Source organism: Sapajus apella, unplaced genomic scaffold (genome assembly GCF_009761245.1).
Source record: "Sapajus apella isolate SASKATOON/1434 unplaced genomic scaffold, GSC_monkey_1.0 scaffold3, whole genome shotgun sequence".
Taxonomy (NCBI): domain Eukaryota; kingdom Metazoa; phylum Chordata; class Mammalia; order Primates; family Cebidae; genus Sapajus; species Sapajus apella.
In genome coordinates this window covers 22091612-22163700 of record NW_022436943.1, presented here as the reverse complement: position 1 = coordinate 22163700, position 72089 = coordinate 22091612, and the positions used below count along the sequence as shown (strand labels likewise).

General features: G+C 35.1%; 1 pseudogene across 1 annotated transcript; it reads left to right on the top strand.

Annotated features, from left to right (window-relative positions):
* The first annotated feature begins 40083 nt into the window (after window positions 1–40083).
* LOC116529459 lies at window positions 40084–42378 on the top strand (annotated as a pseudogene). The gene is made up of 2 exons (XR_004259514.1): window positions 40084–40775; window positions 41518–42378. The product of XR_004259514.1 is annotated as an ATP-dependent RNA helicase DDX39A-like (transcript).
* Window positions 42379–72089: the final 29711 nt, after the last annotated feature.

Below are 72089 nucleotides of genomic sequence, written 5' to 3'. Positions count from 1 at the left end.
AATTCCATTGTAACTGTATCTGGAAAATTTTTAAAATGCAAACCATCTGCATAGAAACTCCATAAAGGTTGGAGTGCTATCTATTGGATTGACTTTATGTTTCGGGGCCTAAAACAGGGCATGTCAGGCAGAAGGACCTCACTGAATAGTTACTTAATATAGTTAATATATTCCTAAACATTTTGCTGCTTAGAATTTATGAATGAAATGAACAGAATTGTTCTCTTCATTTCATTTGCAGGTTGTTTTGTTCATATAAAAATGTAATTGACTTTTGTATATTAATCTTTTGTGCTGATTTTGACTTATTCTTCGCTGTATTAATAAATAATTTTTCTTTACTCTTTCTTTCCATAGATCCTCCATGCCTAAGATAAACTGTCATAATTGTTTTTATTTATGAAAATAATTCAATAACTAAAATAATATATGCCTTTTAACAAAGTTACATTATATGGATAAGTAAAAGAAAAAGTATAAAAATCAATGCCCATATTTAACTGAGTCTAGTGTCTGTGGATGTATGTGTATTGATGTGTATTTAATCACAGAAAGAGAGGTTTGTTTGGATGGATACACCTTCTTATATTTTTTGTGTAAATAAATAAAATAGTCCTATATCATCAATTTTAATGGCTGCCTGATATTCTATGCATGATAATTTATTTAGTATATTAAAATTTTTAAATAGTCATTATTGAGTTGCTTAAAATTTGAAACCATTATAAATAAGATGAGATTTCCTGTGTGTAACTTTGAGATAAACTTGTGTGGTATTTCTCTGGGAAATAATTCCTGAGAATGTTATAGTTGGGCCCAAGAAATGCTCACACACAATCTCTGGATCCTATAGAACATTTATAGTAACTTATTTTCACCAATACTACATGAAAATTTCAATTTCCATATACTCTAACTAATGTTAATTTTTTGAAACAATTTTTAAATTATTTTGAACATGTTTTAATCATTTACCATTTCTTCTGCGTTACAAAAGATACTTATTCAATTTTCCTTAATTCAAAGGAGAAAGAAAAAGAAAAATCAGATAAGAATTTTAATACAAGTATTACTTTTTAACCACAGAATTTAACATTTTAAGGGATATTACTCATCTTTTTTTCATCTAAGCTCTTTTAAATTTTTTTATTTTGAATTTTTATGGGTTCATAATAGGAATATATATTTAGGGGATACATGTGATATTTTGATACAGGCATACAAAGTATAATAATCACATCAGAGAACTTAGAATATTTATCACCTCAAGAATTTATCATTTTTTATTAGTACTAGGGACATTAATGAGAAAATACTTTCTAGAACAACACTGACAGATAGCTATAATATATTTTAGTGGCTATCTCTATCAACAAAACACTCATTACTATCAGACACATAAATAATTAGATATTTTAAACTATTAAAATATTTGTTATTGTCTTGAGTGAAAATCTACCCTTTTGAAATTTCTGCCAAATGGATCAGACTTTTTCTGAGACGGTGCAGCTTTCTTTCCACGGCTTCTTTGACATTAGAAGTCTTTATATATAGGAAGGCATTTGTTATTTCTCTCTTTAGTTACCTGTTTCTGGAAATTTTCTAGCATAATTTGAAGATTATGAGATTGAGTTTCTGTGTACTGCATTTTTGTGAATCATCACAAACTTGATTTTATTTATTTTGCTATGTGTTGCTGGTAAATTTTAGAAGTTGAGTGAGCTTTACAACACCTATTCTGGATACATTTAAATAAAATAAGGTAAATTGTTTAAGAAGCAAAACATTAAGATTAATAATTAAAACTAGGGCAATCTGACTACAAGTAATTTAGGAAAATGGCCATTTCCAATACCTGTTTAGGACTGTTGAGTAGTAAGAATACAATGCAAAAGTAATCTCAGTCTAGTGAATTATTTCAGATTTGTATGCTGCCTTACAAATCATATGTCAAAATATTAAATTTGTCATCTGTTTATATTTTAAAATGAGTATGTGGAAAATTAGATAAAATATTAATTCTCAAAATTTTTATTATTTTCTTGAAAACATTTCATATATAACTTTAGGGAGATGGATGAGCTCCCCTGAAGCATTTATTGGTTTTAGACATCATGATTTTATTGGCTTTGGCATGTAGTTGGTTGGTCAATTAATAACATATTTATATTCCAATGTGAAAAGATAAAGAAAGAATAAATATATGTCTCCAATTCTGTGAAAGCATCTTAAAGATTTTTATTTTTTGGTCTTCCAAAAAGCAAGCAAGCAAAACAAGTAATGGACTGAGCTCTCAATATAGAACACATAAATATTTATAAATGCTTAGATTTAAGTTGCAATACTGCATTTAACCAGGATTGGATGATAGCAATTTGAACTCTAAGAGCCTGTGGCTTTTGACCTATGCTGTATTGTAATTACTGTTTTTCGCTAAGACTTCTCTACCCTTCCACCCTCATTGAAACTGTTTCTCTGGACTTACTGAAGTTAAAAAATTGTCAATAAATATAGAACAAAGCAAATGTGAACATCATCATCCAAACACGAGGCACTACCATCCTTCCACCTATTGGTCATTTACCTTTAAGTACCTGCAATGGCCAGGTGCTTCTCTTTCTTCTCATATGTGAATTATGAATATATTTTGTACTATTTCATATTTTGGCAGTGCTTATTACAATTTTTCTTTTCATATTATGCAGTTGATGGGAAGTCAATTTTTCTGTCTATGATAGATTCCATTATTTTCTCAGTAATGTATCTCCTTCCAGTGAATGTATTACAATAGCACATCCCAGTGGTTTGAACAGAAAGAATTCAAGTTCTAATCTAGACCTGATTCTGTGTTATCTATTTCTCAAACAGGAACTCTACTCAGAAAGAAGAAAATCCTAAATATTTTTATTTCATTCCTTCCCTATACCAGACGTTAACAAAATAGTAAAAAGAATTGTCTTTATTGCAAGCATTTAAATGTGATTTGTGAGAAATTTTCAATTTAATAACAGGTATTTTAATGTTAATGTTTCATTATTCATTACACATGTCAGACCAGGGTTTGGATGGCAAACACCTGAATATTTTTTAAAAATCATGATGTGTTTTGGCACAATTTCTTATTATTGGCCGTTTCCTGTCATGGTATGACAAAGGCAAGGAATGAAATGGATCTGTGGTAAAAGTGAAGAGGATGAGAGTGAGAATTTGAGAATGTGGAGTTTATAGTACACACAATTACTTATGTAGAAAACAATCCATTTCTCAGATAGTCTGAGCATGGAGGATCAGATAAGACATGCTTTTTCAGAATTACATGAATTTCTCATTCATATGATGCTTCCTCTATTTTTATTAAGCTTCTTTTCAATCGTTTCCCAAGTACACATAGATTAAGAATTTTGACTGCTAAAAATTGTATGTCAGTTGTCTAAAAACAACCAATTCAGTTATTATTTGAGCATCTGTCATCTTCAGATAAACATTTTTGGTCATTTTCCTCAGAAAACTAATTTCTTGTTAGTTTAAATTATTTTCTTAGAAAAACATTATTTTAGCCTCCTTTTCCCCATGTTTCCTTTTCTTCTCACTTACCCAGCTACTAGACTTCATTAAAAATGGCCTTTTCCAACTGTCATTCTTCAAAGATACCAAAACAACAAAAAGACACATAGACATTTTTTAAAATAAAAGAGGAAAACATTGTAATTGACACTCATAACAGCTTCACATTTGATTCTACTCACTGTTCCCTGAGATAACACAATAGCCTCTGCCAAGGTCTCTGTCACTCCCACTTTGCCATCCTATCCCCCCTTTTGCAAAAATATTTTCCAAATGCACTTCCTATGCTACCTATATTATCTAGTTTTAAAAATCTTTTGTTAGATGAAATTGTTGGCAAGTCGAGTCAAAATGTTTTAAGTTGCAAATGGAAATTCCAACTGATGACTGAGAATTTGAAGTTGTATTATGTTACTATATTTTTGCTGTATTTCATGATCTTGTCTCTAATATTTTTATAAAATTATTGGGGATACAGCATACCATTATACTTTTTTGGCTTCAGAAAACAATGTTACACTTTCAGAGTGATGTCTTTCTTGTTCTTCTCTCTTATAATCTCTAGTTTCTCCAATATGCTTCCACCACCAAGATTGTGAATAAACACTCAAATAATACCATCCTCTAAAAATGTTATGCTGCTCAGTTTTCTTATTGAAGTGTTCGGTTAGATTTATCTTGTTTGATTATTTTTTTTTCTGAATATATGATTCCATTAGTGACTTTCAGTTTAAATTTTTTTGTTTAAGGGAAATCGATGAGAAATACCTATTACTTTTTTTTTTTTTTTTTTTTTTTTTTGACAGAGCCTGGCTCTGCTGTCCAGGCTGGAATGAAGTGATACAATCTTTGCTCACTGCAACCTCTGCCTCCCAGGTTCAGTCAATTATCCTGCCTCAATATCTCAAGTAGCTGGAATTACAGGTGTGCACCACCACACCTGGCTGCTTTTTGTATTTTTAGTAGAGATGGGGTTTCACCATGTTGGCCAGGCTGGTCTAAAATTCCTGACCTCAGATGATCCACCTGCCTTGGCCTCCCAAAGTGCTGGGATTACAGGCGTGAGCCACTGTGCCTGGCCACCTTTTTAAAAACAAAACAAAATGCCAGATAATTTAAATTTATAGTATATGTAGTTATCACCATAAATTATAAATACTGTTTCTGAATTCCTTAGTCTTTCCTTTGGTATGAATCATGAAATAATTTCTAAACTGTTCAATTTACTTTTTCCATTTTCATTAGTCTTCCATCTTAGCCTCTTTTCTCCTTAATTATTTGGAAGCTATTTTCATCGTGCCAGCTAATTTCTGAAGAAATTTGCTTTTTATAAATTACTTTTAATGGATACATAATAGTTATATATATGTATGGGTACATGTAACATTATGAAACATGCATACAGTGTGTAATGCAAGTCAAATTGGGATATCCATCACCTCAAACATTTATCATTTCTTTGTGTTGGTAACACTTCAAATCTTTTCTTCTAGCTATTTTGAAGTATATTATAAATGCTCATTAATTGTAGCTTCCCTATTATGCTACCAAATAGTAGAACTTACTCCTTCTGTCTAACTGTATTTTTTATTTTTTATTTTATTTATTTTATTTATTTATTTTTTTTTTTTGAGACGGAGTTTCACTCTTGTTACCCAGGCTGGAGTGCAATGGCGCGATCTCGGCTCACTGCAACCTCCGCCTCCTGGGTTCAGGCAATTCTCCTGTCTCAGTCTCCTGAGTAGCTGGGATTATAGGCACGCGCCACCATGCCCAGCTAATGTTTTGTATTTTTAGTAGAGACGGGGTTTCACCATGTTGACCAGGATGGTCTCGATCTCTTGACCTCGTGATCCACCCGCCTCGGCCTCCCAAAGTGCTGGGATTACAGGCTTGAGCCACCGCGCCCGGCCTGTCTAACTGTATTTTTAAACCCGTTAGCAAACCTCTCTTCATGCCCTCCTTCTTCAGACCCTTCTCAGCCTCTGGTAATCACCATTCTACTCACTACCTCCCTGAGATAACTATTTTTTTAGCTTAGACATTTGAGTGAGAATATACGATACTTCATTTTATTTTTGTGTTTGTCTGGCTTATTTCACTAAACATAATGTCCTCCAGGCTCATTTGTGTCACTGCAAATGACAATATTTCATTCTTTTTGTGGTTAAATACTATTCCATATTTTGTATATATACCATATTTTCTTTATCCATTCATCTATTATTGGTCACTTAGTGTGAAGTGTCCAAACATTTTAATCTTGGCTATTGTTTCTGGTTCTGCAATAAACGTGGGAGTGTAGATATCTATTTGATACACTGATTTTCTTTCTTCTAGATAAATATCCAGGACTGAGATTACTGGATGATACTGTAGCTGTATATTTCTTGAGGAAGCTCCTTACCATTTTCCATAGTTGTTGGACTAATTTAAATTCCCACTGAGAGTGTGCAAGTGTCTCCCTTTATATCCCCCCAGCATTTGTTATTTTCTGTCTTTTTGGTAAGAGTCATTTTATCTAGGGTGAGATGATATCTCAGTGTCATTTTGATTTCTGTTTTCCTGATGATGTGTAATTCTTGAGCATTTTTTCATATATTTGTTAGTCATTTATATGTTTGCATTTGAGAAATGTCTACTCACATATATATATATATATATATATATATATATATTTTTTTTTTTTTTTTGCCAAATTTTTAATCAGATTATTTGGGTTTTATTTACTCTTGAGTTGTTCGAACTCCATATATCCTGGTTACTAATTTCTTGTCAGACAGATAGTTTGCAAATATTTTCTCCAATTCTGTAGGTTGTCTCTGCACTTTGTTGATTGTTTAAATTGCTGCATGGAAGTTTTTTTTACCTCGTGTAATCTTATTGGTCAATACTTGCTTCTAATAACTAGGATTTTGAACTCTTATTTAAAAAATATTTGCCCAGTCCTGTAGCATTTTTCCAATGTTATGAAGAAAGGTGCTTTTAAGATGACTCCAACTTGAACAAGACCCCATTGTTTTTGTGTCACAGTTCTTAAACATACTTGACAATTGTAATCCCATGGATCTAGAATCTTGACAAAATTATTTGACTTTTTCATTTCATTTCAAATAGATTTTGAAGCTCTTAAATATCTCCCTGTTCAACTTCATGTGTCACTGTTTACAGTCACTAATTAGATATTTGATTCAGACTATCACCAAATCTTTTTTGACTTCTTCTTCCTAAATTCAGTATAACCTAAAAGCTTTGTTTCATATTTCCTAAAAGCTTCTTTTCGCCTCTTCTAACAATCTTAATAAAATATATACCAATATCCCTGGATAAAACTCAGTCATGTTTAGTATATTCACAATGTTGATCAACTATCACCACTCATTAATATTAGAAGAAATTCCATTCACATTACCACTTTTTCCCTATCTGTCCCTCCTCTTATTTTCTGGCCAACCACTAATATAGCTCTGTTTTTATTGATTGGCTTATTCTGGACATTTCATATAAACACATCATGCAAAATGTGGCCTATTATGTATGGCTTCTTTCCTTTAGGATTTGTTTTCAAAGTTCATCCATGTTGTAGCATGTGACAGTACTTACTTCCTTTTTACGGCAGAATGACATTCCATTGTGTGACTAGACCACACTTTGTCTACTTATTTATTAGTGACTGGACATTAGGTTGCTTTCATTTTTTTGTCTATTATGAAAAATATTGTTCTGAAGGTTTTTCTACATCTTGTTATGTGAACATATGCTCTTATTTCTCTTGAATATATATATCCAGAAGGGGAATTGCTGGGTCACATAGTAACTCTACTTTACATTTAGAGAAACTGCTGAACTGTTTTATAAAGTGGCTGCATCATTTTATAATTGAAACAGCAGTGAAAAAAGTTCTTGACTGGGTGTGGTGGCTTACACCTGTAAAACCAACACTTTGGAGTTTGAGACCCGGCCAGGAGTCCTAGACCAGCCTGGCCCACATGGTGAAACCCCTGTCTCTGCTAGGAATACAAAAATTATCGGGCATCGTGGCACACTCCTGTAGTCCTAGCTACTTGGCAGACTGAAGAGGGAGGATTGATTGAACCTGAGAGGTGGAGGCTGCAGTGAGCTGAGATAGTGCCACTGTACTCCAGTGTTTTTACAAGTTATGTCTCATTGTGATTTCGTTTGGAATAACCCTAATGATTAATGATGTTGAGAATCTTTTCATGCACATATTGAATATTTGTATGCTTTCATTGGGGAACTGTCTATTCAAATCTTGTGCCCAATTTTTAATTTGTTATTTTTTTTAATTGTTAAATTGTGAAGTTCTATACATATTCCAGATACAGGCCATTTACACCATATATGGTTTGCAAATCTTCTCTTCCATTTTGTGGTTTGCCTTTACACTTTTTTTTTTTTTTTAAATTGGCGTTCTTTAAAACATGAAGGTTTTAATTTTGATGGAATATAAGTTATCTATATATTTTTTGTCCATTGTGCTTTAGGTATTTTTTTCTAAGAACCCATCACAAATATTTACACGTATGATTTTTTCTAAGAACTGAATAAGTTTATATAATCTATTTTGTGAGTTTTTTATATGTGGTGTGAGATAGAGTCCAAGTCATTCTTTGGCTTGTGAATATCCAGTGACCCTACACTACTTGTTGAAAAGACTATTTTAGATCCATTGCTATGTCTGGATACCACCCTTTTTGCAAATCAAATGACCATAGATGTATGAATTTCTTTCTCACCTCTTACTCATATACCATTGATCTATATGTCTGTTCTTATGTTAGTACCACACTGTTTTGATTATTATAACATTGTAACAAGCTTTGAAATAGAGAAGTGCAAATCCTTCAACTTGTTCTTCTTCAAGATTATTTCAGCTACTGTATATCCAATAATTGTTTTTAAATGTGCCAAATATGTTTAAGGACCATTAGTTCTTAAGTAGCATATAGTAACCATTTTTTTTTAATTTGCATTTTATGAAGTTACTAGCATCTTAGCTCCAAGAGTACTAGAAAGAAACTTTTTCACATATGTGGGCAGAATGATTGTTGACTTGGCATTTCATTAACAATAATAATACTGGCTTTATATCATGAAAGACTTCCATGCTTTATTTGAGTATTGGGAATTGACTGAGGGAGTTGCCAAATATATGTTGCAATTTTAGATCACCCACAGTAGTGTCTTAGGTGTTTCCATTGTAGTACAAATACAAGGTAAAAACTGAATCCAACTGGTTGTTCTCTAATTATGGCTCAAATTTTTAGTGATAGTCTAACAGACTTGATAAAACACTATAAAACCTCTCTAGTATAGATAATTACTATTATTAATTTCAATAGTTAATTCAACTTTTTAAGTTGAATTATTTTTAAAATTTTACTAAAAATTGCTTTTTATATTTATGCTAGACATATTAGTCTGGACGTATTGCATTAAGGAGATGATCTGCAGGTGTGCAAAGTTGAGAAACACTGTCCTGAAATTAAAGAGAACATTTAACAAATACTATAGACTTTTTACACTTTCCAGGAGATATACTGTGTCTCAGAAACCATGTGATGTTTCACCATTGCTTGAGAATGACTTTCTGCAATTCTTGGTGATAAAATTTTCAGGGCAAAGATAAATATCCCATAATAGGTCATATGTGGAATTATTTTTCCTTTGTATCTGGTATTATGATTGGTGTTAGAGAACTTTTACTATCTTTAACAACACAGAATTGATTTTCTAAATGAAATGCATCACAGAAAAAGTGTCTAGTGAATAATTTTAATAACACTTTATGGAGCTATCTTGGGACAAGCAATTCTCTAACACTTATTTGCCCTTGAGATTTAGAAGAAATCATATCTCTAGTGCTCATAATAAGGAACTAATTTAACTGAGTTCGAATTAGCTGTGAACAAATGGATTAACAAGCACCTTATTAAAATTTTCATTTACATTTCATTTATCACATTTAATAGAATCAACTTTGTTGTTTCAGGGTGGGAAAAAGCATTAATTTCCAGGGATAACTTTGAGTACCAATAATTTCTAATGATTTCTTTGTTGGTTTTCATAGTTACCATAATTGTGTACCATATGTAGCAGGGAAATGTAAAATGCACAACATAAAATTTTGCTCTTAAAGACCATTTAATTATTCAACAAATAAAAAATATTTATGTTTGTATAGCTTGTGGATTTTGTTGTCACTGTAAGAATAATGTTTAATGAAGGTAAGGTAATACTTTTGGTCCTTTTAGGATATAACTTAATTACATATTTTCATGTCTAGAGTAATAGTCTGGATATTCTTTGATAAAATTTTATCTTATGTCTTTATTACTCATATTGCTTATTTTTGTTAAATTTACATGTTTTGATATTTGTATATGAGAATATTCTAATTATATTTGTTAAAGATTTATGCTTTTATTGGTAAAGTGTATTGGTAGAATAAGAAAATTGTTATGTGATTGGGAAAAAAATTTATGTTTGTATTATAGCATTTATTATAATACCAATGAACAAAAGACTGATTAAAAAAACGATACAGTACACAAGTGATAACTTTAACAGAGAGAAGGAAGCATTTGGAATTATTGTGTAAATTAAAACCTTTTTATCCAAAATCTTTCCTCTAAAGCATATCAATTAATGACTTGAGTAGAACTGAAAGGATAGTCTTAAAATTCACTTTTAAATCTGTTCTTTAAATGAAGTTTTAACTATAATGCATGAACTCTGATAGTTCTTAGAAAATAATTGATGACTTTCATCTATTTTTATAATGTCAATTATAACTATTTGATATACTTGAAGGCACACTTTAATCACTTTATACACCTCTGAATAAGAATAAAGATATGTATATGTTTAAGGGCCTATATTTTATTTATAGAATTAGTATCCTGTCAAGATATTTTTCAGATTATATCATTAAAATAGGAAAAGGTAACATTTCCTTAAAATGAGACAAGTGATCTAATCTTAATGACAGCTACTGTTAATGTCATGCACCTAGATATAGTTTATAATGCTTAGTAATTACAGGAATCTTTCTTCTTTTTTACTAATTATTTCAAGAGAAAGAAGTGAAAGCTATAAGAACGGGCACAAAAGGCAGCTACATTGGATCTTTTTTGTAAAGCAAATAGCTTTCAAATCATTCTATTAGCTGTCATCAGAGTACAAAAAGAATTAATCAAAAATGACATCAATCTTAAAGGCCTGCCAAAACCTCATGAGAAAAACAATACCATCATAATATGAGATAAATTAAAGGCATTGCCCTGATTCTGTAAAGGTATTTCACGTTTTTCCCCATGCACCCACATTTGTATTATAGAGGCTTATATATTAGATATATATTTTAATTCTTCTGGTACATTTATTTCAAGCAACTAATGTATCTAATAGTTAATCAGTATGTTGCAGTATATTTTGTATTTACCTAAGTTTTTGTTTTTCAAAACATATCTTTATTTGTCTTTTTAGGTTTGATTTTGACTTTTTTGGCATAATTTTGAAATTATTAGAATCTTGTGTAGAATCACAACAGATCACTAAAGCACGTGCTGTTTGGAAACTAAAAAAAAGATTAAAGTTGGCAAGGACATACAAATATTTTTGTTGAGTCTAAATGTTAATATCTAAGAAACTGTAATTTGATATTATTTATCATACAGTTGTTTTTAAGTACCTATGAATATAACACAACTTTATGTTTACTTAAGGAAAGTGTTTCAAGCCTGTATCATATTGTCTGTTAAAAATTGGTTATTGGTAGCTGTTGATAGCCACAGGGATAAATATTACCTCTATTCATTATAAGAGTTAACTAAAGCTCAGAGTAATGCGAATGCCAAACATAGCAATGTGTTAAAATGGGGAAGTAAGACCTGGAAACTGGGTCTTTACTTTTCTGGTGCTCTTCCCGCTGCTTTACATCTCCTGTCTTACTATGTTCTTTGCAAATCACCATGGACTTCAAACTTTAATAAGAGGTGAGTATAGGAAACATGATAAAGTCAATTTCCTTATTTCCCAGTGTTTACTTGGGATGCATCAGTGAACAAAACAAAGGTATCTGTCCTTATGAAATTTATTTCATAGTAGAGGAAGACTGGAAGTGAATAAATAAAGAAAGAATGGAGTTGGTTAGAGAGTAGTAAGTTCTATAGAAACAAAGAAAACCAAGACATGGGGATTTGGAATGCTAAGGTGAAGGTGTGAGAACAGATTCCTCTTGGTGAGCTTTCTGTCTTCTTTTGTTTAGGAAATTGTCATTCTCTATATGCCTCATTATAATATAAAAAATAAATATGAATTTTTATAACAAGATAAATTATATAAATATAAATTATAAATGTGTACATATGCATATATATGCATATATATGAATACAAGCACTTACATACCAAATACCAGCATATGTAACACCATTTGTATTTATATAATTTATATTTTATAAATACCTACATTTTGTATTTATGAATTCACTCACTCATATTTGTTTGTAACTCAAAAATGAATGCCTGTGACACTTGATTTGTCATTCAAAGACACATACATATGCAGAACAGCAAAAAATAGGAGTCTCCCAGCACCCATATTCCCAGGGAGGTTGCATGCTCCTCAGGAATTGTTCAACCTTTCTGAGGTTAATCAGGGAGAATACATGACTTCTTGTTTCAGTTCTACTGTAAACAAGTGCCCTTTCTGCAGTGTGTTTAGCGCTATGTTTTTCACAATTTGTGCATTTTGCCTGTCATTTCACTATTTAGAATGGCTTCAAGCATAGTCTTGAAGTGCTGTCTAGTGTTCCTAAGCACAAGAAGGCTGTGATGTGCCTTATGGAAAAAATACACGCATTAGATTTGCTTCATTCAGGCATGAATTATAGTGCTGTTGGCCATGAATCCAGTATTAATTGATCAACAAATGTATTAAATAAGATGTCTTTAATAAACATACGTGTAGATGTGTCTTTATAGCAGAATGATTTATAATCCTTTGGGTATATACCTAGTAATGGGATTTGCTGGATCAAATGGTATTTCTGGTTCCAGATCCTTGAGGAATCTCCACACTGTCTTCCACAATGGTTGAACTAATTCACACTCCCATTTCAGAACTCTTCACAATAGCAATGACTTGGAACCCACCCAAATGCCCATCAATGATAGACTGGACAAAGAAAATGTGGCACATATATACCATGGAATACTATGAAGCCATAAAAAAGGATGAGTTTATGTCCTTTGCAGGGACATGGATGAAACTGGAAGCCATCATTCTCAGCAAACTTACACAGAAACAGAAAACTAAACACTGTATGTTCTCACTCATAAGTGGGAGTTGAACAAAGAGAACACATGGACACAGGAGGGGAACATCACACACTGGGGCCTGTCAGAAGGTCCAGGGTAAGGGGAGGGAGAGCATTAGAACAAATATCCAATGCATGTGGGGCTTAAAACCTAGATGACAGGTTGATAGGTGGAGCAAACCACCATGGCACATGTATACCTATACAACAAGCCCAAGATGGGAAAGCATTCATAGCCACAGAGAACGTCCTGAACTAAAATGTCACCAAAAATAAAAAATAGGAAAAAAGGGATAAGAGAAAGGCTGAAAAGACAGAACTCAAGTAGAAGAAAGAAAAAATGAAAAAGAATAAAACCTCTTGAGGTGGCCTGTTTCAAATAATAATCATGTTGTATGTTCTCTCAAAAGACTGTATTTAGGCAGTCATCTTCTGGGCATCTACCACACATTACACTCAGTGCTGACGACTCAGCAGTGAGCAAGTTGACAAAGCCCTACTCTGCTGGAGCTTTACTTTGGGGAGTGAGAGAAGGATGCAGGGTGACAAATATATCAGCAATATCATTTCAATGTGTGATACATAATGTGGAAAAAATCAGCAAGCAGATGTGACCAGGGGAGAAAAGAAGTCATCTAAATGTCTTTAAACAGAAACACACACAAAACAAGGTTATATATTAGTAAGTTAATAAAAATGTTGTGCCTGGAGACTCACAGAATCCTAACCCTATATTTCTCTAAGAGGCAATTATTCAGTATTCACTAATTCAAGTTTCACAGTGACTTTTTATTTCTTCAACTTGTATTTAAAGTTCAGGGGTACATGTGCAGGATGTACAGGTTTGTTACATAGATAAAGATGTACTATGGTGGTTTGCTGCAAATATCATCCCATCACCTAGGTATTAAGCCCAGCATCCATTAGCTATCCTTCCTGATGCTCCTTCTCTCCCTAACCCCCACCCAACAGGTCCCAGTGTGAGTTTTCCCCTCTATGTGCGCATGTGTTCTCATCACTCAGCTCCCACTTTTAAGACAGAACATGTCATATTTGGTTTTCTGTTCCTGCATTAGTTTGCTGAGGATAATAGCTTCCAGCTCCATTGATGTCCCTGCAAAGGACAGGAGTTCATTCCTTTTTATGGCTGCATAGTGTTCCATGGTATATATATACCACATTTTTTTAACCAGCTTATTATTGTAGGGCATTTGGGTTGACTCTGTGTCTTTGCTATTGTGAATAGTGCTGCAATGAACATACACATGTGCATATGTCTTTATAATAGAATGGTTTATATCCCTTTGGGTATATGGTCAGTAATGGGATTGCTGGGTCAAATGATATTTCTGCCTCTAGGTCTTTGAGGAAGTCCCACACTGTCTTCCACAATGGTTGAACTAATTTACACTCCCAGCAACAGTGTAAACATGTTCCTTTTTGTTTGCAATCTCACCAGCATCTCTTGCTTTTTGACTTTTTAGTAATAGCCATTCTGATTGGCACAAGATGGCATCTCATGGAAGTTTTGATTTGCATTTCTCTAATGATTAGTGAAGTTGAGTTTTTTTCATGTTTGTTGGCTGCATGTATGTCTTCTTTCAAAACGACTTTATAGAACATGACTACAATGAATGGGAGAAACTATTGTATTAGGTGTTTAATATATATTAAAGTTACATATAAGCCTCTGATTATTTCCAGTAGTTTGTGTATTCACTGGCTAAATTTTTTAGCACTATTCTATATAAGAGTTTTAAAAAAATCACCTTGAAAAATTACTGAATGATTCTGGTAGAGATTTCTCAATGTAATTCTGTTTGACAAATTATTTTGGAGCTTTCTGAATAATATTTTATTATGTGGAATCTTGGCAGTTGATATATAGCTATTTCAATATGCTTATTATGCAATTATGCTCAATTCTGTATTTTTTTCATATTTTCTCTTCATACTTCAATCTGGATATTTTCTATTCATCTATCTTCTAGTTTACTCATCTTCTCTTATGTTGTGTCTAACCTGCTCTTAAACTTCTTTATTGAGTTCCTAATTTCAATTTGTGTATGTGTGTGTGTGTGTGTTTATGTGTATATATATATATATAGGTATATATTTTATTTATTTATTTATTTATTTATTTATTTATTTATTTGAGACAGAGTCTCTGTCTTCCAGGCTGGAGTGCAGTGGCACAATCTTGGCTCGGTGCAACCTCCGCCTTCTGGGTTCAAGTGATTCTCCTGCCTCAGCCTCCCAAGTAGCTGGGATTGCAGGCGCCCACCACCATGGCCAGCTAATTTTTGTGTTTTTAGTAGAGATGGGGTTTCACTATGTTGGCCAGGCTGATCTCAAACTCCTGATCTCAGGCAATCCATCCGCCTCAGCCTCCCAAAGTGCTGGGATTACAGGCATGAGCCACTGCACCCAACTATTTTTATTTTGTCAATAGAATCTAGTTTTCTGTTTTAAAGGATTTTTAATAAGTCTTTGAATATGTAACATTCAGCTCAGAACTGATTATATGGTGGAAAGTTAAATTGTTCTGCCTAATAAAGTGAGAAAGGGAAGGAGATAATCTTGGGGGTAGAAGTGTGTTCTGAGGGATACAATGAAAAACTGAAGACTGCACAGAAAGCTGAGCAGTGGGAAATTTCTATGAAGGGGCTCAGAGAGAACCCTGTGCATGTAGTATGTAGTTCAGGGGCTCTAAGTTTAGAAACCGTGAATCATTATAACGAGCCATGTAAAGGGTCCTTGACTCTAGAGGGAGACGTCCTCTCAAAGAAACGTGTCTTGCTCGTCAGGGAAACTTTACTATTTTCCAAGGCTGTTTTCTGTGCAAACATATTTGGAAAGATAGTCCGAAAAAGAGGTCAGTTACTGCCTTGAAACAAAGGACAGACAATGCCTTACTTCACAAGAAATGCAGCAATGTGAGAACTACTTGGAGAATTGTCTCCCAACAGGCTCTAAAAATTCATCCTTCTTTGCAAACATTGGACATTTTTTTCTGGGAGCTTTTTCCATTTTAATTGCTTGGTATACTGTGCCACTTAGCATCCTCACTTAGAAACACACATTTGATCTTATGCTGTGGGTATGATTATCATATGACTCATAAATGACAGTATGATATGATCACCACCTTAAAGTGGGAAAAACTCTTATTTCTCTTCAATTACATATAATTATCCTTGGAAAACTGTATTGAAAGACTAATTTTACATTGATGTGTCATTTAATTATATATCACTAGTGACATAAAAAATTCAAAATATTCCATAAATTTTCCTTTAAAAAACCAAGACACTTCTTATCCCAGTAAAATCAAGAGTGTTGGATCATCTAATTTTTTATAAATAAGCTCAGATTGCTGTTACTCAAACTGAATGACTAAGCTGTGCTAAAACTTCCAATTTGTCTGTTAGGAAAGTTGTAGGAGCCCTGAGGTCCGTCTGTCACTCTGCTCCAAGCCCTCTTCTTGGGCTCAGGTGTTGTTCCTGAGAGCTTTTAGCTTCCTTAAAGGAAGCTCTAAGGAATTAGCATACTTTCTAACCCACTCTCAGTTTCTGTGATCTTATCCACTTTACTTCTTAGGATCTTTCTTTCCTTCCTTCTTTCCCTCCCTCCTTTTCTTTTTTCTTTTCTTTCTTTTCTTTTCTTTCTGCAAGCCCGATTGTATGATGTAAAGCAATCTCACTCTCCTCATTCTAGCTACTTTGGAAAACAAACAGATTCTTTTCTATTGAAAGATGTTAATGATAATCATATTAGCGGAAGCTACTGAGTTTAATTAAATAATTAAAATGAGGAAATTAAAAAGTCACACACATCTAACCAAGTTCTTAGTCTGTAAGAATTATTCAGTTTCTTATTTTCTACAGAATAAAGCCCAAACTTTATTCATAAGAGTTAGCCTGTCATCTTAAGACTCCTTACTTCTCTTTCTAACTTCATATTACTTATCAATTGTGGTCCTGCTACATTCAGTGTGCTGTTTCTGGTCAAAGTCTCTCTTGTGTTTATGCTTCCCAGTCTTGATAGGATGCCTTTTTCTCTCAACGTCTGCTTTACTTGTTCTTTCTTTAAGAGTACTTTCAAATATTTTTAGTATTGATCTCCAGGAACTTTACACTGACTATAAGTGATGTTCCCACAAGATACCATGTATATCTTCATATTTTGCTTAGATCATTTAAGAATATTATAATGTAATTATATATTATAGGCCACTGTTACACTGCAAGTCAGTGAGGATGAGGATGTCTATAGCATATTTCGCACAGAGACTGTCACATAGTTGGCATTCAAGGTTTGGTGAATGAATGAGTGAATACCTCTTTCCAGGATGACTTTTACTACTGCCAGTCTCACACTTTATATCGTAGAATCCAAGCATTCACTTGCTATCCCTGCACTCCTTTCTGTGCTTTCATTCATGATCTTCCCTTGTCAGAATAGCAATCCCTAACTCAAGCCCGCTTCCTCCATTATGCTCTTCCTTGCTAACCTTTATCACTGATAGAATGAAAAGATGCTCTCCTTTGAAACTTTTATACTTTTTACTCTCTCATATAGATACTTTTATTGTCATACTTAAAACATTATTCTTAACATGTTGGTTTTTTACATGTCTTTCTTTCACTGACAATTATAAGCCTTCAAGTATGAGGTAGTTTTGTAAATATTTTTGCTACCTCAGAATTTAGCATAATGCCTGCCACTTGCTGGTTTGTCAAATAAATAAATTGATTATTTAATACATGATAACTCTTTACATGTAGCATCTGATTCTCAGCTGCTTCTGTAATAGGAAGCTCATGGCTTCTGCTATCCATTTTTGTAATGCTGAGGGAAGTATTCAGGAAAACCAACCATTTTTTGACTTTTGTTCCTGGCCAGAGCTATAATAAAAGCAAGCTAGTCATCTTTTTATCTTAAATGGGAAAATTGAATTTCTGAGGACCTCCTGACTAGGTAACTCCTAATTATCCTGGCTTTTATCCAGCCAACAAATTATAATCTCTAACTAGACATTTCTTAACATGAGCATATTTTTATCTAGATATAAATATGCAGTGGTCTTTTTTCCACTGCATAGGTTTCCGTACAATGATGAAGAAGACTGGACTTGATAAGACCCTTATTTAAATAAATATTTAAATAAAATATTTATTTAAAGACCCTTATTTAAATAAATATTTAAATAAAAATAAATCTTATTTAAATAATTATTCAATATTAATTCATAGGAAATACTAAAAGCCCTGAAAGAAATGCATCTTGTGGGGAGAAATGCGGAGTGATCATTTATAGCATGTTCATTTATATGCTATACCCCAGCAAATCAGCTCTGGTTGAACTGTGTCCCAGCAAATCAGCTCTGGTTGAACTGTGTCCCCTCACCCAACCAACAAATCAGGCCTATAAGGAGATGCGTGGCTACCACATGTTACTTAGGCATGTTCCTTAGCTGGTGGTGGTGGTTGGGGTGGGGGAGTGTTTCTGTGTCCCATTTCCACCCAGAGGAACTTAGCAAAGTACTATCTTTGAACCACATCTGATATTTTTGCTGACATTTTTTATTAAATCACTTGTTTCCTTTGAGGTGAATTTGCAGAATATAATTGATCTCCCTTTATAAATCTTGATCAGGACCATTGTAACAGGGTCCTTGCGGTGTTACTTTGCCAGCTGGAAAACTCTGTGGCTGGTAGTGCCTTTGCCCAAGTTTCGCTTGGGCTCACTGGGCTTTTTCCGCCCACTCAGCCTGGCAGGCTGTGCTTGGCCTGCACTATCAGCCTGGATCCCATGCCTGCCAAGGGCGAGCCACATGCAGAGTGGTGAGGGGTGTGTGAGTAAGCGTGGGGGTCCAGCCACTGTGCACTGCCAATTGTGCCAGCTGCAATGGGGCAGGCAGCTGCAGGCACCAGCACAGGCCCCATTTCTGTGTGAGGTTGCGGCTGGATCAGACATATCCGCAAGTGGCACCTAGAAGCTTGGGGACACCAGGAACCACAGAGCCCCAAACAGGGCAAACAGGGTTTTAAAGCCCTGGTTTAAGGATCTCCTAAGTCTGGGCTTCCCAAAGGGCTGCAACTCTTCTCCCCTTCTCATTGCCCACAATGTGGCAAGCAGGAGGCATGTTTCAGCCCTGTTTGTGTTAACAGCTCTTTCAATCCTGCCATTCCATGGGTGGATCCAGAGTTCTTGGCCCATATCCAGGAAGAATGAGGTACATGGACAACTAGATAGTGAGCACTGGGGAGAGGAGCTTCATTGAGCAACAGAACAGCTCTCAGAAGACCCAAAGTAGGTAGTTCCTTTCTGCAGGCAGGTCGCCCAGATGAGTGTCCAGCTCTCTGTGAAGAGGAGACCCATAGTGGGTAGCCTTTTCAAGGCAGGTTGTCCCAACGAGTTGAAGAGATCCCCAAGGAGGGAAAGAGGGAGCTACTTTAGGCAGCTGGTAGTCCCCAGTCGTGCAGCTGGATGAGTCCAGAGCTTTTATGGACCCAGAAGGGAGGAAGTATATGCTGATTGGTCCAAAGGGAGCCATGTGTGGGCCCAGAAACAGCACAAGTTCTCATTCTGGGACATGGACTCCACCTGGAATTGGCAGCCCATTCCCCCAGGCTTTAGGCCATCCCTGACTTGAAATTGGGGTTTCACCAGGAACCCACCCCTTTTCACCCAGGAACCTGTCTGCCCCCCTTTTCCCATCCTTGGTGCTCAAAGTCCAGAGGAAGCTGAGGCAGCAGCAGGGAGCTGGTGTGGTAGCACCACCTTGAGTGTGCACATAGCTGGCTGTTTGCAACAGTTCCCCAGGCTCAGCCATAACTTTGCTACTAGGGCACTGGGATCAGGGAGAGGCCAGGTAGCAGGAGCAGACATTTCTAAGCTTGCAGGAGCGGGGGCTACATGGAACCCTGAGAGCACAGGGATGCCTGGATCTGGAGCCATAGCTGGGCAGCTACAGCTGCACCCAGAAGCACAGGATCCCACCCTACCCACTCGATAAGCATCAGGGCTTCCCCTATTCCCACTTCCTGCTGGCCCTGCTGAGGGTGTAATTGCAGCCGTGTCTTCCTCACTGCAGCTGGCATTTTTGCAGTGGCCACTCCAGATGGGCTGCTGCTGCCATCACAACTGTCTTACAGGAATTTACTTACTGGTAAACCAGCTATGTGGAAACCTGTAGAGTGCAGTGGCAATCAGTGTTTTATGTTTCCTGTGACTGGAATGGACTGAGAAGGGTGGGGAGCAGGACCCCAGAACACAGCATGCTCTTGAGAAGGGTCAACATTCCACGACAGGGGTTGTGGGCCGGCCACGTTCAGCCTTGCCAAGATAATCAAATTAGTGAGTAAATGGCAGTTTTGCTCAACTTCTTGGTTGCTACAAGGCTTATTTAGTTGTATTTATGCTGTTATATGCTTGTGTTAGGGGGTGTAATTTTCCATAAAAGTATGTTTTAATACAGAGTTTTACGTTGAATATTAAAGGTGGCTGAAGTATTAATCTAATAAATAAGCGCAACAGTGGTGTGGAATAGCCAGACATGATTCAGTTACTCAGAAAAAAGCTCTTCACTTTTTGCCAGCAACCAAGAATTCAAGACTAAACAAGGTCTTCATTAAGCTTCACATCTTTTAATTCAATAGAGATAGATTATGGCTAAATCTCTATCACTATAGCTAATACGTTGAGTTAAGTTAGTTTAGAAATATGGCCTGGGCCAAACATGTAAACATCATATTTTATCTGTCTATCTATCTATCTATCTATCTATCTATCTATCTATCTATCATCTATCAGTAACTCCATTTGGCATCTATATGTAATATCTCCATTTTACAGTTAAAAATTGAAATTTAGAAACAGTAAGTAATATTTACTGAGTAAAAGAGTCAAACATAAAGCTGAGTTCTCTTTCAGTTGAAAACCTTATTTTCGTCCTTCCATGTGAAGGCAAATGCACATAAATCTGACTGTTAAAATAATAATGTGCATTTTGAAATTGATACGTTTGAGGGCATGTCTCAAAGATTTATTATAAAATCTGAGGGGATATAAAACTCTTCTTAAGACAATCTTGATATTACCCACCGCTCTTCTCAGGTTTGAAATTTCCATCATTTGAGCTACTGTGATGGTTAATATTGAGTGTCAATTGGATTGGATTGAAGAATGCAAAGTTTTGTTTCTTGTGTGCCTGTGAGGGTGTTGCCAAAGGGGATTAACATTTGAGTCAGTGGACTGGGAGAGAAAGACCCACCCTCAATCTGAGTGGGCACCACCTAATTGGCTGCCAGCATGGCTAGAATAAAGCAGGCAGAATAAGTTGGAAGTACCAGTCTTGCTGAGTCTTCCAGTCTTCATCTTTCTCCCGTGCTGGATGTTTCCTGCTCTTGAACATTGGACTTCAAATTCTTCAGCTTTTGAACTCTTGAACTTACACCAGTGGTTTTCCAGGGGCTCTCTAGCCTTCATCCACAGACTGAATACTACACTGTCGTATTTCCTGCTTTTGAGGTTTTGGGACTCAGACTGGCTTCCTTGCTCAGCTTGCAGACGGTCTATTGTGGGACTTCACCTTATGATTGTGTGAGTCAATACTCCTTAATAAACTTCCCTTTAAACAAACATCTATCCTATTAGTTCTTAACCTCTAGAGAATCCTGACTAATAAAGGTACTTAGTGGCAACTTATGACAGGGAGAGAAGAAAGAAAGCCTATTGTCTTTAGAAAGCACATATATTAAAGTGGAAGGAAGGAGTGAGGCATTGGGGAGATTCATTCTTTACTTCTCAAGTGAGCATGGTTGGTTATATAAATTTTAGAAGTGAGATAATGTGTCACTTTAGAAGATTCTGAGACCCTTCCCCAAATAAGAGGCAATTAAAAAGGAAAGAATCATAAAAAGTGTTTGTTGGAATAAAGATCATGTGAGCAGATCAGACCTGAAAGGTAAGTCTCTGGGCTTAGGAAATCTGAAGTGGTCCATACAAGGGAAAAAAATCTTAGAAAACACAAAGCCAAGGAATAACTTCTTCTACTTTACAGTTGTACCTATGACTAACTCTCTTGTTAATGAAGGAATATCGTTCACTTAGAGATTATGTTAGCATTTTTAAAAGTAAATATAACTCATTTGAAGCAAGTTATGAAATGAGATTAAGACATCCACTACTTATAATGAAATAACAATCTCTGTGTTTCTAGGAAAGTTGTCCCCATAAACAAGGATGCAGATGCAGCCATCACTGTATTATTAATTCATTCTACAAATCTTTAATGGGTTCTTGTTTGATGCCAAGTGCTGTAATAGGCCTAGGAAATTTCGCACTAACAAGACATCTTGATCACTGCCCTCATGGAGCTTCTCTCTTGATGCTAGAGTTAATTTCTTGTTTTCTCAGTACCATTTGAAATCTCCACCCACTAGCACTCTTTCCAATGGGACTCTCCCGAGTCTTTGTCTTTAATCCGTGAAACTGCTTTAGTTTGAACTTAAAGGAAAATAAATACTTTTCTTCCTAAATACTGTAGATTTTAGGTATGAAGATCATCATAACATTTACTGGTCCAGGTGCTACAAGGACAGCATTCCTGATGAAAGAAATAAAAACTGATACTTTGATGTTCACAGGAGCAAGTAGGCAGAATCTAGTTTTGTAGATGAGGATATGTTGGCAAAAAGTCAGAGCAGGAAACCACGGGTTCTTTCTGTGTGTCTACAGGTCTTGAGGACTAGCCTTTAAAAGAAATTGTCTTAAAGCCTAAAAACTGTAGTGTGGGACTTTATATAGTTTTTAAAATGAACTAAGAAGGAAACAAATATCCATGCCACAGTTACATCTCTTTTGAATATTAAGCTGGCAACAAGCAGATAGGCACTCAAACCAAAGTGGGACACCAAGTTGAAATAACAACTTAACAGGATATGCAGAAACTAAAGAAGCTTTTTTTAAAAAGATGGTAAAATGTTAGGCTGAGGTCAGTAACAACAGCTGGAATCTCCAAAAGGCAATTGACACAAATCAGGCAAACCATTGGGTCTGACTTTCCAAAGTTTTTATTTTACTTAAAATTGTAACCCAGATGTCAGCTGCAGTTGTACTCAAGCTTTTTAATTAGTCTGCTTCAGCTGCTATGCCCAAATACCATAGATCTTCTTCTAACACACAAAAATGTTATTTTCTGATAGTTCTGGAGGCTAGGATGTTTGAGATCAAGGTGCCACCTGATTTGACTCTTTGAAGAAGGCTCTCTTCCTAGCTTTCAAATGGCTGTCTTCTTCCTGTATCCTTACATGGCAGGGAGAGAGACTGAAAGACTGCAAGCTCTCTGTTATCTTTTTTTATAAGAGCACGAATCTCATCATGGAGATCCCATTTTCATAACCTCATCTTAATTGAATTACCTTCCAAAGGTCATACCTGCAAATAATATCACATTGTGAGGTAGGGCTTCAACATACGAATTTTGAGGAGACAAAATGCTGTCCATAGCATTTGGCTCCCGGCCCCCAAAATTTATGTCTTTCTTGCATGCAAAGTACATTAATTCCATCCCAATAGCCCCTGAAGCATTAACTTGTTCCAGCATCAACTCTGAGAAATAACAGTGAAATCCTAAGCCTACTCAACTGACTGAACAAACCTCCTCTTGGCCAAGGGGACCCAGAGAAACATTGAAAACTGATTCGTGGCCACAGGAAGGAAAATCTGCCATGCCTTGTTACACTCACTCCCTTGCCAACAGCCATTATCAGGCCTTCTTCTCAATGGGTTAAACAGAAACCAGCCCTTTCAAAAGACCTGTTGCATGGCGGATATCAATCAACCACCTGATGCTGCCCCTCTCTTCTGCAGTTTTGACACAACAGCCAGCCAGCATGCCTTCCTGATAAGAGACCACAAATCACGGAGTGGTTCTGGCCAATTGATAGAGAATGCACAGTGAGGGTTTGGGGTCTTCTGCTTCACCTTTTGACATAAGAGGGCTGAAAACTCCTACCTCAGATCATATTAATGTTGCGATTTTTAAATTGTAGTTTCATGGAGAGGCATAAACTCAATTGTGCATGTACATATTTCTTCTTCATAAATATTTATAAATCCTCATAGCTTATTTACTATGTATATTTGGCCATCTTGTTTGTCATAAATCCCTGTCTTATTTATTTATTTTTTTGACCTCGAAATGTCAGTTTTTGGCTTCTGGCTTTAGGCTATACTTCTCAGCTTGTCAGAATGGCCACCCTACAGGCTGCAATCCTTTATGAGAAATAAAGTTTTCCTTTCCAAATTTATGAACGTCATCGTTCTTCAGTTGACAACTTTAAGGTCTGAAGTTCAAAGTCTCATCGAAATATCATCTGAATCAGATGCAGGTGAAGCTTGAGTTATGATTCATCCTAAGGTAAATCCCACTCTGGCTGTGTACTTGTGCAACAAGACAAGTTACGTGTTTCCAAAGTACATTAGTGGAACAGTCATAGGTTAGACATTCCCATTGCAAAAGGGATAAATTGGAAAGAAGGAAAGGGTGATGGGTCCCAGTTGAGTCCAGTCCCTAGGAAGGTGAATTTTGTCAGCTTTTAAGCCTCTAAATAATCATCTTTGGTTCCATGCTTCACCTCCCAGATCCAATGGGGCAAAAGTTTATAGCAATGTTGGAATGCAAGGAATGATCTCCCAGAGCATAGTGCTTTGGCATGTTGAGTACTTTGAATTAAACTAAATTGGAAGGTCTTAGAAGCTCACTCAAAACCAAAAATTTTTTAACCTTCTCTTATTTCTTCTTCCCTTCCTCCACATGCAGGAATGGACTTACTCTGAAATTTCTTTATCTAAGAAAACTTTTTCCAGTTGTCTTAAAATCCACTCTCTAGGAATCTCATTAAATAACCAACAAAGCTTTAACCATCAGATAAGAGACTAAAAGTCTAATATATTAGAATAAAAACAAATATATTGCTTCTTCCACCCCATTTTCAAAATGTATCCCATACCCAGAAGAACTTTTTTGTCTGTTCTTCTGAAGGCAGCTCCAAGAGATTATCTAGGAGGCTTTATCCACATAACACACAAGATTTGTATACATGCAGTTCTACCTTCCTGTAACTTGCCAATCCCATGCAATTTCTTCAGATAATCACTTGCAAGATAATCTCTGCTTCTCAGGATCATTCATCACTTAAAAAAATATTTACTACCTCTCTAAAATTGTCTACAGCTTAATAACTTTCTTCTTCATTATGAAGAGGGTTATATTAGTTAGTTCTTCCATGTCCATAATGAAATACCTGAGACTGGGTAATTTATAAATAAAAAAGGTTTATTGGTTCACAGTTCTGCAGACTGTACAGGAATCATGATGCTGGCATGTGCTTAGTTTGTGGGGAGATCTCAGGGAACTTACAAACATAACGGAAGGTGAAGGGGAAGCAGGAATGTCTTTCACTGATGGAGCATGAGGAAACAGAGACAATGGGAAGGTGGTACACACTTTTCAACAACCAGATTTTGTGAGAACTCTATCATGAGAACAGCACTGAGGGATGATGTTAAACCATGAGAAACTGTCCCCATGATACCATCACTTCCTATCTGGCCCCACCTCCTACACTGGGGATTACAACTGAAAAATGATTTTGGATGGGGACACAGATCCAAACCATATCAACTGTATTGAGGCCCTTCTTTGAGTCTCATATTTTTGCCCTCCCACGTCCATGTGCTTGTGAAAAAGTTGTATGCCTTTTCTCCTATTAATCTAGTGTCAGCTCATTTCAGTGGAACCTTCAGAGGACAGAGAGGAAGTTTTTCTTTTACCTCCACAGCAAACAGTAAGGTTGATTCACTTCCTCACTCAACTTGACCTTCAAGTCCTGTGGAAATGTAGAGCCCTCTACAAGATCTTTGTGAATTTCACCAGGCTTAGGTTCTCAGTCTTCTCTACTTCTAAACTTCTTTCTCTGGATGTACCTCTGTTTTGTGCCAAGAGAAGAAACTCAGCTCTTTCTGAAGTTGACTTAACAAACCCACTCTCACACATAACATTCATGAGCATGTCAAACTTTATTGAAGAATTTTGAAAGAGTTTTAAAGATCACATATAACGAATATAAAAACATTGATTTAAATATTAGTCATTTTATTATTTAATGGTCCTTTAGCCATTACACTTCATAGATGTTTCTACTGGTTGATTTCCTGCATGGTCCCCACTTTTATACCTCATCCTTCATGCTTTTGTTTGTTCTTTTTCTTCTTCTTGGTTCTCCTTCGTCCTCTCAAGGACAAACTAAAACTCTCTCCCTCTCCAGGTAACCTACATTTGCATTTTTTGTTTGAACTTCTGCTGACATTGCTCCTCATGCTTCCAGCTTTACTCTCAGCATCAATTGGCTCACTAAAGTATTTTCTAAAAAAAACAGTTCCCTATCTACAAATAATTATGTCAAATGTGAATACACATAACATTTTGAAAGATAGTATATTCCTTTTATAAAATATGAAAAATAGAGCACAAATAAAAATAAAAATTATCTCTGATCTTACCATTCCTAAAGAGGCTAACATTTAGCCTGCCTGCATGTTTTATTATTTTCCCTCTATAATTTATTTTGCAAATTTATATCTGTAGATCTCAAAATGGAACACTAGTTAACAATTAACTGATAGCTTATTTTAGTAACTTAACACATTTTTTTAATGCCATAAAAATAGTTTTCTACTTCATTCATAATGACCACTTAGTATTTAACTATCAGAATATAGCCGACTTTACTGGTTCTCTACCATTGAACATGCATATTTGTTTCTACATTTTTGCTAATAGAAAGAACATTTCGAAACACACTCTCAAGTGTATACCTTTGCTCCACATATATCCACAGTCATTTTTAAAGATAAACTCCCAGAAGTGAGATAGCTACATCAAAGGATATGTGTTGCTGCCTTTAAATAGTGCTGCGAAAGCCTTTTCAGGCATTCTAGCTGGAGATAACCCACCTTATGTTTAATGGGGCCATGTCCTCTAAGCAGAAAGGGACTCCAGTGGGTCCCTGGCATAGTGAATCTGAGCCAAGAGCTATTTATTGCGGTCAAAAGGAGGTTAGAATTTCAAAGTGAATCCTGTTTTTTGATGACCTAGGGACAGGGACAAAGCTTTTTTTTTCATGCATGTCTGCCACTCACAATGTATATAAATTCTCACAGGCAAATATAGTGCTTCTTCCACTCCATTTTCAAAATGCACACACTCATACACCCACACAGTGTTTCACGTTGGACACTATAGTGCATATAGAAGATGGAGCTGTTGATTTCAAGCCATTTGAAGAGCTCTTTTAGTTTAAAGTTTAATTTTTGTTTAAAATTTCTTTTGCTTTCTTTAAAATTTTGAAGTATGCAAAAATCACCCTTTCTTCCAGTGACAAATTTAAAAGTGAATTTATACATAGATATGTAGAGAGGTGTTTGTGTGAAGTGGTACTAGACAATTGTTATCATTGCAGTATCTGTAAGTATCCTCTCAGATGAGTAAAATATTCCCTGTTGTGTCAAGTGCCTCATAGTTGCATTACATCCTCCCTCCCATTAAAGGACCACTTAGTACAATGGGGCGCAATTAAGCCAATAGAGCCTTGGTGGTCTGAAAGGTAGTTCTCTTCCAAAGTGCTTAATTTACTCCTCTGTGTTAATAATGGATGGTTTTTCCATATTATGCTATCATGGGTTACCAAGTAGTAAGAAAATATTTTAGGCCTCGACTAAATGGGTCAGAAATTTTTATATTTCATCAGCATATTCTCAATTCAACTTTTCTACAAACATAGCCTTCATTTTTCTCACTCTTTTCTAAGGACAAGTATAACACTCTTATCCTTACATAGTATATTCTAATATTTTCTGGGAAAATGATTTCTGGATCTTCCCCTGACTGAATTTTATTCCTTTCTCCTGTGTTTTTGTCTTTTAGCTTGAATCATAAATTCATACAGAAGTGGCTATTTCTACTTCAAGTACAGCTCTAATGTATTGTTGATGCTCAGATGTATTAAATAACGATTATAACAATAAAAGTTTAGTCCCATAGAAACATTATTAAATTTTCCTCTCCCTTCGATTACATGTCATCCTCCTGGTAATACTTGGTAGCTGGATGATTTACGTGCTCTCAAAATTTTAAAATATTTCTCTATCTGACTGTATAGCTTTGTTTTTTCTTTTGCTGGAGACGGGTTTTTCAGTTCTTTCTTACTCTACAGATTTAATTTCTTTATTTTTTAAATCTAAAGACTAATATGAAATACTTTTCAATATTTTAGCCATTTTTAGGTTATAGTAAGTTTTATACACCTATTGGTTTTTTAGATTTATTTTTTCTGCAATTATCTTTTCCTTAAGATAGAATTTTTATAAAATTCCATCTTCTTGCTTAATTCTGATGGCTAGCATTTATCTTGCTTTATCTTTTCCCTTTAAATTTCCATTAATGCTATGTATTCTTATTTTCCCTTTTTAAAATGTATTTCCAGGACTGGTAAGTTACAGTCTTTGGTTTACTTTTCTTGGCTTCCTATTAATGGTTTCTTTTTGCTTTGTAATATTAATAGAAATTGTGTGTAGTCCTTTTAAATTTTTACTCATCAGGATATAATTCACGGTGATGTATTCATTTCCCAGACTTTTGTCTTTAATATAACCTGTTTGTGAATTGCTTAATTTGTTCATACTTCTTTAATTTACATAGTAGAATACCCTTAAACTATAAAAGAGTTAATTTGATTCTCTTTATTTCTCTCTTACAAGGCTCTGAACCCAGGACAAACTTTTGGGAAGTGAATAGAATTAGTTCCCAGAAATTCTGGCTCAGAATGTCCATGTGTTCACTCACACATAGGAATGTTAGGTGTTCTCTAGGAGCTTGCTCATCCAAGTGTGGGCCCTGGACAAGCAGCTCTGGCATCACCTAGAAACTGATTTGAAATGCAGAATCTCTGCTTCCACCTCAGACCCTAAATCAGGATCTGCATCTGAAGAGTTCCCCAGGTGACTCTAATCACATTCATTCCAGTTTGAGAAGCCCTTCTCTAAGGTTTTCCTAAGGTTCACTTTTAGGAGAGCTCCCTGGGGAGTTAAAATAATTCTATACTTATTTGGGGACTGAATATGAGCCAAATGTTCAATGGCTGGATATTGAAGTAAAACATTTGGCTGAAGCCAACATTAAAGCCAAATATTATCTATGTAGAATATCTATGATACAAAAATAAATCTGAGAATTTGTAAGTGCTCAATGAGTTCACCTTGCCTGCTGCCTAGACAGAACCGATTTGTCAAGATAGGGGATTGCAATGGAGAAAGAGTAATTGACTCAGAGCTGGCTGCACAGGAAACTGGAGTTTTATTATTACTCAAATCAGTATTCCAAGCATTCAGGGATCACAGTTTTTAAAGATAATTTGGTGGATAGGGGCTTGGGAAGTGAGGAGTGCTGATTGGTCAGGTTGGGGATAGAATCATGGTGAGTAGAAGTTAGTTTTAGTATCTTCTGTTCCTGGGTATGATAGCAGATCTGGTTGGGTCAGATTACTGGTCTGGGTGGTGTCAGCTGATCCATCGAGTGCAGGGTCTGTGAAATATCTCAAGCATTGATTTTAGGTTTTACAACCGTGATTTTATCGCCAGGAGCAATTTAGGAGGTTCAGACTCTTGGAGCCAGAGGTTACATGACCCCTAAATTGTAATTTCTAATCTTGTATCTAATTTGTTAGTCCTGCATAGGCAGACTGGACTCAGACAGGAAGGGGATCTTTTCGTGAAAGTGCTGTTATCAATTTTATTTCAGAGTCAAACCACGAACTGAATTCCTTCCCAAAGTTATTTTGGCCTATGCCCAGAAATGAACAAGGACAGCTTAAGGGTTACAAGCAAGACAGAGTCAGTTAGGTCTGATTTCTTTCACTGTCGTAATTTACTAAGTCACAGTTTTGCAAAGGGTTTCAGTTTTACCAATACTTAGAATATACATTTATTAATTATTTACATCTAAAATTGAAATTTGTATAATTTTACATTGTGATTTAGAAACAATAATTTTTCAGCACTGCTGGCTTCTCGATTGCTCTGGTAGGTACTTAACTACATATTTGTATAGTAAATAGATGTTCCCTTTTTACTGATACCATTGGAGAAGCAAGATAGGAATCTTGAAATACTTATGGCCTAAATATAATTAAATACTTCAAATTATTAGCCATTTTTAAGGTTATTTGCTTTAATGTCATCAATGCTAGCACATAAATAATTTTATAAGCATTAGAATTGTAATTTCATCTACTATAGTTTGTTTTGCTTTATATCATTATTTAAATGTTTTGAAAAACTATTGACTCAAAAATTATATAATATGCTTCCCAGGGTTACCTAACTCATTCTTTTTATTATCCTTATGGTCTGTTTCACTACTAATTTAACTTTTGGACATTAAGAAAAAATTGTTTCACTTAAAGTAACAGGAATCAAAGTGTTCATCAATTATTTTACTCAGGCAAAAAAAATTTACACTGTTATATTTCAAAGAATTGATGGAATCTCAACATACAAAGATGAATTTCATCACGAAGTACTTATTGAACTTTTTTATGCATGAAATTTTAATATTCAGATATTAACACAAAACTGAAAAACATACTTTGTACTCATAATAGTGCAGTTACTGATTCTGTAAGATGGTAACAGACCGTAATCACATTGTCATTGGTCATGTACAATTTCTGAGTTACTAGAAGTGATATCGAAGTATGCATTTGACTTACGAGGAAACCATCCAGTCAATATAGGCTGAATAATAGGCTAAAACCAAACTTGTCTGTTTTTTTTTTTTTCATTCATTATAGTAGCTGTAGTTTTATATTGTGCCTACTAGAGTATTTGTAGCATTACCAATGGTAAAATTTTGCCATTGTAATTTTTATGACAAATAATTTTGTCATATACATTAACATGAGTGTTTGTTTTAACATGTATAAAATTTTATTTTGATTTTGAAAACAGAGAATTAAAAATATCTTCCTCAATAAAACTATATATAAAATTTTTAAAAGAAATGTTTTCCCTCCTGCTTTTGTTAATTAAAAAATATAAATATGGGGAGACCACATTCTACAAAAAATTAAAAAAAAAATAGCTGGGTACGGTGATGAGCTGCCTGTGGTCCCAGCTACTCAGGAGGCTGAGGCAGAGAGTTTGGGCCTGCAGTGAGCAGAGTAAGCTATGATCACACCACTGAACTCCAGTCTGCATGACAGAGCAAGACCCTCTCTTAAAAAAAAGAAAAGAAAAACAAACTCTTTTCAAGGGTACACATTACTAGAATTAGTCTCTCACTTGGAATTAAAAAGCTTTCATGTGGTATTATAGAACCAGCTGAAATACCAGATGATAGTTAGTGGTATTGATAGTTATTTTTCTTGATATTGATGATGAGACACGAGCTTCTGAATAACTATAGTACAAAAGTCTTTCCCACCGCAGAATTCATTTTAATAAATTCTCAATATTATTTTAGTTAATCTTTTATTAACTTCTAATTTTATTGAGTTATTGTTAAATAAAGTAACATTTTAAAATTTTGTCAAGCTTTATGATGTGGCTAAATTAAGCATATAAAGGAAATATTTATTCTCTATACAAGAGGTATATTTATTAAATCAAGTATTATTCAGTTCTATGATCTTACTTGTATTTTGTCTATTGGAGCTGTCAAATTCTGAGATATTCTTAAGTTTATCTTAAGAGGCATCTATATTTTTATGCATATGTACATTTCATGTTGACACTGGAAGCCTTTACTTTGGTCCTTTTCAAAATTCCTAGCATACTGACCTTTTAAAAAAATCTGAAGTTCAGTGATTCTCGAAATTACCTTTAATCTTATAGAAAACCTCTGAATCATTAAAAAATATTACTTGCTTTTTATAAAATTAAATTTTTCATTTTATTAGTTTTCCACGGACAGATTACAGATGCTACCTTTGAATTCTAGGAACTGAGCATTTAGGAAATATACAAATTTCTTATATTTTTTGACAACTCTAGTATTCCTCTGAAAAGAATCTGTATTTGTCATTTCTATTATTATCATAACTCTGATGGTCAATGGGTCTACCATTAAATGACAAGGAGCAATAATATAGTTCAAGTTCAATGTTTAGTAATTATCCCTAAACTAATTAACTAAATCTCTGAGGAAAAATGTTATACATTTCTGTGGCAAATAAAATGGGATTCTAAGCACGAATTTCACAGAGGTTCAAGAAAAATTCATCTATCTATGCAAATTGGCAAGTATCTACAGCAATCTGAACAATATAATATTAGTGAAGAATATTTAAATACCAGTTGGCTATCAACTAAAATTCCAATAATATTGGCTGCCTAATGACCAAAAAAAGGAAAGGAAAATTGCTTTTCTTTTATTTTATTATAAAAAGAGATATTTGCATTGGGGGTTTGGAAGGAATAGATAAGTTAAGGCTTTGCCAGTGCAGGCATTGTGAAAGTGAAACGAAAAGCAGAAAGTAGTGGGTCTTAAGCAATAGGGGTATTAGATATGCAAGGATTGTCTGGGGACAGATAATTTCTTATTGTAACAAAGAACAGTAGGCAGAAGAATATAGATTGTATTCCAAGCTTGTAGTGCATTGACTGAGTGTTGAGAAGAGAATAATGAATGAATTTGTTTTACATTATTATGTAAGCATTGACAACAAGGATGATTACGATATAAATCTGTTGACTGGGGCCAGGTGCAGTGGCTCACCCCTATAATCCCCCCACTTTGGGAGGCCAAGGAGGGTGGATCACCTGAGGTTGGGAGTTTGAGACCAGCCTGACCAACATGGAGAAACCATGTCTCTACTAAAAATACAAAATTAGCCTGGTGCAGTGGCACATCCCTGTTATCCCAGCTACTTGGGATGTTGAGGCAGGAGAATCATTTGAACCCAGAAGGTGGAGGTTGTGGTGAGCCAAGATTGGGCCATTGGACTCCAGCCTGAGCAACAAGAGCAAGTCTCCATCTTAAAAAAAAAAAAAAAAAAAAAAAAAAAAAAAAAAAAAATCTGTTGATTGCTATTTATGCAAAGAAGTAAATTGTAGAAGTCAACATATGTACTAAAAACTACCCACTGTTAGGTAAAATGAAATCATAAGGTACTATATTATCCAAGTTATTACCAATAGCTTTCCTAATTTATCTTGTCTATTTTTTCAATGTATATAAGGTGACCAAATTTATATTGATCCTTTCCATCACACTAGCAGGGACTGTATTCCAGTTTGTACTTGGTTGATTGAATTGATGAGTTTTAGTTTATTTAGAAAAATGTGCTTTTTATATTTAATAAGATCCTATAATATTTTTCTTAATATATTATCATTTTCTCTGGTATAATCCTATGCAGTGATTCCATTACCGTGTATTTCAATAAACATATTTTTCAATTTGGTCAGGGTCATAAATACTGCTTTCAGTCACTTCATTCTCATTATTAATTAATACTTAATTCTCTTGATGCTCCTTTCATATATGGGGAAGAGCAGGACAATGAAAAGGGGTCCATAGATGATCTGGGTGTGATCACAAATCTTTGTACAGAAAAGACCCTGAGATTCCTACCCTCTTAAGCAATGGGGCTGTATCACTACATTGGAGGGTGACTATAAAATTTATTGTCCAAACTGAGACACTTTTGAAAGTGAAAGAGAGTACTATTAATAATTACACCTGGACAACAGACATAAACCACAACTGTCCTAGCAAACCAGGACCTATAGTCATCCTATTACATGATGACAGTCCAGTGATGTATGGATGGGATCTTTCAAGCCTAGAATGTAACTTGGCTTGGGATATTTTTCTGAGCTGAATTCCCTCGCATTGTCCATCTGTAAGTTCTGCTTCCTTACAGCTAAGTTATCATAAGACTTTATATGGAAATAAACTACTTTTCCCCTCATTTTGAAGAAAATGTAAGCTTTCATCTAACTTAGAAGTTTATGTAGAGACTAATCTGAAGATGGAATGTTGTGTAGTATTGATAGTTATTTTTCTTGATATCGATGATGAGACAGGAGCTTCAAAGAGGTATGGTATAAAAGTCTTTTCCTCCCCAGAATTCATTTTAACAAATTCTCAATATTATGATATTTTATTAACTTCTAATTTTATTGAGTTATTTTAAAAGAAAGCAACCTTTTAAAAATCTGTCAAACTTTATGATGTGGGTAAATTAAGCATATAAAGAAAATGCATATTCTTTATACAGCAGATATAGCTATTAAATCTAGTATTACTGAATTCTTTTATGACCTTACTTATATTTTATCTATTAGAGCTGTCAAATTCTGAGATATACTTAAGTTTCATATTCTAATTTAGTCAAATCTTTATTGCAGTTTCAATAGTTTTTGTTTTATATCCTTAAACTATCATATTGTTGATTTATAGCATATTATTGATCAGCGTGTGTGTGTGTGTGTGTGTGTGTGTGTGTGTGTGTTTAAGGCTGTTTCTATTTTTTATGAATTGTGATTTTTATCATTCTATCATTCCATTGTCTGTCCTTATTGTTGCTTTTAATGCAATTATCTATCTCATTATATATTCATTCTTGCTTTTTACTTACATTTGCCTGGTATCTCTGTTTATCCTGTTATTTCCAGTCTTAAAAAACAATTACTCTGTTTTAGTTTGGTTCATCACTTAGTAAGGAAAAGCTATGTTCCACTAAAAAATTAGCTTTGACATTTGAAAGCCTTAGAGAAACAAAGTTTATTTCTGGCTCTCACTAAAGTCCAATTAGGTTTTTGTTGTTGTTGTTGTTGTTGTTTTTTTTTTTTTTTTTTTTTTTTTACAAACTCAGCTACCCTCCATTTGTACCCTCAATAATACAGGCAACTTCAGTCTTGAAGTTCTGCCATCCCAACCTGTGGGTCAGGGTTCTCTGTGGCAGGGGAAGAGGAAGCTGGGACATGTGCTTTCCTTTTAAATTATTTGGTTCCTAGCTCATTGTCTGAAACCAGTCATGTGACCTATTTAATAACTAGAGTCTTCTGCACACCCAAGAAGAAGGGGAGAATATAATAATGGTGAATAATTTTAATTTTTACAATAACATGTTTCTTGCAAATAAGGTTCAGTGTTTTAAAAATTGAATCTTACTATCTCTGTTTTATGAAGAGTGTTCATTCTGTTTACATTTAGAATAGTGAATGATATATTTGATTTTACTAAGCGTTTTTGTTTCCCTTTTAGCTTTCCGTTTTAGCTTGGCAACAAGAGTGAAATTCTCTCTTGTTGCCAAGGCTGGAGTTCAGTGATATGATCTCGGCCCACTACAACCTTTGCCTCCCAGGTTCAAGTGATTCTCCTATCTCAGCCCCACAAGTAGCTGAGATTGCAAGTACCTGCCACCATACCCAGCTAATTCCTTAGTATTTTAGTAGAGATGGGGTTTCACTCCTTTATATTACTTGATAATCAAGTTGTGATTGTTCCTTTAGAGGTTCTATTTTTTATTTTTCATTCTATTGGTCTTCACATTTTCACTTTCTTGATTTTATATGTAATCAGATCCATTTTATTTTTGCTAATATCTGGAAGCAAGATACCAACTTGCTCTTTCATATTACTTAGTGTTTCGGCTTGCTAGGGCTGCCATTACAAAGTGCCACAAACTGGGTGGCTTAAACAACAGAAATTTTTTTCTCATATTTCTAGAGGCTAGAAGTCCAAAATCAAGCTGTCTTCAAGGTTGGTTTCTTCTGAGGCTGTGAGGGAGAATATGTCTCATGCCTCTCACCTGGCTTCTGGTGGTTTCCTGGCAATCTTTGTCATTTTTTTTTTTGACTTGTAGATACATCATGCTGATCTCTGAATTTCTTTTCATATGGTGTTCTCCCTGTGTGTATGTCTGTGTCCATGTGTCTCCTCTTTATAAGATCATCGGTTATATTGGATTAAGGGCCCACTCTATCCCAGTATGACCTCATCTTAACAAATTACCTCTTCACCAACCATATTTTCAAAAAGATTACATTGTCAGGCTTAAGACTTCAACATATGAATTTTGGGGGATTACAGTGCAACTCTTAACACTATTTCCACAGATTTGATTCCACTGTTTTTCCCCAACTACACCAATAAGGTAAGCTCTTTAGAAAATTTACTTTCCCCTCGTCCCTACCGTTTCTTTTTTATTATTATTTTTATTTTTTAAAAATGCTTGGGCAGGCCGGTGCAGGAATTGAATCCGCGACCTTGGACACTGAGCACCAGGCGCTCACCAACTGAGCTAACCGACCGCCCCTCCCTACCATTTCTTTTCTTGATCTAGATGAGTGCTTTTAATAGTAAATTTTTGATCTTTAGGAATGCTTGTTTGGCATTTATACTATATACTTTTGGTCTACATTTATCCATGTAGATTTGATAATGTTTCATGTAAAATATGCATGTAGATAATCGTGTATATAATATAGTGTAATTATAAATGTCGAAGATTTTTATTCACTGCTATATCTTGCATGCTTTATTGTGTCTCTAATTGGATTCATTCATATTGTGTCTCTAATTGGGTTTCTGTAGTTGCTACTCCCTGTTTCATAGCCTCCAAAATGCCAGATAGAGCCTGGAGTCATGCACGGCTGACTATATGTATAGATATATCTATATCTATCTCTAATATAGATATATCTATATCTATCTATATAGATATATAGATATAGATATATAGATATAGATGTCTATATATAGATATAGATAGATCTATATATAGATATATCTGTCTAGATAGATATATCTATTTATATCTATCTAGACAGATATATATATATATATATATATCATGCATGGCTGACTATATAGATATAGATATCTATAGTATCTATAGATATAGATATAGATATAATAGATATCTATAGATATAGATATAGATATATAGCTATCGATATCTATATAGATATAGATATAGATATAGATGGATATAGATATATCTATATAGATATATAGATTTTCAATTTGTATTCATATTTTAATCCAATATTCCATCATTTCTATCTAATGCAGAGTGAGTTCTGTTTGTTTTCCTTCTCTTAATTTGTTGGGGACCCCTAAATGAATTGCTATTTTTATTTTTTGGCTCACAAGAGCTAAGTTATATTAATTATGTTTCTGGCTTCTATACACTTGATGTTTTAATGTCAGCCTTAGGCTAGCCATGCCTTATTCTGGACAACTAAAAAATGTGTCCAAGTCACCTTGCCTTGGCCTTCTCTGCCTCTCTTGCTGCTTACTCCTGTCATTGGAAAGAATCCCTCTCCAAGGGGTGTGGTTTTCAAGTACAAACCAACTATTCCAGAGCCCACATCCTCAGCTATTCACAGGTCAACTATACATTAAAATATAGGTCTAGCTGTTGTAGTCTACCACACATGCTGGCAATTATATGTCTGTGTTATTGATGGCATTAGTCTGTTGATCACCTGCCAAGGCATCAGTTTCTGGCCCAGTCTCAGAGGAGATCAATTATCAGCACATCCATTCAGTTCTCAATTGACTTTTCTGGGGTGGTGTATATGGAACTCTTTCACAGGGCCACTGTTACCTTGTCTCTAGGCTTTTGGCACCCTCCAAGTTTCAAGCTCTTTCCAGGCTCTGTTACTCTCAGAATTGCCTCCATGATTTTAGCAGATTGTTCTGTGTTTGCGAGGTCACTGCTCAGAGAAGTGCATCTGTAACTCTCCGTGTGCTACACCATATCTCCCAAGGATTTGGTTAGCCCCTTGCCATTGGCTAAGTGAGGCAAATAGTTTAGAGTTGAGTGAAAAGGAAGTGAAACATTACCCTAATAAACCCAGAGTGACATACTTGGACTCTGGAGCTACCTGACTAGGTTCAAATCCTGGCTGTGCTACTCACTGACTGTGAAACTTTAGTCATGACACGTGAACACTCTGTGCCTCAGTTTCCCCATGTTTTTGAGACAGATTCTTGCTCTGTTGCCCAGGTGGGAGTGCAACAGTGCAATCTCAGCTCATTGCAGCTTCAACCTCCTGCACTCAAGTAATTCCCCCACCTTAGTCTCCTGAGTATCTGGACTACAGGTGTGCACTACCACGCCCAACTATTTTTTGTATTTTTGTAGAGAAAGGGATTCACCATGTTCCCCATGCTGGTCTCGAACTCCTGAGCTCAAGCCATCAGCTTGCCTTGGCCTCCCAAAGTGTTGGAGTTACAGCCGCCACACCGGCCAGTTTCCTCATTTGAAAAATAAATGTGATGATAATGATTGTTCCTACTTCCTAAGTTTAATGTGTGAGTTATTACATTTAAAGCAATATGTAGATGTTGCTATTGCCATTACTAGTCCATAATATAGCTACAATTTCCAAATGAAACGCAAGAAATTAAAAAAAAAATTTCCACTTGGCAATTTTTGACTCTAACAGGACTCTAAACAACTACTGAGAAGACCTAAGAAAAGGAAGGACTAGACAAACAATTTTCCTATCTGTCTGTTATCTATTTGGTGAGATAGTAAAGCAACTTTCTACTATCTTACTTACCAGATCTGAGAGAATTTCAAGGTCCATTGCTGCTGATGACTTAGAGACATAAACCTAAATCCCCAATTATTTCTTCCTGTTCTTACAAATGAGATACATTTGTTTAGAAAGAAGACCTGCTGTTTTTAAATGAGCAAAGAACATGAATAAACAAACAGTGCATAGAAGAAAAAAAGAATGTAAACAACCCATGGAAGAGTGTTGAACCTTAACTCAGGTTTAAGGACTAAGTATGTCACTCTGGGTTTATTAGAGTAATGTTTCACTTCCTTTTCATTCCCAGGCAGCCCTTGGAATCTTGATGGATTATATAGATAACATATGCTTAGAAAATTTGAAATAGAAAAGTATGAAGAAAGAAATGAAGAAAATCAGTTATCTCACTGTGTAGAAATAACTGTTACCATTTTAATCAATTAAATTTTTAAATTCGTTTCATATATTTTATATGGCAATGTATACAAAGTCTTTTGCAACAATTTTTTTTGTGCCCAATATGGCACCATGAGCACATTTTAGTGTTGCTTGAAAATGAATTTCTAAGTATATGTGTTTTTGTTATACATTTAACAAAACATATCTAGGCATTTTTTCCTGTTGACACATATGTGTCACTTTCAAATTTTCACTACTTGTCTGAGATTGACAATGTTACATTTTTGACTTTCCTTTCAAATTTTGTTTGTAAGGAAGAGAAAGCAACTTAAGCTAGTCCAAGACAATAAAGAGAAGAGTGGTAGAAGACATTATTGAAATTTTGTGGGTTATCTAACATTCACAAAATTGAAGTTAACATAATGGCTATTGTTTTTTGACCTGTCAAATTGAAATTTATATTTTAACAAATTATAATAATCAATATTCAGAAAAAGTGTGCTGAAAGACATACTCTGAGTCAGTCTTGGGGTGGAGAAGGGATGCAACAGAACAATTTTCTGAAAAGAAACGGCAATAATTTTAAGAAGCTTCAAAAATTAGTTTTTAACCAAATACTTTTATGAAAGGAACCTCTTTAATTGAGGTGAGTAGATGGATTCAAATATTTATGTATGATAATTTACAGTATTTTTTGGGGGGAGAGTTATCTGTCTAGCCCTCCGCTTACTGCCCTCATCCAATTTGAATTGCCTATCATGATTATAGTTCTCCCATCCCGAAAATGTCTGCATAACTTTGCCTCTCCTTTGTAGCTTAATTGCCCAATGTGGACACCTGATGGAAACTGGATCAGAGATTTCCAAAGGATTTGCAGTATTAAAATGAGAGACATGGTGACTGGCATTTTTGGCAGCGCAATCATGTTAAAGGCAACACTCTTAAGTCGAGAAGTTGATGGGATTCTTACCCCAAGATCCCAAGGGCTTCCTAAGTTCCTGTAGTCTAAATCTGAGTTAAGGTTCAACACTATTTCACAAATTGTTTATATTCTTTTCATTTTTCTGTGCACTGTTTACTCATGTCCTTTGCTCATTTAGAAATGTAGGTCTGCTTTCAAAACAGATGTATCTAATTAGTGAGAACTCATTTTCTACATCATGTAGTAACTGAGAGTCATCATAATAGTAATAGAGCCATCTAAATTCAAAAGCTTGACATTATCTCAGATTCTTCTCAACTTCTCACACCAAATCTTATGAGGCCCTAAGGCTATTCTTGTGCTTTAGTCTGAGCACCCGGCAGAAAAACCGAAGACAGAAGGCTCTCCCATCAGCACGCGGAGAAGAATGGGGAGGCAGCAACATGAAAGAAAGTGATATGGAAAACGAGCTTTTGGATTACGACAAAGAGGAAGAGCCCCAGGCTCCTCAAGAGAGCACGCAGGCTACCCCTAAAAAAGACATCGAGGGATCCTACATTTCCATCCACAGTTCTGGCTTCCAGTACTTTCTGCTGAAGCCAGAGCTCCTTCAGGCCATCGTGGACTGTGGCTTTGAGTATCCATCTGAGGTCCAGCACGAGTGCATTCCCCAGGCCATCCTGGGCATGAACGTCCTGTGCCAGGCCAAGCCTCAGATGGGCAAGACGCTGGCCACCCTGCAGCAGATCGAGCCCATCGACAGACAGGTTTCGGTCCTGGTCATGTGCCACAAGAGGGAGCTGGCCTTCCAGATCAGCAAGGAATATGAGCACTTCTCCAAGTACATGTCCAGCGTCAAGTTGTCTATGTTCTTCAGGGGCCTCTCCATCAAGAAGCATGAAGAAGTATTGAAGAAGAACTGTCTGCATAATATTCCATGGTGTATATGTGCCACATTTTACCTGTCCAGTCTATCATCGATGGGCATTTGGGTTGGTTCCAGGTCTTTGCTATTGCAAACAGTGCTGTAATGAACATTCGTGTGCACGTGTCCTTATAGTAGAACGATTTATAATCCTTTGGATATATACCCAGTAATGGGATTGCTGGGTCAAATGGAATTTCTATTTCTAGGTCCTTGAGGATCGCCACACTGTCTTCCACAATGGTTGAACTAATTTACACTCCCACCAACAGTGTAAAAGTGTTCCTATTTCTCCACATCCTCTCCAGCATCTGTTGTCTCCAGATTTTTTAATGATCGCCATTATGCAGCCATCAAAAACGATGAGTTTGTGTCCTTTGTAGGGACATGGATGAACCTGGAAACCATCATTCTCAGCAAACTGACAGAAGAGCAGAAGATCAAACACCACATGTTCTCACTCATAGGCGGGTGTTGAACAATGAGAACACATGGACACAGGGAGGGGAGCATCACACACTGGGGTCCGTTGGGGGGAAACAGGGGAGGGATGGTGCGGGGTGGGGAGTTGGGGAGAGATAGCAAGGGGAGAGATGCCAGATGTAGGTGATGGGGAGGAAGGCAGCAAATCACACTGCCACGTGTGTACCTATGCAATAATCTTGCATGTGCTTCACATGTACCCCAAAACCTAAAATGCAATAAAATAAATAAATGGGGGGAAAAAAAAAAAGAACCGTCCGCATGTTGTGGTGGGGACCCCAGGCCACATCCTGGTGTCTGGGCCAAACAGGAGCTTCAGCCAAAAGAACACGAAGCCCTTTGTGCTGGAAGAGTGCGACAAGATGCTGGAGCAGCTAGACATGCGGCGGGAGGTGCAGGAGATCTTCGGCCTGACGCCGCGCGAGAAGCCGTGCAGGATGTTCAGCACCACCCTGAGCAAGGACATCGGGCCTGTGTGCAAGAAGTTTATGCAGGGTCCCATGGAGGTGTTTGTGGATGACGAGACCAAGCTCACCCTGCACGGACTGCAGCAGTACTGCCTCAAACTCAGACACTGAGAAGACCCGCAAGCTCTTCGAACTCCTGGACGTGCTGAAGTTTAACCAGGTGATAATCCATCAAGTCAGCGCAACGCTGCATGACCCTGGCCCAGCACCTTGTGGAACAGAAAGAACTTCCTGGCCTTCACAATCCAGTGGGACATGGCCCAGGAGGGGGCCTGTCACTCTATCAGCAGTTCAAGGTTCCAACTGTGGATCCTGGTGGCCACCAATCTCTTTGGCCGAGGGATAGATACTGAGCGATTCAACCAACATCGCCTTTACGACATGCCTGAGGACTTAGACACCTACCTGCACCGCATGGCCCGGCGGGTCGCTTTGGCACCAAAGGGCTAGCCATCACTTTTGTGTTTGACGAGAATGATGCCAAAATCATCAATGACATCCAGGACTAGTTTAAAGTTATTGTGCAGAGCTTCCAGAGGAAATTGACATCTCCACGTACATTAAGCAGAGCCGGTAACCACCATGTGCCCCGCCAGTCCAGAGCTGCCAACCCGGAGCCTCCTGCATGCAGCTTCACCTCTCCTTTCCAGGCGCCACTCTTTAGAAGCTATGCATTATGTAAGAATAAACTTGTATTACAGAAAAATAAAATAAAATGTGATTCGTAGCCCATTCCCAGCTCTAGGTCACTATGTTGATTTGGGTCCCAGTCCCCTCTCCTCTCACAGAGACAAAGAATTTCCCAAGAGATCTTTGAGACTTGAGATATTTGTCTTTGGTACACATTCACATTCATTAGAATATTTATTTCTAAAAACCAATATTAATTTTGTGATTTTCTTACTCTAAAAATCCCCATTGCTTTTCAGCTGGATTGAGTATTTGATCCTACTTAAGGCTTTTAATGCAGGTCTCCCTTTCTACCTTTATTTGTGTCCATTCTCTCCATCTCCACCTTCACATGAGCTGTATGTACAGCACCATTCTTCCACTTCTTGCCTACACTTGCCTGGTGGCTTTATACAGTCTTCCTCTGCCTATGACCAATCTATCTCTATTCTCTGTCTGATCAACTCAGATCTGGTTCAAATGTCATTTTCTTGGTGATTTTTCTCAATAGCCAGATATTTTCCTCAATTCTGCTACTATAACAGTTTTAACATAATATTAGTAGAGCTGTTATCCTGTTGTTTCTCCATCATTTGTTTACATATCATTCTCCTGCTTAACTAGCACATTGGATTTTTTAGGATATCAAAACCCTATCTTCTTTTTCCACTTTGCCTTTCTTTCATGTTACTACTGTTCACTAGTATGTGTGCAATAAATGCTTGTTTAATATGAATAACTGAAGGAAAGAGGAAAGTAATATACTGTAAATTGTAAAAAGACTACCCAATTGTGGGTAAATATATTTGCAATATAAGATATAATTTTTACTTGCAAAGAAAATATCAATGCACTTTATCTAATTTCTTTTTTGTTACTTATTTGAAAGAATTCTATTTACTTTTTCCACTATGGAAATTTTCATCAAAATTACAATATTAAAATTAAAAAATAAATTTACCAGTATGTTGAAATTATTATATATATTGTGGATAGTTTTTACCACTATTTTCAATTAATTTATTATACACTTTAATACCCAGTCAAAGAGGTTTCATTGTACTGATTGAAACCATTCAAATGTAAACTAGGTGAAACATTGTTTTAAATGATTCAGGATGTGTTCTATGTATTTGCTAAAGATTTTTCATTTGCTTAACACTTTCAATCAAATAGATAATCCATGTTTTTTTGTTGAAAGAAAAAAAAATCTTGTCTGTTCTCTGTATAGTCTACAACATGAGCATAATCCAAAAGTCTTGATGACATACTAATTGCATTCAAAAAATAGTTTCCAGAATTAAAAACTTTGGTTCTTAAGATCAAACAATACCATTGAAGGTGGTTTGTTATTTCTTACAGCATTGTTTAAAATGATTCCTTTATTTTTCTAAAATAGCCCCACTTTTTCCTTACTGACATTTTGTCAGCAGGATGTTTTCTTGTCATTTTACTTTGCACTATGCAGCATATACCGCCTTCATGACCTTTGCTCTCTACTCTAGTGTAAGAATTCAATAAATTCAAACTCTAAGATTAGACTCTCAGCTGATAATTATTAGCAGTTATAGAAGTTTCTTAATTTCAAATCTAGTTTTAGGCAGTCACAGTGTTGAATAATGAGAATTTGATATCAAATGAACTGGGTTTAATAATCAACTCTGCCACATCCTAGCGTTAATTTAATCTTTCTAAATCTCAGTTTCCTTATCTATCAAATAGACATTTCACAGAGTCTAATTAAATATAATGCTGTCTTTGATGGTGAAGCACTATGTAATCTAACTTTATTTTTATTTTGCCCATTACAATAATATTAACAAGTTGTAGAATGTTATTCCTAATGAAGTGACATATACATGTTTATTGTTCTCCTAATATATAATTTTTTAAAAAAGGTAAATGGAATATATGGACTGAAAAACATGTTCAAATCTTATAACAAGTTCCATTGAGAAGTGATCCAATGGGAAAAGCAAATGAATAAAGAATGAACTTATGCATTATTTCACTTACTTCTACACATATTCAACAAACGTTTACTGAAGAAATAGCTTTGTGTTAAAATATTTTGAATGGGGTGGTCTGTAGAACACAAGGTTTTCAAAAACAGGAAAGTCCTTACTTTCTGGAAGCGTGCAATTTGATAACTAATTCATCATCTATTTATTATTAGAATCATTAATTCAACATTTACCTTTTCTCAACCATCAATTTATCTGTCATGCATTTGACTGAGTATTCAATTTCAGTCAAATGACTAATACTTTTACTGTATCTGAAATATACTTTTTACTACAGTAGAGTAAATGTAAAACAATAATTGAGCTACCAGCATTAAGTTAAAATATAATAGGTGCCTCTCTGGTAAATTTGTAATAGAGACGTTCCTTAAAGTATTTAAAAAATTGGGGACAACTATTTTATATTTGGTCACAGTGTAAGGCAAAAACTATTTACACTTTTTAGAAGCCTGTTTCTGTTGAGGTTTGAGGCTAATAAAACTCACCCCTTATTTTTGTGCAAGTTGTCACACAATGGAAACATAAGACATAAAAATCGTATAGATGAGATCAGTATGTCAGCTTTATATTTCAAAAGTTGGGAAAACATGGCTTAAATCTGCAGGCAATTAGGATTTCTAACACTTTTACTTTTGCATGTATCCACCCTAAATTGGATGTTTTCTTCCTTCATTGTAAGTCCTTTAAGGGTAAATCCTGCCTTGTAGAACTGCTGCAATGAAGAAGCAGACACTGGAGCATCCTGAGGACAGATTCTCAGAGGGGAGAAAAATGGAAGGAACAGAATCATGTTGTCCCTGTTCCTTCTAAATTCACTAGTTAGTGAATTCACCTCTTTCCCTTTAGAAATGAAGACAAATCCGTCTGTCTTCTAACCTGAGGAGGAGGAGTTACATGATTCCTCCAAACATTACCTTATAGTCTTTCATGCCCTCAAGAGTGATGCATAAGGGATTTTGTTTAAAAAACAAAAATACCTTTGAACATTCTGAATCTTTTACGATTTAGATTTGAGCCACATGGTCTGTGATAATGGGTTTGGTAGCCTTTACAATCCAAGGTAGCCTTTAAAATTTTTATTTTAAAAAAAATCCTATGATTTCAAATGTGCAAAAATTTATAAAATACAATGAAACATGTTTATAGATGAGGAATTTAAGGTCCACAGATTTCAAGCCACTTGGTTGAAGACATACATAATCATTTCTCTACTAAACTGAGTCTTACCAATCACTAGAGTCCCAGTGCCTAGCATAGTGTCTGGCACTCAGCTATGTTTGTTGAATAAATGAATGAGTGAATGAATGCATAAATGAGGAGGCATGGTTTTAATACTGATTTTCTTCATAACCTAGGTCTATTTTTATTATATGACTTTTTTTGTGTGGCAAGAAAAAAGAAAACCAGAATCTTCTCTGCACAATTGAGAAAGAACAGAAAATTTGTATAGATATTTCTCAAATGAGCTTTGAAGATTTATTATGACATGGTTAAAAACATTATTATAGCTATGATTACTCAACGACCATAATTATAACTGTGTTTTCCTACTTTTATTGAATTCAATAAGATTTATCATTAAGATTATCCTTAAGATTTATCAACTACTGATAATTCATTAATATTTATCAATAGTTTAGAAGTTCTCTATGGTCTTCTAAAAGAAATATTATTTAGACATTATCAAACAACACATGTCTTCACTAGGAAATAAATTACTTATAAGTGAATAATTTAAACATTTAAAAAATTCCCAACTTCTGCTTTAGAAATAACGTGTTAGTTACCCATAGAGAACTATGGAAACTTGTTTTCATAACCTTAGTTGTTTTAGGCAAGATCTCTGAAGTGTCTAAGGTTCGATTGTACTTGCAAGCTTACAAGTTAGCTGCTACAGTTCCTAGCATGATGGCAGAAGACCTAAGATTCCTATGTTGGAGACGAAGGATGTTTATTACTCATGGGCAGCAACTTGCATGGGATTATTTCTTTCTTTCTTTATTTGTTTATTTTTAATCAGATCTTGCCTATTTGTGTCAAGTCTCCCAGGAGACCTAGAGAGATGTTTACATAAGCAATGAATTATGTTACAGGAGAGTAATCTTGAGTTTAGGGAATCTGGATTTTTGTAATGCACAGTACACATACCCATTTTTTACTCTGGAGAATGTATTATGTCTACTCCCTAAAGCTATAAGCACACTTGCACTTTACTCCAGAGGAAACTACTATTTCTGTTTTTCAAGGCTATTTGCTACACGAGCATTGATGAGAAGATAATCTGGAACATATGGTGTCACTGCCTCTGTAAGATGTGCAGAAATGTGAGAGACTCATAGAAAATTGTCTCTTAATAGTTTTCTGTTGATTTAAGGCAATGTACATAAGTGAAATGCCTTTAATATTTATTGAAAACCTAGGTCTATAAAACAGTATTAGATAATTAGACACTGTAGGATACACAGTGATGAGAAAGCCACAGCCTAGGAATTCAGGCATGTACACACAGATATACTTTTAACACAATGGCATAAATGTTTCATTCGACGCAAGGTCACATGGCAGTTAATAGTTTGAGCTTGATGTCAAAGATGCTGGAATCGCTATAGTACAGTAGTTGAGAATTAGGGATAAACTCCTTGAGTTTAAATCTCAGCCCCATTGATTACCATTTGATACCCAGTGTTTACCCTCTTTTGCTGTTCAGTTTCCTCATTGTTGAAATTTATATTGTACCTACCTCGTAGAGTAGTTAAGGATTAATGACTTACTATGGGAGAGAGCCTAGAACAGTCTCCAGAGCATACTATCTGTTCAATAAAGGTTAGCTTTATAAGACCTAACTTCTTTTAGTTTCTCATTGTAAACTTAAGTTACTTAACTTTCACTGTGAGTCACATTTTCCTTACCTATAAAATGAGAGTGATAATATCTCATTGGCTGACTGTGAGTCATAAGTTAAAAATGTATTGAATGTGCTTAATAAAGACTTAAAAACTGTTAGCTGCTATTATTAATAGAGGAGCATACACTACATGTAATTCAAGGGATAGATTTGGATTTTTCTTTCTACCTTTTCAAATGTCTTTCACTTAGTCACAGCTGGGGAATAATGTAAGGTGGTGGGGGCAACACTGTACTATACAGTAAGACCTGCTTCTATTCTTGATTTTGTCACTAATTCATTTATTCCAAAAATGAATTGGCAAAAGATAAATAGGACAGAGTCCCTTGCCTTTAAAAATCTCACAGTAGTGGGTCAAGCCACTTTCATTCTTCCACATAGCTCCGAGGAAGCAAATGTGATCAGGAGGTGGTTTCTGACCTGGGTCATGAAAGATTAGTTGGGAGTTGGGACAATGTGAACAAAGGCACAGAAAGACCAAAAAAAAAAAAAAAAAAAAAAAAGCAGTCTGTTTTGAGAGAACAGTAACAAATTCTTCAGTTTAGCCACCTTAGAGTCTGAAGGGACAGGTTGGGTTGATCAATGGAAGCAGGGGAGCGAAGGATCTAAGTGCCAATTTCAGGGTTTTCAGGTTTTAACCTTAATTCCATAGGCCCTGTGAAACTATTAATGGTGCTGCTGCAGCTGCTAAGCTAAGCTGAGCCAAAAGCAGGACACTTAGAGAAAAGTCATATTCTCAGTCTGTTGAAAGTGGAGATGAAACTGACCCAACCTTTTTTCCCTTATATTAACAAGTGAGAAGTGCTCCAAACTTAATAAACACTAGAAAGAACCATCAATCACCACATGAAGCCACTTAATCATCCCTAATTGCTATGATAGGTAATACTACCTGTATAAGGCCCTAAAATATAAAGGCTAAACATTGACTTAGAGAAAAGAGGAGCATCTAGAGTTAAAGTCACACTCCGTGTTAGTAAGCATAGAGTGTGACCAAGTGTTTAGAAGGGAAGTGCCTTGATGGTTATAGGACTGTTTATGCACCCCCGCAAGCCACGAGGACCTGCAGCGATTCTATTTAGCTATTTAACATTAAAAATACTGCTCGGTGGGAGCGTCCTTCTTGGCACAGGAGACATTTGATCAAATGTTTACATGGCTTTACAATATTTAGCAGTGTTAGGTATTGAATTGCCAACTACGTGCATTTTATTGTAATGCTGTTACATCAGTCCCCAAACTCTAGCAAAAAATATTCTCATTAACTGCTATTACCTTCATCAAACACATAACCTCTCGACAGGGCTCTAGCTCCCTAGGCAAGCCCATCATCAGCCCCCTTACTTCAAGCAAGTGCATAAGCACCAGCTGTCAACGGCGCTTTCAATCCAGCTGTCAAGCCAGGTGTGGTAGGCCCTGTGCTGCACTCTGATGTTAATGATGGATTAATTAAGGCGGTGTGTGTATTCATGCAGTCGAATCTGGAGAGCAGTTTGTGTACTCCTTTTGGCTAGGGTTTTACTGTAGTCCTCAGTGTATTCCTTGCGGGCCTTCTCTTAACTTGCCAACAGGTCTGTACACTGGATTCAAAAGCAAACAATCAGCTTATCTGAACTAAAAACAGAGAAACCCATGACTAATTCACCAAAGCTTGTGATCTTGACAGAGAAAGCACAGCACACTTGACAGATCCATAAAAAGGGATGGAGGTGTTCTTTTCTCCTTACTTTTGCGGAGTAGATCAATCTGTAGGTATATTGCTTCTGCTTCATAAACAAGTGACATGTTATTCAGAGCTCATCAGATAATAGGATTTTGATACATTTAAATGTTTTCTAAAAATATGTGTATTTTTTGTATTTGTGCCGGATGGCAATAATGACATTACTGTCCTTTGGAGTTGCTCCTTCCCCCTTATTAGTTGTCTTTTTGGTTACCAATTAAGTTCCTTCTCTCGAGGCAATCTTTATGTCTTTGTCTACAGAGTTTTTATTTTTTATTTTCAACTTTTATTTTAGGTTCAGGGGGTATATGTGCAGGTTTGTTACATGAGTAAATTGCATGTTTCAGGGGTTTTGAGTACAGAGTATTTCATCCCCCAGGTAATAAGCATTGACTACAGAGTTGTTTTTTTGTTTGTTTGTTTTTTGAGACGGAGTTTCACTCTTGTTACCCAGGCTGCAGTGCAATGGCGCGATCTCGGCTTACCGCAACCTCCGCCTCCTGGGTTCAGGCAATTCTCCTGCCTCAGCCTCCTGAGTAGCTGGGATTACAGGCAGGCGCCACCATGCCCAGCTAATGTTTTGCATTTTTAGTAGAGATGGGGTTTCACCATGTTGACCAGGATGGTCTCGATCTCTTGACCTTGTGATCCACCCACCTTGGCCTCTCAAAGTGCTGGGATTACAGGCGTGAGCCACCGTGCCCAGCCGCTACAGAGTTTTAAACTACTACCTCTGTCTTACTCACCACTGGTGGTGTCCTATCTGTTAACACATTTCTTAGGGCTTGGAGACCTAGTACCTATGGATTCAAATGCTTTGATCCCAGTGTAGATTTCATTATATTTTGGCTGAGAAATGAAGACTTTCTTTTTGTAGATGGAATAATAACCATGTTAGCAATAATACTAGTAATAATAGCTACAATTCACTAAGCACCTACTATGTTCTAAACTCTTTGTGGAATATGTACCTAATCTTACAAACATATTAGCATATATGATCATATTTATTCATGCATTTCAGATAAGAAGTTAAAGTTTGAGAAATTAAATAATTTGCCCAGAGTTGTGCAGCTCATAATGATGAATGGAATGCATTTGGAAGGAATAGATATGGAAGAATCATTAGGGATTCATCAGGGAGAAAAACAGGGAAACTGTCAGGAAGCAAACCTAGGAAATGAACAGCACAGAGGCTGATAAGCACAATGCCTGTTAGGAAACAATTAGAACCTGGCGCTGCTGCAGGACACAAACCTAGAGTAGAGAGATAGGATCGGGGAGGACAGAGAAAATGTCATGGTAAGGCGTTTGAGCTTGACTTTATTCTCTTCACAGAGAAGAATGGGTGAAAAGACATGATCAATTTCAGTTTTGAGCAATAATGGCAATGAGAATGCATTGAGGTGAGAGTGTCTGTTAAGAGAATGGCATTAAGAAATTATACCATTCATATATACTCTATACCAGTGGTAGAAAGTAAAGCACAGAGGTGAGCTTTGCATATTCATTGCACTACAGTCTGCTCTAGGAAGCTGTTAGACTAGAAATATGTCATATAACTAAACACACCAGTACTTGCCTCTTCATAAAACAGCTAACATCTGAGTGACTAATGCATGCCAGGCCCTGTTTTAAGTACGTTAGGGGTATTAACTCATTTGATCCTCACCAAAAGCCTGTGAGGTACACATATTAAAATGGAGGGATGGGTGATGAAGCCACAGAGATTGGTTTCCAGGTTTTCTATTTTGACAACAGAATGAGGTGTTATTTTAGGAAGATATTTTATTTTATATTATTTTATTGGTTTTATTGTTATAATTACCTGTTGTAGTTTATCACCCAGGAACATTTATAATGCTCTTTACATCATATATTTATATATATAATTGTCAATAACAAGGTGTTTCGTTTGGGAACTCTCGAGGTTTAGGAGAATTCCTGGGACAGCATTTTTTTTGTTGAAGTTTAACATTTAGGTAATGACAATTAGATCATATCATATCTGGATATCAAGGAAATTTTTTATATACTACCTCCCAAGTTCTCACCAGAAAAATAAATTCTCAATGGCTTGAATGTGCACTACTGTCAAATGGATTTAAAACAGAGTGAAGGGACCCTAAGCAAAGGGTAATGATAGCAATAATAATGATAAATGGCAATGCATTGAGTTAGGACCAGCATGCACACTTGGCTGCTTTTATTTAAGATGTCTTGGTAATGTTAAAGCCGCAAAAAGCATTAATAAATGAGTATGCAGTGTTGTAATGTGAAATCATTTTGCAGAAATCTTGGTCCTTGCTGAATGTAATTATATGTTGCTATTGTTATTTAATTAAAGTTTTAAAAATAACCATTAATTAGCCTGCAGGATATATCAACTATCACAGATATTTCAAGAACCTTCTTTGGTTGTTTATTGTTATGCAAACTATGACCACGAAACTGCCAGAGTGAACAAACCTTAAGTTTTTAAGGTGAAAGAAAAAAAGAAATGGAAATGGACTTCAGTTCTAGCTAATGATGTTAATTTTTTTTTGCAACATATAGATTTCCCAGATAACAGCTACACGTATTTAAACGTGCAATCTATGTTAATCAGCTTTTGCATAACTTAAAATAGTTAGACAGACACATAAAAGTGAATTTAAAAACAAAAATGTGCCTATTTTTTAAACAGAAGATTGGCTATAAAATAAAATTAGTGGGTATATGCAAGTCGTCTTTGCTATGACTTCATAATTTGTAACGGTATTCAGCTTGACAATGTTTACACTTGTTAATGACTTCCTTTATGAGTAATAATTGATCTACTTCATTATCATATTAAATCCTTGATCATATGCCATTATGTTTGATGTAATAAATGATCTGTGTGATTTTTAGTGTAATTAACTAATTAGACTAATTAAAATCAATATGTGTGCCAATATTATACTTTGAATCCAAATGCTCCTTCTAACTGTGCTGGCTTAAAATCAGCAACTCAGTAAAAAGGATCTAATGCTGATTTATGAGCACTTGAGGAACATGAGGCAGAATAAATTGCTTGTGGTAGTAGAGACAGCATTAGTGAAGTATAAGATACTAAGTGCATTGTAAGGTCAGCAATAAGGGTGTACTTACACATGTAGTTATATGGCACCTTAAACCTCCTCTTAATATATCAGAACATACTAGTAAAATTACTTGGTTTAAATGCCAGCTCTTTCAGTCTACTCTTTTTTATAAAAAATGTTGCAAAAATGCAAGTATTCCAACTGTGTAATCAGCCTATAACTCTAATGAAAATATATGTATGAAGTTTGATAAATGTTTTTAAACAATTGATTTATATTCTGTAAGAGTGAAGAAAACACATTCCAAAGCAAAGATTAAATAAGATCAATGTGTAATTATAGAACTTTAAATCATCATTGTTCATTCAGAAATCTGTATAAATTTTAAATGATAATTTTGGAGAACCAATACATTCTTCAAAACTAAGTTAAATCATTTCTAAGAAGAAGTTTTGCCTAAGCCAATAACAGATCTTCAACTTAATGCTTACCAAAATATGTCCTTTATTTCCCCAAATTTTTATTGTATTGATTAATGGTTATTGAATTTCTAGAGCATAAACTCCACAAGGACAGAGAACACACCTCTGATTCTTCCCTACGTAGTTTTAACATAGTGCCTTGTACACAGAGAGCAAAATAGGTTTCGTTTAATTTTCTTTAAAAAATATACATAATTTAATTTGCTGTTTCAAAAGTTTTAAGTAAATTTTAGATTATTTTAATGGAAACTAAATATTGTAACTCATAAGTCAATAAGTAGCTGCATAAAAGTTTAAAATGAGATAGCCATATTTTTCTACAAAGCCTGGCACATATATTTTGCGTTTATTTCCCTTGAGAGCCAGCAGAAATTTGTAGTCACAAAAGGGAGTGGAACTGGAATGTGGAACTCTGGATTGAATGATTCTAGGACAGATCAAAGGTTACTCAGTTGTTCTTTCTTACTGATATAAGAGTTTATTATCTATGCTAGTAAATTGAGATGGTATAAAATATCTTTGGATAATTTTCCTGACAGGTTTGTTTTACCTATGTCTTCTAATGATCCAAATATAGGTAGGCATTTATTGTGAGAAGCTGATTTATCTTTGGGAGAGTAATCTTTAGTGATTTGACTGTGAGGCAACATAAATGAGATTCTCAAGGCATTTTCTCCAGTCCACTCAGAGCCTTGTTTCTTTTATTTTTTTCCTTCACATGCCCCATAGCATCAGCTCATCATTTATTTAAACATATACACATATTAATTGAGAATTTATGGAAGCACTATAGGTCCTCAGACAGAGCACAAGTTTCCTGATCCTAAGCCATTTCTCATCTAAGAAGAAAGGTAAGACATGTACATACATAGCTCTAATCTAAAGTGATATGTGGTATATCTTGGAAAGAGCTTCAAATAAATTGCAAATAGAAATTTAAGATCAGCTGATGACTTCTGGCAGCGTGATTTGGGGAAGCTTTGTAATAAAAGTGGCATTCAAACTGAACTTTGATGGCTGCAATGAATTTTGTCAATCTGGGATGAATAGTGACCGCTCTAGAGAGAATGAAACACATAATCTTCCTATTCTTAAATAAGGTGAACTATTATAATCTAGACCAGCTAGATGGGTAGGGACAGCAGTCTAAATGAGCACAAAGATGAATTTAGATTAGCCCTTCCTACTGTTTTCAAATACTTGAAACAACTGTAAATTTTATAAATAAAGTGGTATCTAACAGAGATCCTAAGTAATTTTTAAAGGTGAGGTATAAGTAATATGACAGGTTGTTAAGAACTTCTAGCATATAATGAGAGTCTTATGAAGTACCTTTTTAAGGTATAAATTCTAATTTTTTATCGCATAAGAAAAATGCAGTTGACTAGATTTCCTTGGCAGTGGAGAGCGGGGATGAATGATATCAATATATACATTAAAAGGAGTGTTCTTTTTTTAAATATATATTTTATTGCATTTTAGGTTTTGGGGTACATGTGACGAACATGCAAGATTGTTGCATAGGTACATACATGGCAATGTAGTTTACTGCCTTCCTCCCCATCGCCTATATCTGGCATTTCTCCCCATTCTATCCCTTCCCAACTCCCCACCCCCGCTTTCCTCCCCTAGATCCCCCCCTACAGACCCCAGTGTGTGATGCTCCCCTCCCTGTGTCCATGTGTTCTCATTGTTCAACAGCTGCCTATGAGTGAGAACATTCAGTGTTTGATTTTCTGTTCTTGTGTCAGTTTGCTGAGAATAATGGTTTCCACGTTCATCCATGTCCCTACAAAGGACACAAATGCATCATTTTTTATGGCTGCATAGTATTCCATGGTATATATGTGCCACATTTTCCCTGTCCAGTCTATCATCGATGGGCATTTGAGTTGGTTTCAAGTCTTTGCTATTGTAAACAGTGCTGTAGTGAACATTCCTGTACATGTGTCCTTATAAAGGAGTGTTCTAACAATGCTCTCAAATCTTAGGCAAAACCCTAGTGCATAACATGGGTAAGCATGGGACATCCTCTCATTGAAACTAGGATATATCCATTCTTTTATTCTTCTTCCTATTTCCTGAAAAAATCCATAAGCTCCTTATTTCTCCCTTCAACACAGGTTGGAAAAACATATACAGGGAGTACCATTTAACGTTATGAAATATGGATTTGTCTCAGAGCACCGGCTGCTCCAGAGTGACCACTCAGAAATGTTCTGTTATTACTGTTGTGATTCTCCTCACGTGGAGACTCAGGAGGCTGGAGGCCTCAAGTTCTGACATTGTTGAGCTTTGTGATTTTAAGGCAATAGCTTGACCTCACAAGGTCTCAACATCCTCATATTTAAAACAGGGGATTTTGAGCTAAGTGATAAACTTTTTTCCCAGTGATGTCATATGATTCTTCTAGTAATAATAGTGTTTAACACTCCCAGAGATATTTGCATTTTTAAAGCATCATTTTTTTAAAAAAGAGTAATCCTGTGGTGGAATTGAGACAGTGTGACAAATGAAGTAAAAGTATTCAGGTATTCAGGGGAAGAGTATTTTGGTTCAGGGGCTCCTGCATAGGCAGACTAGCTCTGTCTAAAATCTTCCCTCTTAGAATCATACAATGTTTCTTTGCCCTATTTAATAATCTTCACAAGTTCCCAAATTGCTTCTCTTCCTGTTCTTATCTATATGTATCTGTTTTCTTCTATCTATATCTGGCTTTATCTTGCCCTCCTCATCTGTTTCTTGACTGGTGAGGTCCTGGGCTGCAGAGGAAAGAGAAGCATAAGCAAGAAGTTACACTTGACCTGACAATACCTACCTTATTTTTCGAAATAGGCATATCTTCCAATCTAAATGTATTTTTCCAATAGCAAATTTATCAAGTATATGCACTATTAAATCCACAGGGAATAGAGGCTACATTACTTCTGCTTAAATATTTAATGTCTGCACTGTGAATCATTTCACAACTGTTCACTAAAAATCCTGGTTCATTTCTGTGGTTCATTTAGATGTCTCTGACTTGTATCATGGTTGCCAAGAACAAATAGATGACTGACTGTTTTGCTTCTTTGATGTTAATCTCTATTATTTGATTTTAATTGATTAAAACAGGCATAACTGATTTTTAAAAAGACAGTAATACTGTTATACTATGCTAATGGACATTCATGTCCATTCTGCAGGCAATGGTCTTAAACTTGAAAGAGCATTGGTCTTGCTTGCAACTTTGGGTTGGCCTCAGGTTTCTACTTATTAGTTGTATGATGGAGAATAACTCACTAAAAAGTGAGGATGATAGTATCTTCTGTCATTCATTTGAAGGATTGTAAAGATTGCATGAAATACTACATGTGAATGCAATTCAGAAACTTATAATGGTTCATAAACTCATAAAGATTTGATCATTGTATTAGTCCATTTCATACTGCTAGGAAGAACTACCTGAGACTGGGTAGTTTATGAAGAAAAAAGGTTTAATTGACTCATAGTTGCACAGGTTTAACAGGAAGCATGACTGGGAGACCTCAGGAAACTTAAAATTATGGCAGAATGTGAAGGGAAGCAAGCACCTTCACGCAGTGGCAGGAGAGAGATAGAGAGAGAGACCGAGCAAAAAGGGAAGTGCTGCACATTTTTAAAGAACCAGATCTTGGGAGTTCACAATTCACTATCATGAGAATAGCAAGGGGGAAACATCCCTTTGATCCAATCACCTCCCACAAGGTCCCTCCCTGACATATGGGGATTACAATTCGACATGAGATTTGGGTGGGGACACACAGCAAAACCATATCAATTATTAAACTTTACTATACATACAACTAGAAAAGTTCACCTGCATATTTAAATGTGTTGAACAAAATGCAGATGTTATGCATGTAGGACAGGAAAAATAAAAGCTGAAAATTGCAATCTGTGGAATGGGTGAAAAGAATAAGTCCTGGTCTGTAAGAGAGAGTTGAGTAACAAAAACAATCAAAACAGGAGTTTCCAAGAAAAGTATGTTTTATCTTATTTCTGATTGTTATTAAATGGTATGACTTGAGTTTGCTATATGTTTGTACATTTAAAAATGTTTAAATTTTAATCTCTAATGGCACTTATGCCCAAAATGACCCTTATGAATTATTATGTCAAGATTAAAAGAAAATTACTGCATTCTAACAGTGATAATAAAACCATACAAATATACATGCACATACATATAGTTTAATTTTGAATGGGCAGGTTTTATTTTTACTTTTATGCCAACAAAAATATCCCAATAAATTTTCACCCTACCCACTTCATTTAAAATTATCTTGTGTTTCAGTATTGGAACTTCTGTGGAAGTCAAGGGGCACTTCAGTAATACATCATGTACATCTTTAACATGTCATTTTAATCTCAAGAGGTAGTTTAAATTAAAATATTTTCCAGTTGAACATATACTCTGAATTTAGTAGCATCCCAGTATTGTTACTTTCAAGGAGACATTTTACAAAATGAAACATTCAAACTACAAGCATTTTGCTTGTTTAATATATTGTCTGTGAATTATAGGAGCAGATCTATTTTTGATGGGTTTTTATACTTACTTTAATTCATAGTTATCTTTCCTTTCCTCTTTTTGTATGCTAAGTGATATTTTGTGAATCTCTGAAACAAATTGATTTTCGAGTATATTGAGTCATGTAGCTTTCAAAACTCTTTCTTGATGACCCCATTGAAGGACCCAACCTACCTGTATCCTGTGTCCACGAGACTTCATCCTGTCTCAAATGACACTTGTACTTGTTTACTTGTCTCTTCATATTAGAATCTAAGCTTCTTGAAAGCAGGTTTATGTCTCATTTCACTATTCTTGGTATCTACACTTGTGCCTCACATTTGATAATCAAATAATATTTTTGGAATCATAATGAAATGTAAAATAACATATAAAACATTTTATTTAGATTGCTTCCAGAAAAACCTGAGCTGAAAAAAGAATTCCAGCTTTTTGAGCTTAAACCTATATCTAACAAGTATCAAATTCTTCATGTGTGTTAGCAATAGTATGTTCATATGTTAACTCTAGTGTATCTGTAACACACCTTTTGATTATACATAAAAAACCATGAACTATGTGTAACATATTTCTTGGGACTATTGTAAAAATCAAAGAGGAATCTCTCAAAAATTACTTTATAAAGGGTAAAATGCTGTTGAAATGTAGTAATAAGTAGAATAAATTAGTAGGAATAATAGTAGTAATAGTCATCACTGTTTTATTAATGGTACTGGCTTGTTTTAGTGAGATGTTGAATGCTCAAACATTCCAGGCTTGTTATCTCACTATGCATTATCTTATTTACTCTCAGTTTCATATCTGGAATGCCTACTTATCCTCTCCCTTATATTCTTCCCTGCAGTTTTAACCAAGGTTTCATCAAATCTTTTCATGGCACCCTTTAGCAGTAACTTCACAGGATTTTGGTCATCTGATACTAATGTTTTTGACACGTAGTACTTGCCTTTTTTCTGATATTAACAAACTAAACTTTCATTTATGTCTTGATGGAATCATTAATTAAGCTATACTGCACATATCATGCTTAGGCACTTGAAACAAAGTAGACCAGGTGAATTTTTACATTCTTAGAATAAATGATTTGAGCGGATTCATCTTAGTGTCTTAGTTTGCCCATTGTTCTCGCCACCCCATTCCCTAAGCTTTCCCTGTCTTTTCCAAGCCAGTCCTTCAGCTTTTCTTTTCTTTTCTTTTCTTTTTTTTAATTGTACTTTAGGTTCTGGGGTACATGTGCAGATCATGCAGGACTGTTGCATAGGTACATACATGGCAAGGTGGTTTGCTGCCGTCATCCCTCCATCACCTATATCTGGTATTTCTCCCCTCGTTATCCCTCCCCGCCCTCCCCACCCCGCACTGTCTCTCCTCTAGCCCACCCCAACTGATCGCAGTGTGTGATGCCCCCTTCCCTGTGTCCGTGTGTTCCAATTGCTCATCCACTTTTTATCACCCACCTATCAATGATAACATGCGGTGTTTGGTTTTCTGTTCTTGTGTCAGTTTGTGAGAATGATGGTTTCCAGATTCATCCATGTCCCTATGAAGGGCACAAACTCATCATTTTTTATGGCTGTGTAGTATTCCATGGTGTATATGTGCCACATTTTCTTTGTCCAGTCTATCGTTGATGGACATCAAAAATATACTATAAAACATTTCATACTTTTCTGATAAACCACCTTTTAGTATAAGTTAATTTTGGTTTTGCAGGACAGAAAAGCCCTAATTGATATTTTCATAGTGTAGTTAACTTTGGTTATGAATAGCAGAAGAACCCTAATGATATTGTTTCTTTTTGCCTAATTAGAATGAGCAGTTAGTATGTGAGTAATTTTTAATTCCTTTTAAATGTTCAAAAGACTTTTACATTGTGTTATTCAGTATATGTGCATACTTATGAAATGCTAAATATGTAATTTATCAATAAATAATGTCTGATTGAAGTAGAAATAGCAGAAACATAAACTTTACATTTTATGGCATATTTCCTGTGGCATTTAAGTTATAATATCCAGTGCATTTATGCTGTTAAAGAAAATTACTCAAAGTAGTAGAATTGAAAGGCGATTACTTTCACACTTCTATTTTTTCCATGTTTAATAGCAATCAGCAACACAAAATTGCTTTCTTGTCTCAAAACTAAATTTTAGGGGTTTATGGTCCAGTCCTCTTGTGTTTACAAGAAGGTTGCATTTCCAAGTAATTAATAATAAGATCATTAATTGTTTGTTTAGTCACAACATTAATGCAACATTTAGGCTTGAATTTTGAAGCTGGTTTCTAATCAAAATGATAGTTGCAAATTTATTGTCTAATCAGATTTTAGTTTGATCTTTTTCTTGGATAATCCTTTTTTTTTTTTTTGGTGACTACATATATGTGTATGAGGATAGAGAGAAACAAATTATCATTTCAAAAATTATGTTCATAAGCTATGAACAATAGACACCAGCAAAAATAATACTTTCACTTCTAGGTATGATTTCTGGAGACAGTGGATATTTTGTCTAAAGATTAAATGGGCAATATTTTGTAGCTTTTTAAATTACCTATTTGGGAATGTTAAAATATTCTTTTCTGTTTAAAAATGCATGTGAAAATATGCCTCTCAACTTATGTTGAACTTAGTGAAAACGTTCAGTGATTTCGTTTGTTGCCAATGCTATTTTTGTACTTGCACTGAGTTATAGCCATATTGTGTTTATTTATGTTATGATGATTAGTATCATTATTTTAAATTTGTGTCTCTTTGCTTGCAGACTTCCTCTTGATTGGTACAGTATGACAACAGGTAATAGATACAATAGCACTAAAACAGTCATCATCGCTGCTGGGATGAGAAACCCCTCCTCTTTGCTTTTTTAAACCTTCCTCAGCTGGAAAGTTTTGACATCTGCTGGTTTGGGACATGGCTGAGCAGCTGTCAGCAGTAGGGTAGCTGCTTTCAGCAGCAGTTGGCGGGATGGCAGGGTGCCAGCTTGTACCATCTGTGCGCCTGACATTTCATTCTAATTAACAGTAGGGTTAATTGTTCTGGCAGGCTCAAATGTAGTGTCTAACATTACCCAAGGGAAACATGTACAAGTGCAGGAGTGGCAGGGAGCTGGGGACAAGCATCGCTAACAAAACCATCGAGGGAGAGTGGTTAACAACTAGTGGTGATTTTACTAGCTGGCCACTTGCAATAAGGCTAAGGTTATTTTTTATTCTGATGAATTATGCCAAGGCTGTAATGATATAGAAGGAATCAAGCTTAGAAAGGCTGAGACTCCTGCCTTAGGGCAATTGTGAGGGAACAATTTGCATGTTATTACTGCATATTCATACCTAATTGTGTTAGGCTTTGCTAATAGAGCAGAATGACAGTATGAAAAATCGAGCAACTGCTTTAGAGGCAACAAAGCCAATGTTTTTTTCTTCCTACACTATGAGTGCTGAATGATCATTTAGATATTTAGTTGCTCAATATGACAAGTCTACCATTTGTTAGCTTGACATATTATAATTTATAAAGCAGTATTCTAATTTTGCTTTTAGTTTATTCTTCTCATTTTATACAGTATTCATGATAGCAATTTGAATGGGGATATTCATAGCTATTGTGTGTAGTTTTGATTCAAATAAAACTATATTTTGTATGAAGTATTGTTTTATGATGTATTAATTTTAATGTTTAAATAGCTTTTTCATATGTTAATATAACATAAACCAAAAGTTGATGAGAAATCCTTATTATGGTGGTGCTCATTCACATTGCTATAGCTAATATCTCAACATTTCCATTATCTGAAGACCTATTTTTAGTGTGGCTTGGACAAAGAAATTGTCATGGGGTGCAAAGCCAAAATCTGCTGTTTTAGAAAAGTGACTGTTTACAGATTCATGGAACTGAGTATTCGATTCTGTCTCCTAAGCAGATAATATTCTTAAGAAATTTTAAGCACAGTAGTACATTTTTTATGTTAGCCCACAATGCCTTTTAAAATCTTTTTATGGAAGCTCAAAGAAGACAAAGAATTAGAAAATGTAGCTTTAGAAGACTACATTCTGTTTTCTGATTTATAAGGCCATAGTTATATATTTGATTTGCCTCAATTTGGCATTTGAATATGCATTCATTTCAAATTATAAGCAAACTTGCAATTTAGATTGCTTGCTCTAAGTGTCCAAAAAAGTAGTGAATTAAATGAATGAACTGGAAAAAGAGTTCAGTAGCTTTTCTGGTTAAATTGTAATACAACTTTTACATTTATTTCCCATTTTTTTCAGGGTCTAACATATTTATCTAACAACTTATTCTAAACTTTTATTATGCATAATGTTCAAAGTAAGTTAAAACTTTGCACCATGTTAGTTTGCTTGTGATTTTTTTCTTTCTTTTTTGCTTAAAACAGAACTACTTTCAAATGTGTTTGGTTAAATAATATATATTATAAGATCTTTTCTAACCTGGAATTAAATTTCAAACCATGGGATTACATAAAGACTGCATATTTAAAGCTTAATTATGCAGTAAAATATTAAAAGACTGTAATTCAAACATCATATGATATGGCTTGGTTAATTTATGAGACTAAAATGTTGGCTATTGGTTGGCAATTTCATGGCTTTGGACATAGAAATTTTGTTTCCCACATAAGACATATTCTCTATTTGTACATTTCTGAGTTACAGGGCAAATAGGGACTTTTCTTATGTATATGAGTCATCTCTGCCAATAATTTACTTTGTTACATGTAGTGGTTTTTTTTCAAATTTTAAACATATTTTTAAAAGGGTGAGGGTTAAAACATCATTTTGTAACCTTATTCTGATATGTCATGAACATTTATGCAATTATAGAACATTTAAGTTGAAATCCTAGCGTTATAATTTTCCTAAAATATACATCAAACTGTTCTTCCCAAAGATAATCAGGTTTCATTACAACGTTTCTTTTTTTTTTTTTTTTCTTAATCCTAATTTTTGAAGGGTAAAAAGCAAAACATTACAAAACAAAACAAAATGCCAAAATAAAAACTCAGAGGCCTGAGTTTAGCTTGTTATACATTGTTCCATGCTGTAGCAGAATGTGTTTCAGGGCCACTGAGATTGAGGTAACTTTGTAGTATTTTTTAGCATATCCCTTCTGTACCACTCTTACTTGAGGAGCTGGGTATTTATTACCTTTTACATTGAACCATTTCATCTCTGAGCATTCTTGACTATAAAGGAGTGAGATACTTTATATGTTAAAAAAGAAGCAATAGAAAGAAACTTGATCTAGAATTAATTTTCTTTCCAAAAATTAATAAACTCCAAATATAACCTATATAGTTAAATTTTTAAAATAAATCAACAGTGTAAACATAACATAATTTTAATATCATTTGTGAAGCAAAGTTCTTTGCTTTGAATGCATTAACTTTTTTTTTTTTGAGACAGTGTCTCACACTGTCACCCAGGCTGGAGTGCCGCAGTGCAATCTCGGCTCACTGCAGCCTTCACCTCCTAGGTTTAAGCGATTCTCCTGTCTCAGCCTCTCTAGTAGCTGGGATTACAGGTGCGTACCACCACCCCTGGCTAGTTTTTTTTTGTATTTTTAGTAGAGACGGGATTTCACCATGTTGGCCAGGCTCGTCTTGAACTCATGACCTCAAGTGATCCACCTGCCTCACCCTCCCAAATTTCTGGAATTGAAGGCTGAGCCACTGTGTCTGGCTGAGTGGGTTATCTTTATCTCTATTTTATAACTTAGTCTTCCAAGTGAAAATGCATGGAGCCACTTAATTAAAGAAAATTATTCATCCAAAACAAATAAATGCACCTCTTTTTGATTTTTGAACCACAATCTTGATCTGATCCTCAAGTATACTTCGTCGTCACATTTATCATTATTGTCAATTTCCAGAACTCCTATTACTTGCTTCCCTTCCCATTTTTACCTGCTGGCTACTGTAGAAGCAAACACTCAAAGGATGTTGTCCCCATGGCTCAACTCTCAAGGACATTACAATGAAATAAATATATTTGCTTAGTGATTATTATGTTTTAGAAATGGTTCCAAAATTTTGCATGTGTTACTTCATTTAACCCTTACAACAATTCAATAAAGTATTTGTCTTTATTGTCTCCTTTTCTCAGAGGTGGAAATTGAGGCTTAGAGCTCAACAGCGACTTGCCTGTTATTCAGTTAGTTAATGAGGAGCCAGAAGTGCATCTAGAGCTAGTTCTTTAATCATTGTAATAGACACACTATCAAAATACAAGACTTAGAAAGACCTAAATACACAAGAAAACACAGGAAGAAATAAATGTATTTAGTTTACCTATAATGGTAAAAGCATATTTGTAGAGATAATAAAGTCTTAGGAATCATTTGTTCAGAAGCTAAGAATATTCAAAACCAAAGCTTTGTACTTTATACAGCATGTCCAGGATTTGAGAATGCACAAAGAGGTTACTCTGGGTGTTCTTTTAGAAAAGACCTAGGCATTGTCTAATGGAACGTCTGGGATTATTTGATTGTAAAGGAGTGTGCACATTTGATTAACTTTTTATTGACTAAGCTATTTTACAGCTCAGTAGGGGTAGACATCAGCCTGTAGGCAACAAATAGCAATGCAAATGATTTTTTTTCCATAGCAAGGCAAACAAATTTTGCCTAGTAGAGAAACAATTGATTTTCATGCCATAAAAAACCCACAAATATCACATTTTATTGCCAAACATGAAAACACCACATTTAAAAAAATTTTATATTAAGTTTTGCATCCATTGGCTAACTCATTTTTAGTGTTCTTGACTGTCTATAAATATGCATTTTTAAACTTCCTTTTTGAACCAGTCTTAACATCTTTTTGGATTCCTCATTAATTAAAAGGTAGAATAAAATCTTTGGCACATATTTATTTATTATTTGCTTGGGAGATATGCTTATAACTTTTTGAAAATTATACTTTGTTAAGCATTATAAGGTTAAAACAAAAGAAAAAAGCAAGATGACTACATTTTATTGCATGCCTGCTATGAGTCTAGGATTTGGCTAAACCTTTTCATACCAGAGCTATTTTAATTTTCGCCATAACTCTATGTAGCACCTATTAATTTCCCCACTTAGAATTATGAGTCAAAGACTGAGAAGGATTAAATAATAGCTCCAAAGTCCTGTGGACTATGTAGTAACTGAGAGGAGGGAGAGTTTGAATCCAGATCTGTCCTACTCCACAGAGAAACTCCTGTAGATTTTCTAGGCTCAGATTACCACATAAAAGATAAAACAAAAAGCTGAAATCAATGACTAGTATATAATGGCTATCTAGCCCAGGGTAAAGATGCTTTTTTACAGTGAAAGGTAGGTAACTAACAAGATGTCTGATATGTTTATTAACAATAGCCACTGATAATAACTGATAATAATAATAGTGCTCTTTAAAAAGACAACACCGAAAAGTAACCTGGATCTTCCAGAGTTCAAACTCCCTTCTATCATTATTGTCTTCACTATTCGTTCATTTGCATAAAGAGTGTACTCCTCTTTGTCTTTGAGAGTTTTCACTAAAGTTATCTAGAATTCACTCTTGTAAATTCTATCTAATCTGAAAAAGGAGCCACTTTTAGGCAAAAGTAATCTGAAATTTTAAAAAAACAACCAGGAATTTTATTGTAAAATAAATCATATTTCTGCAGCATAGTAAAAAGAGTGTGGGCTGGTCTCTGATTTTCCAGACAGATCTGCATTGGAATTTCAGTTTTGACACCTATGATTTGTGTGAACATGGACAAGTCATTTAAGAATTTCAATCTTACTCACCCTACTTGAAAAGCTGAAATGAAAAGTCTTATTTGGATTTGAGATGAACTGGGTAACAAACAGCTCAGTAATATGACACATACATAGAGGCCATTTAATAAATGGAAGTTAGAAGTAACATCTGGCCTTTAGAGAAGGCATCATTGTATAATTGTTTCCTTTGTTTTTGTAAAATTTCAAAAGTTTGGAAAAAATGCCTTTGGACAATGAGATACATAATTATGCTTTTGGCATATTTGTTCAACATTTTTGTTTTACTTGGGAAACTACACTTAACCCAATTTCTAGTTTCTGTGTATGGAAATATAAGCCTACATAATTCTAAAAAGAGACATTTATATTTATTTAAATTTACAAATTATACTATATGCCTCTTAGCTCCAAATATTTTCCAAGTTTTAACTTATAGTATCAAATACTAATAAAATATGTTTTCTATTGTAAGTATTTTAGTTCCAGGAAAGGGAAATTCTACTGAAAATTTACAATCAGTTTTCTGCAAAATATTATATTTACATCATTGTAATATATATTACTTTTAGTAATAAGAGATATACATATAGGCTAATACTATGTAGGTGCCTATTTCATTTAGTTATTTTCATTTTAAAATAATTACCTGACTGAGTAGCATTCCATTGTGTGTATATATACATATAATATATATATATAATATGTGTGTATATATATATATATATATATATATACACACACACACACACCACATTTTCTTTATCCACTTATCCATTGATGGACACTTAGGCTAATTCTATATATAGGCTATTGTGAATAGTGTCACAGTAAACATGAGAGTGTAAGCAGCCCTTTGATGTACTGATTTTCTTTCCTTTTGATAAATAACCAGCAGTGGGATTGCTATATGGTATGGTAGTTCTATTTTTAGTTTTTTGAGACATATCCATACTGTTTTCCATAGTGGCTATACTAATTTAGATGGAAACAATAAATTCTAATATTGGATAGCAGAGTCAGATACCTATAGTTAACAACAGTGTTCTGTATATTTCAAAATAGCTGGAAGAAAGGACTTTAAATGTTCCCCACATATAGAAACGATGAATATTTAAGGTGATGTATGCCTTAAATACACTGATTTGATCATAACACATTTTATTCATGTAATGAAATATTGCATGTACTCCATAAATATGTGTAAATATTATCTATCAATAAAAATAGAAAAATTTTTTAAAGTATTTTTTATAGGATAACATGAGCTTACAAAAGATTTTGACTACCTATTGCCTTCCACAAAAACAGAAAATTCTCACTTCTGAACAGTGCATTAATTCATATTTGATACATGAAAATGCGAACTTAAGCATATGCAGTGCTATGGTTTGAATGCTTATTGCCTCTAAAACTCATGTTGAATTTGGTTGCCCTTGTGTGTATGTTGGGATAGGGGACCTTTGGGAGGTGAATGGGCATGAGGGCTTTGCCAGTATGGATAAGATTAATGCTGTTACAAAGGATGGGTTTGGACCCCATTTGTGTCCTTGCCCTTCTGCCTTCCACTGTGTGATAATGCTGCAAGCAGACTCTTGCCAGATGCAAGCACCTTTGTCTTAGACTTCCCAGGCTCCATATTCATAAGAAAATAAGTTGCTGTTCTTTATAAATTATCCAGTCTCAAGGATTCTGTTAGAGCTGCGCAAAATGGACTAAGGCATATGGATTCTGTCTGCAGAATGGAAGGAAGTGGAGGAATGCATTTCTAAGACACAACACACTAAAATGCAATTTGTTAATTTTAAGTATTCTGTACTCGGCAAACAAGCAAAGAAGATGTCAAAATAAGTTCTGCCAGTACCAATTAAATGTTACTTCACAAGTGTATTTCTCACAATGCCAAAAGTAGGAGTGAATCTGGTGAAATTATGTGTGGAGCCATATATTTGGCTTGTTATTCATGTCATTGGTTAACTTTTTCATGGCATAGAATAAATAACAATGTTTTTGTTTTTCTGATTTTTCAATCTAATGTAATTCCTGGTCTATAGTCCTAATCAACCTGAAGAAACAATAAAAAGATAGACATAATAACAAATGTTATCTTTTCTGAACCCCAGCTGGCTAAATCACTGAGACTCCTGGCCTTTTAAGTCTCTTTTTCACTTTCACAAAGTTTCCTATTGGATATTGAAATTACCTTCATGCTGCTCTTTGCCTTGTAACCTGGTCACTCTAATATGCATTTCCTGTTGTCCCTGTCACTACACAGGAGTGTCTGACTTCAATGTTGCCCTGGGGTTTAATCTCATCACTGTTTAATTATTGAATTCATAGTTCCTTCTGCAGCTTGTTGTTCTTCCCCTCTTTGTCTTTCGATTTCTTTTCCTTTCTCTTTCTCTTCCCCCTTATCTTTTTCCCTCTTTTTTGTTTTTTCTCCCTGTCCCTCATCCTGCTTCCCACTCCTTCTGTTTCCTCCTCTTCTTCTTCGTCCTCCTTTTTCCTCATCCCTCACACTCCTCCTCCCCCTCCCGTCTTCCCCTCCTGTCTCTGTCTTCCTTCTCTTCCTCTTTCTTCTTCCTTGTCTCCCTCACTCTCTCCTTCTTTATTTTTTTGCTCCCCCTCCACTTCCTTCTCTACTTTCCCTTCTTCTTCCTCCTCTTAATTCTCCTCCTCTTTTTCATGCTTCTTTTTGAAAATGGATCTTTAATGAGAGAAGGAGAAAGGGTATATCATTAGGAAGTCACAGCAACTGTAAAAATGAATCTGAGAAATAAAATAATTTCATATTTTGAAGTGTAAGTACAGTGGCATAGGTGTTTATAACACAGTTGCTTCCTGTAGAAGCCCAGTGGAAAAAATTGAGATAACTCACACAGCTTCCAGAACTTTCTAATGGGAGCAGCTGGATAAAAAAGATGGCATGCACAGAAATAATAACTTAGATCAGAACCTCCACAAGAGTTGGTTCCCAAGCCGGGAAACCAAAATTTGTGAAGGCTCAGATCCCTTTCATAAAATGTCATGATATCTTTATTTAACTTATACTTAATCTTTAAATCATCTCCAAATTACTTATATTACCTAATACAATGTAAATGCTACGTAAATAGTTGTTATGCTGCATTGATTTATTCCATTTGCATTATTTAAAAATTTTTGTGTTTTTAATTTTTTGACTGAATATTTTTATTAATAAATTTTTTAAAGAGATGGAGTCTCACTTTGTTACCAGGCTGGAGTGGAGTGGCTATTAGCAGTCAGGATCATAGGGCACTGCATCCTGGAACTTCTAGGCTCAAGTGATTCTCCAACCTCAGTCTCCCTAGTAAATGGGACTGCCGGTGCCAGTCATCACCCCACCTTGCCCTGCCCCACCCCACCCTGAATATTTTTGATCCAAGGTTAGTTGAATATATGAAATTGAAACTCACGATGAAGCCAACAGATAACAAAGGGCCTATTGAATATACAGGGCTGTTTCTGGGGTTCCTATTCTCTTCTGAACTTTTGGATCTCCCTTGCCTCAATAGCTGGAGCAGAAGCTGCTGCTGCCTGATCTATGTAAGAGACCAGCTGCCCTGAACTTGTCCTAACTCCATTGGATCTGCATGTCTATCTTATTATGAGTCCAGGTAAATTTTTAGTTTCTTCATTCTATATGTTATCAAACACTACTGTGTATTTGGTGCATATAATGCATATCGAAGTACATTTATTTGCCATGGGACTAGAAGTCTCAAAGATTGTTTTCAGAGAAAACCTTTATCTTTTTCACACACTATAATGTAAAAATGTTAAACTATAAAACACCTCTTTGCATGTTAATGTAATTTTATCAAACAACATTGCCTACAAAATCATCTTTAGTTAGTAAAGACTTCTTTAGAAGTTCTAACATCATAAGAAATAAAACAAAATTTAAAGACATTTTTGATTTGAAAGTCATATTTAAATAAGAATACATTTGATCATTTCTATTTGTATATTTAGTCTCCATTGTAAAAATATTTTTTTTGAATAGCAGTAAATTCGGACTATTTAGTAAAACTAAACTGTCAAACTTCTTACCAATATGTGACTTTATATTTAATTTTTCCTCTTCATGCCAACCTTCTGTGATCATATTACATACATTAAATATGCAAACAGCAGAGTAATGATCATAGAGTTATGTGAACAAGATGACAATTAGAAATATAATTGTTAACAAGCTGTTTTACTCTTTCTTTGGTGTCCTTTCTTGGATAATTCTGTTATGGAATATTTCAGAGTAGAGTGATTATAAATTCGCCTGATTTTTGTTATACGAAAAAGAATGTATTAGGTAGCAAAAAAACAACAACACTCTATTTCCTTAAGACATGTTTGATGTATTAAAGCTAAGTATGGGTTTTGAAAGACTTGGAAGTATATCATGTAGTTGCAATGAATCAACTCAGTTGCTCATTTCATATAATTAATAAAAAGAGTAATTATTATGATTGAATAATAGAATTTGGATATGAGATAAAAGCATTCTCACTGAGGAACCAGTGTGAGCAATGTCATGGGTTTGGAATGCTCAGGTTAACAGCAGCTATTTTAGTTTGAAAATAGTGTTCTGGATATGATGAGCATTCTGAAGATAGGAAATGGAGATAGCAGACCAATTATGGAAGGCTTTGAATGTTAAACAAAGAGATTTATCCTCTGTGCCAAGGGGAAAAACAGAAGATTTTTATTTGAGGTTATATCATGATCGGATTTGTGCTTCAATGAGATAAATATGCTGTAAACACAACTTGGAAGAACATTTAGAATGCCAGTGTTTAAGAAAGGTAATCAGAATAGTGTCTGTGGAAATACAGAACAGGGAATAGAATAAAAAACAGTGTGCAATTAAAATGAGAAGCTGAATGAGAAGACTTACAAAAGGAATGTTAAAAAGAAAAGAAGAAAAGATTGCTTTTGAGCCTGGGTGATAGAAAGGTGATGGTATCATTAAGATAAACCTGTAGCATACAAATAAATATAGTCAGAGAATGAAGATAATGTTTATTGTTGAAAATGTTTAATTTGTGGCATTGATGGGACATATAGGTGATTGCCATTAGGCTGCTAGAATTGTGGCTAGTATTTGCTTCTTCATATAAACACTTGCAAAAGCAATCCAAAGCTTCCATTTAAAACCAAAAGAAAATTATATTAGCATCACTGTCGGGAAAGCTAATCAAATTGTAATCTACAAAATATGTATTTTGCAATGCCCTTTGCAATCTTCTTTAAAATCAAATACAAGGAATTTACTATATATTCAATAAGTATTTGGAAAACTTGATAGTCTAGCTAAGATGCAGAACGCATACCACCATAGCTTAGTTTCACTGCCAGGCTTGGGGAGCATTTAAACTGAGAACCCATCACAATGCCTGGAATTTGGTAGGTACTCAAGGATGAGGAAGAAAGGATAAATGAATCAATAGATGAGTGAACACATTTTTGGTCTTTTGAAACTTTGGAGGTCATAGGTGTTCCCTTTTTTGGTCTAGTGTTGAAAGATAATATGATAGGAATACATGACAAAAGTTTGAAAAAGTTACATTGCTTAAATATAACTAGAATGCCCGTAGTTGATCAGATGAAACTGTGGAGGCTTTTATGGTTAACCTGAAGATTTATGAAGCTACAAATTTGTTTTCATTTCCTCATTTACATAACTATATGAAACAGAAGAGAGTCGTATGTGATTGTTACATATCCCTTAGTAAAATACAAAGCCAAAATAATTATTAGCATTAGGCATTTCTTTCTTTCTTTTTTTGAGATGAGTCTCGCTCTGCCCCCCAGGGTGGAACGATCTCGACTCATTGTAACCTCTGATTCCTGGGTTCAAGCAATCCTCCTGCCTCAGCCTCCCGAGTAGCTGGGACTACAGGCACCTGCCATCAAGCCCGGCTAATTTTAATATTTTTAGTAGAGATGGGATTTCACCATTTTGGCCAGGCTGGCCTCGAACTCCTGACCTTGTTATCTTCCTGCCTCAGCCTCCCAAAGTTCTGGTATTATAGGTGTGAGCTACTGTGCCTGACCAGCATTAAGCATTTCATAAAAATAATTATCTATTTCATCCATGTCTATCCACATAGGATAATTGTTTAGCTGCCAGAGACAACTGGAAAAAAAAGTATGTAAAAGTTAATTGGTTTCGGTACATTTCTACCTGATTGCAGGTGGATGTCAGAATGGACCATAGGAAAATTCTTTGTACTTTTGGTGTCTTTAGTCTTTCCTGCTTTTCATTCATTGGATTCCATTTCTAATGCTTACAGTATAGCATCATAAAGCTGATAATAACTATTTTAAATCTCCTGACCTCCACAAAGCTTTGCCAGCCAATTGGAGAAAATGGTGGCATTTTATCAAGTTTCATGTGCTACCAAATACTTTCAGGTATTATGAGCGTGTTTTGGATTGATTATGTCCCTTCTGAAATAATACATTGAGGTTCTAACCCCCATTACCTCAGAATGTGACCTTATTTGGAATAAGGTTGTTTGCAGATGTAATTAGTTAAGATGAGATCATACCGGAATAGGATGGACCTCTAATCCAACATAACTGATGTCCTTTCAAGAAGATGGCATGTGAAAACAGAGACACACAAGGATTTCACCATGTGATGATGAAGGTAGAGACTGGAAGTATGCAGCTGCAAGCCAAAGGATGTCAAAGATTGCCAGCAAACCACCAGAAGCTAAGAGAATGCAAGGAAAAATTATCCTATACATTTAAGGGAGAACATGATCCTGATGATATTTGATCTTATTTAGCCTCCAGAAATGTGAAACAATAAATGTCTGTTGCTTTAAGCAGTTGAGTTTGGTGGTACTGTGTTATGGCAGTCCTAGGAAATTAGAGAGTGAAATACACTATGGGGCATATAATGCTATTGTTTATAGTCTTTTGCTGTCTCCATTATATTTGGATAGGGGTGGCCACAAATTTGTGCTTCAGATTTTCTTGTATTTTGGAAAATCATGACTCCAATCATAGGTTAGTATTCTAACAATGTCCCTTGACATTTATTTGCAGATATTCCTGTCAGCTCCATCTCTATTTGTTTTTCAAAAGATGCAACTACTGTTAAAAAACCACTTACCAAGTTATGATTTCTGTGAATCATTTACAGC